The sequence below is a fragment of the Misgurnus anguillicaudatus genome, chromosome 8 (genome assembly GCF_027580225.2).
Source record: "Misgurnus anguillicaudatus chromosome 8, ASM2758022v2, whole genome shotgun sequence".
In the NCBI taxonomy this organism is placed as follows: Eukaryota; Metazoa; Chordata; class Actinopteri; order Cypriniformes; family Cobitidae; genus Misgurnus; species Misgurnus anguillicaudatus.
The window spans coordinates 40736816-40808904 of NC_073344.2; the positions used below are offsets into that span (position 1 = coordinate 40736816).

A 72089-nucleotide genomic window follows, 5' to 3' on the forward strand; every position below is an offset into this window, starting at 1 on the left:
TCGCACCGCAATGGAAAGTTCATAACTGTTAAAACACAAATTGCATCCATCCAACGGCTTACTGAGACTTTATATAACCAGATCTTTAAAATAGCCTACAGTTATTGTGTTTGTGCGTGTGTGAATGAGGATTCTTTTGTCCGCTTCACCAGTGGATTAACTCAGTTGCGAGTACAGAGTTTCCATGAACTTAAATATCTTTAAATGTGCATTTGTTCCTGCACATAAAGCTATCAAGTGTATTAAGAAGACTTTGACTATAATGCATAAAAAGGTTTATGGTGTTTTATAATAATTTGTCCTTTTAATAGCTTGTAACAACCATGGGTAATACACAGTATCGGAGTTGGATCAGCCCTGTTAGTTCGATATCCGATCCATCAAAAGGCCATGATATTGATTCGGAATATCGGATCAGTACATCCCTAAATATTACAATAGGTACCCTGTAGATATAAAATAATTGAGGGCCATAAAAAGTGTTACTGATTGTGTATATTTAAAGAGTATGTCAATAGAGAGGAATACAGAATATATGCATGTAGTAGGTAAGATCCTGTGTAAATACAGCTTATATAATACAAATTATAATAATGTTATAGTAATATTTACCGGTTGTTACAGAATGTGGTAGAACTATTTAATGATTGTAGGCAATGACATAAGTAAGCAGAAATAGTACAACTGATGGTGAAGTGAAACTGATGGTATCTTTTTACAAAGTGTGTTATTTTTCACATTTGAGACTTAAGAACTGAAGGGCACATCTTCTCCCCAACAACAACAACAACAATAACAACACTTTGGATCCAAAGGTCCTACCCACTAGAGCTCCTACTCTTGGACAGTCACCAAATCCCATTAAATGAAGCCTTTGGTAGAGTTCCTCCTGCCCCCAGCAGAAACAACTTATTGTTTTATAAAGCACTTGTTAATAGAGCTGCTTCACACTACCTCAGACAAGCCCAATGTCCACAACAAAGTCATGTCCCCTCTGCCCGGGACAGACACCAGCTCTGAGGTGTTACCACCTCCCAGTGAGCTTCAATCAGACACCCGTCAGAAAACAGAAGGGTGCCCCTAAATGTGCTTGCTCACACAGGCCTCGTCTGAATCAGACAACAGCAATGGTGAGGCCCCCCTAGACCTGCTGCTGGGGGAAGGCTTTGATAAAAGGCCAATCAGCCAACAGTTGGCTAGAAAGGGAATCAAAGCATGATGCTTATGGGACTTTGATTCTGAGTTGTCAGAGATCTTCTCTGATGACTGTTATGGTCTGAACTGGCGCTCACAGAAGTTCATGCGGTTACTGTTGAAAGCAGCGTAGCAGGTGGTAGAGTATGAAAATAGGTGGAGATTGAAGGAGCTCCATCTGTCAACCAAATTTACATTTGCTGCTTTTGCAATTGTAAAGAAATCATATATAATTATTTCTTAGTCTCTTTATTAGAAAACAACCATAAAATGCAGGAAATTTGTATGTAGTATTAAAAACAGTATAAAAGTATAAGCTGAAGTGTCAAGTATTTAGGGTAAACTCCCCTTCCACTTACACAATAGTGGGCAATGCAGGATCTCTTAAACATAAATGAAATTCAAACCTAATTTCTAATTCTAATAAAATGACTTCAGGACTCCTCAAAAATGCTCAATGTGTTTAGTGCCAAGAGAGGTCACACAGTTCTGAAAATTGTTTTGTTTTTAATTGTTTGTACATATTTCCTGTATGTTCTGTTTGTATCTTAATTAACTGAGTGAAAACTAAATATGGATGGACATTAAAACTGGTGGTGGTGGCAGCCTAAGACTTTTGCACAGTACTGTATATAACCTGGTATGGCCCAAAACGCTGAAAACTTGCATAAAGAAGATATAAAGATTAAAAACTTACAGACTAGCACACGTGCAAAAAAAGTCTCACATTTTTATAACGTCATCTAATACTTCAGCTTCTCATCAAATGTCCTGTCTCAAATGTTCTCTAGACACTGAAGTGCCCTGCCACCTACATTGAGGAAACCTCACACGCACCTAAAATCACACACACCTGAAATGAAATTTGTTAATACATTTACCAGTTCTTGTGTGGAGAATGGCACATAGTGCACTATGTGAGGGATAAGAAATTATTTATACAGTCTAAATATACTTTCCATGGGGTGAATTAAGTCTGATATGACATCAGTGGTACTCAAGCTGCTACAATACACACATATGGGGTGCTCCGATCCATTAAGATGGCACAGAGTAGATCATATGCACAAATCTGCGCCAAAAACAGTGTGGAGGATATCAAACATCACAAATGGTTAGACAGGCTCAACATTATAAACAGCACCGATGAGCAAAAGAGAAGACAAACATCACTGCATACACACAAACACAGGTTGCATATCAATGCTATAATTGTTTTTATTATGCAGAAACAGTTTTTTAATATATCTAAATTGAGACTCTACACTGCAAAAATGACTTTCTTACTTAGTATTTTTGTCTTGTTTTCAGTAGAAATATCTAAAAATTCTCAAATCAAGATGTATTTTCTTGATGAGCAAAATTACCTAAGAAAATAATACTAGTTTTTAGACAAAAAATATACAATTTAAGTGAATTTATGCTTAAAACAAGCAAAAATATCTGCCAATGGGGTGAGAAAATTTTACTTGAATTAAGTGTTTAAGAAAAAAGAAATCTTATTTCACAATTTTTTTTCTCACCCTATTGGCAGATAATTTTGCTTGTTTTAAGGACAATTTCACTTAAATTGTATATTATTTGTCTTAAAACTAGACATATTTACTTAGGTCGTTTTGCTTATCAAGAAAAAACATCTTAATTTAAGAATTTTTAGATATTTCTATTGAAAACAAGACAAAAATACTAAGTAAGAAAGTCATTTTCTGCAGTGTATTAGACTATTTTAATATAACTGTAGCACTCACAAGCTGTCAAATGTGGCTTTGCTGGACTGTGTCATAAGTAAAACGCTATTGGTTATATAAAAAAGGGCGAGGATATACTTGATAGTTCCACACTGATTTCTTGATTCAGTTAAAATGATGTCACCACATTAAATAATGCTATATGTTCCAAGGCAATTCAATGGGCTTTTAACTCTCAGCAGAAGCATATAGTAATCCACCAGGTGCAAAGGGAGAGACTGATAGAAGATATTAAATGTTTTTGTAAGATAGATATAAAAGAAAGAAGAGCTTGTATTCAGCCCAGCAAACAAGGGATATCCCCTGGGCATTGCAAACTTCCTCTTTGGTCTGCATGAGGTCCGCATTGTAACATTAGCTGGCAGACCTTCCAGGGACATCAGCATAAGGTCCGCATTGTAACGTTAAATTATTTCCCCCACTATTCCTAAGACATAACATCTCGGTTACATATGTAACCCAAGTTCCCTGAAGGAAGGGAACGGAAATGTCACGTCATGACGATGAATTGGGAACTCACTTAGGGAGACCAATCTGCTTTGTTTACTACTTTTCATCGTCCGGCTCGCGCGCGCACACGTCCGCGCAGCTTTTCAAGTATAGTCCCCGCGGCTACACGCGGATGGCTGCGTTCCACACTATACGCAATACAGATGATTTCTTATTCAAAATATTACTCCACCAGGCCGTCAGGGCAGCACTGATTTGGTGATATTTACAGTACATTAAAAGATTAGGATAGGTGAAGAAAAGTAACTGATCCACCATTGCAAACACAGTTTAGAACAAACAACAAGACAACAAAAAACAGGAATCAAACATTATGGTAACAAACATGCTCCACAGCTTTCTGATCTTGGAAGAAGTAAAAATGAAAGAAGAAAAATGATAGTGTTGGTGCAAATGCTGTCTATTTCCTTTGTATAATTGTTTGGGGTGGAGTATTTAGTCTAAATATTTTGCTGAGGGAAACATGGGCTAGTAGGATTAACCCCACAGAAAAATACTCACAAAGGAACCCGGTGGAACGCAATGTGGATGCCCGAGCCAAACACATAGGTTCGCGAAGATGCAGCTAGTGAGAGGCTGACAGCTGATGCTCTGCAACATCAGGCTGCCAGGGCAGCGGAGGAGAGTCAATCAAACCATTTCACATTTTGACTGGATGGCCTTCCATACTGACAGTTATTGTGTAGCGTCAGTCGGAGGCTGCAAGCCGACATGCGAGCCAAGGCTCAGTGATCTCCCAGATGAAGAGAGAACATGAGAGGAGACCGGCTTGACACGAACACTGTAAAACCTAATAATCGTGTTGGGTGTCGCCCAACCAGCAGCTCTGCAGATGTCTGTTAGCGAGGAACCACGAGCGAGTGCCCAAGATGAGGCAACACTTCTAGTGGATTGAGCTCTCAATTTAAATGGACATGGGGTGCCCTGCAGATTATAAACAAGGGCGATAGTGTCTACAATCCAATGAGACATCCTCTGCTTAGTGACAGCTTTCCCTCTCTGCTGACCATCGTAACAGACAAAGAGCTGGTCTGAGGTCCTAAAGCTTTGTGTGCGATCCACATAGAGGTGCAGTGCGCATACGGGACATAATAAATCCATGGTTTGGTCTGCCTCCTCCGGGGGCAGGGCTTGCAAGCTCACCACCTGATCTCTGAAGGGAGTGGTGGGAACTTTGGGCACGTAGCCTGGTCTAGGTCTGAGTGTTACGCTCGAGACAGCAGGACCAAACTGAAGGCCTGAATCATAGATGGAGAATGCATGGAGGTCACCTACCCTCTTAACGGAGGCCAATGCGAGCAGGGTCAGAGTTTTCATTGACAAAAACTTCAGACTCACAGACTGCAAAGGCTCGAACGGGGGTCCTTGCAGGGCTTTCAGCACCATGGACAGGTCTCAAGGAGGAATAGAGGGAGGGCGCGAAGGATGCAGCCTTCGTACGCCTCTTAAAAATCTAAAAATTTAATCGTGCTGTCCAACCGATCTGCTGTTTATTAAAGAGTGATGTGCAGATATCGCGGCGACGTCAACTTTAATGGTGGAGGGTGACAGCCTACCATCTAACCGGTGTTGAAGGTATGTAAGCACGACATTAATAGGGCATTCTCGGGGGTCTTCGCGTTGCGAAGAGCACCAATCAACGAACAGGTTCCATTTAAGCGCGTACGCTTGTCTAGTAGTGTCTAGTGAATCACCAAAACCTTGCGCATGCTCAACGACCATACATCGAGATCCCACAGGTCGGGCGCAGGTGCCATAACATGCCCCCTCCTTGAGAAAGAAGACCAATTCCTGGTCGTCCAGTAAGGCGCGAACAGTAGAAGGCTCTCCTCGTCCTGCCTGACCTTGCAAAGCGTCTGTGCGATTAAGCTCACTGGAGGGAAAGCATATTTGTGCATCCCCCTTGGCCAGCACATCCACTCCAAGGCTGCCCTCGGTTAGTGAATAAAACAGGCGATAATGGGTTGTGTCCGGGGACGCAAACAGATCTATCTGCGCTCAACCAAAACGTTTCCAAATTAGCTGAACCATCTGGGGGTGGAGTCGCCATTCACCGGGGCACGCAGAAATGTGAATTCCTGAGCGAGCCCGGAATGTGAATGGCACGAACGGACCTCAGATGCTTCTGACTCCAAAGGACGAGATGACGGGCAAGACGCGACAGGTGACGAGTGTGCAAACCGCCTTGTCGGATGCATCTGTGTGTACAACAGCGTGCCAAGAGACCTGTTTCATGGGAACACCTGCTCTCAGAAATGCGCAGTCTGACCACGGGGTGAATGTTAGACGACACGCAGGTGTAATGGTTACACGGTGAATGCCAGCGCGCCACGCTCTCCTCGGGACTCGATCATGAAGCCAACGCTGAAGCGGTCTCATATGGAGCAGCCCGAACGGTGTCACAGCCGCCGCTGCTTCCATATGTCCAAGGAGCTTCTGAAATTGTTTCAGAGGGACCGCTTCTTCCCTCGAAATGAATCAAAATTGACTAGACGCGCATTTCTGTTAAACGCGCCGATAAATCGATCGAGTCCAGTTCCATGCCGTGAAAAGAGATCCTCTACGTGGGGCAGAGTTTGCTCTTTTCCCAGTTGACACGAAGACCCAAACGGGCGAGATGCCGAAGGGTCAAGTCTCTGTGTTCGCAAAGCATCCGCCGAGAATGTGCTATCATAAGCCAATCGTCGAAGTAAGCCAATATGCAAACACCGCTCTCTCTCAGGGGTTTTAACGCCGCTTCCACTACTTTCGTGAACACACGGGGATAGAGAGACAGCCCGAATGGTAGTACTTTGTATTGTTATGCCCGCCCCTCGAACGCAAAGCGAAGAAACGGCCTGTGGCGAGGGAGAATGGACACACAAAAGTACGCGTCTTTCAGGTCTATAGCTGCAAACCAATCTTTTGGTTGCATATTGACTGAAATATCAGTTTCGGCGTTAACATCTGAAGGATCGTTTTTGGAGAGTCCGGTTCAGAACGCACAAATCCAAGATCGGTCGTAACCCACCGCCCTTTTTGGGAACTATGAAATACGGGCTGTAAAAGCCTGAGCTCATCTCGGCTGGAGGGACCGGTTCGATTGCGTCCTTCGCCAGGAGGATATCAACTTCTGCACGCAGTACATGTGCATCGGACGCTTTCACTGTAGTGAAACGAATGCCCGAGAATTTGGGTGTGTGCCGGTTGAATTGAATTTCGTAGCCGAGGCAGATCCTGCATAATAACCAACGGGACGGGCGAGCTGAAGCCAAGCACCCAGAGACTGTGCGAGTGGAATTAGCAGCATCACCGGACAGCTTGTGGTGGGGCAGCCGAGCGGAACAGGTGTGACTGCCGGTGCATGCGCCGTGGGAGCGCACGCAACTACAGTGTGTGGTGTGAGACTGACCTGAGCCCACTGAGGGTGATGGCATCTGGTCTCCTGCACGGAGAGCGCAGACTCCGGGAAGTACCCGCTGGCGACAGAGGAGACGGAGGATGAGCAGCTGAATGCCCGCTCATGGCTCTCTCGATCCTCTGGAGACTTGGAAAAGAAATAGGAATGCACTCTTTTTGTGGTTTTGTTGGTGTTGGCTGAGAAGCCGGCGGAACAGAAACAAACCGAAACCAAAGATTCTCCGCCCGGCCATTCTCTGGGGGAAGGAGCAGTTCATTCAACATCTCCCGAAGAATGATTCCATCTAATTCCAGGTCGCCCGTCTCAGACCCCGTTTGCCACCACGGGAGGTGGGTCGAACGGACTGGATGGGCTGTCGACGACTGTTCCCCCTCCGTTGCCTGGATTACTTCGGGGGGGGGGTGTTGAGGCAGCCGCCGCAGGGCGCCCCAGAGGCAGGCCTCTTGCACCAGGGCATGATCTGACCGATCGCTTCAGTTTGCTTCTGAGCAGCGGTGAACTGCTGGGCGAAGGACTTCACCGACTCACCGAAGAGGCCAGTCTGGGACACTGGAGCGTCCAGGAACTTGTTCTTGTCCGCTTCCATCATGTCAGCCAGACACAACCAAAGATGGCATTCTTGGACCACAAGTATGGACATCGCACGACCAATCGCCTGCGATGTCACCTTCGTAGCGCGGAGAGCCGGATCAGTGGCAGCCTGGAGCTCCGAGAAGACAGGCGAGTCGTGTCCTTCCTCATGCAGATCCCTCAAGGCCTTGGCTTGGTGGACCTGTAGCAACGCCATTGCGTGCAGAGCCGAAGCCGCCTTTCTGCAAGCCTGGTGGGCAGCGCCCGTTAAACCAGACGACTGTCTGCAATCACGGGAGGGAAGGGTTGGGCGGTCCTTCCAAGAGGCAGCAGTGGCCGGACACAACTGCATCGCGAACCCCAGCTCCACAGGAGGGATCCCTGTGTAACCCTTAGCGGCTCCGTTGGTGAGGGGGGAGGGCTGAATCGTCCGTAACCTGGTAGAGTACGGTGACTTCCATGTCCGTGACAGCTCCTCGTGCACCTCAGGGAAGAAAGGAACTAGAGTAGAGGGCTGTGAAGCCCGGGCAGCTCCGAAGAACCAGTCATCCAGGCAGGACAGTTCGGGCTGAGGGGGGTTAACCCCCTATAACCCTACGGTCTCCGCCGCTCGAGCGAGCACGGCCACCATCTATGGGTCAAACTCTGGCATCGCAACCTGACAAGAGGAAGGAAGGACGTCCAAGTCAGCTTCAGAGAGAGGGGGCCCACTCTCAGCTTTTACGGTCAAAGTGGATCCTGAGGGAAAAGCTCAAAACAAAAAAGCTGTAGAGTAGTGGAAAAACTGTGGCGTCTGCTGTGGTACTGCTTGTCCAACCAACTTCAGCAATCGTTTCCCCAAAGAGCAGAAAGTAGCTTCTCAGTAGCAGATACTGCTGGCTTTTGAAGTGATAAAGGTAATTTCCCTATTTGCACCTGCAGCTTATATACGCACCTGGCGGGGCGGCACCTGCATTATGCAAATACCTTAATGCCAAGTTCATTGGCGTTTTAGTAGTAAACAAAGCAGATTGATCTCTTTAAGCAAGTTCCCAATTCGTCGGTCACGACGTGACGTTGTAGTGACCAACTGAAAGGGAACTAATATGATTAATATATGATACTGTGTTGTGTGGTTCTTTAAGTGTTTTCTTTCTCATATATGAAGCACTTCATGATAAATAATTGTCACACAGCAATATCTATACAAATACATTTTATCAAGGAAAAACAAACTTAAATCTACAACTACACTGTAAAAATTTACTCTGGAGGGTGTTAAATATAATCCATGAACCCATGGTCACGGACAAGGCTTTAACCCTCTTGGGTCTAAGGGGTTTTTAGGGCCCTGGGGAAACTTTGACATGCACTGACATTTGTGCTTTTTTCAGTTGCTTAAACACATATTAATGGCAAAAGTCTCATAACACTGTGTTCAGCACAAACTGGGCTACAATACTATATAATCAACATGTATGTACATGTTTGTATTTTTGAGAGAAAAATGTTTATGCGTGGTTTTTGAAAAAGCTAAATTTTTAAGTAATCCAACTGAGGTATCTCACATAGTCCTTCTCACATGGCCATCAGTGTGGTCCTTCGGATGAGACGTTAAACCAAGGTCCTGACTCTCTGTGGTCATTAAACATCCCAGGATGTCTTTCGAAAAAGAGTAGGGGTGTGCCCCGGCATCCTGGCCAAACTTGCCCGTTGGCCTACTAATCATCCCCCCATACTAATTGGCTATATCACTCTGTCTCCTCTCCAATAATAAGCTGGTGTGTGATGGGTGTTCTGGCGCAATATGGCTGCCGTCGCATCATCCAGGTGGATGCTGCACATTGGTGGTGGTTGAGGAGAATCCCCCTTTCATATGTAAATCGCTTTGAGTGCTGCCGGAAAGCGCTATATAAATGTAACAAATTATTATTATTATTATTATTTGACACCATCATCTCTCTTGGATTTCTTTGTAGCAGGATTAAACTCTTCAGACTCACTATCATTTTCTTCCTTGTGTTTCTTTGACTTGGGCATGATTAGCAATGATCACAAACTAGCCAATTAGCTATTATAGTATAACAGTGTTGACTTTATTTTTCCTTAATGTCTTCAAGGCAGCTTCAAACTTGGTAGAGGAGTATATTTTTCAGACTCACCATCGATATCACTCTTCTCTTTTTTGAGGATGATTAGCATGCATCAATTGCAAAAAAAGAGAAGCTGGGAAGATGGGCCAGCACTGATACAGTGTGGCACTGGATTACTCCAAACAGCTTTTTTTGTATTTTGGGCTTGCTAAGTCTGGACTTTCTGAAGGCCTTCAGAGTTATTAACTTTCGACCACACTTATTGCTCTAAGTTTCAAATTGATTCCAATCTAAATAAAAAACTTGGCACAATATTTTAATGTGGAATATGTTTATCAGACACCTGAAGCATTACAAATATATACAAGTTTGAAAAAGAAATTTTTTGAAATCCAGGGAGGCAACCAATATAGCCAGAAAAGACATACACGTGACAATATTTCAGATGTGGATCATCAACGTTTGTTTATTAGACATCTTACAGACTGTAAAAATACAAAAGTTAGGAGACATATATCAATAGGGTCCATAGGGGAGGAGTTCCAGTGATACAATGTCACAATTTTATTTAATTTTTTTTTATGCATTATACATCATCTAATCATGACAATCCTCATATCTATCAATTCCTCGTGCAAAGACGAAGAGGGAATGGGGTGGATTGTGTCTGTAGAATGTATTGTACAGATTCTATGTTGATTTAAAGTTTTCCTTTTTCACAGCCGAAAATCAAGCACGGACACAAAAGATGATACAAAAAATCACACATGGGACAACAATCTGCATGGTGAACATCAAAATTCCTTTTCTAGACACCCCAAGGACCACAAAAAACCAGGCCAAAAAAATATACCTTTCGGGTGCAGGTGAACCCCCCCTTCCTACCCTACTAATATCTCATTACCATAAAGTTGAGCTGATTTCAACTCTCCTCGACGCTCACGCTGTACATGACGCGCCGCGCCGCTGGTCGCCGGAGCTCGCTGCCGGCTCTCATTGTAAATGAATGACTTCCGGCCACTTTGACGCTCTCGCCGGTGGCGGTCTGAATGCACAGTAAGAGTGATTCTTAGCTTTAAGAAATTTGACAACTTGCTTTTATACTTAAGTTTGAAAGTAGGAGTATTTTTCATGAATTCTTAGTACTTAAGACAAAAATGGCACTTTTAGAAGCTTGATAAATATGGGAACAGTAGTCCAACTTGAAACTAACTTCAGTTTTTTTTTCCTTTCCTATCAGTATTTCTGCAAATGCCTGTTCCGTGTCACATGGCTTATGCAAGACTGAATCCATGAAGGTGAGTCGTCATCATCATGAGAAATGTCTCACTGCATGCACATTTCTTTTATAAGCAGAATGACACACTTTGGTGAAGTGATTGTGATTTAGGGGCTGTTTAAACTTGGTATTAAGGTTGTTGTTGTTTTTTCGACCGAATCATAAGTGGATGAGAGGGACACATTCTGTTTACACCTGGTGTTTAAATCCGTCAGTTTTGTCCACTTTTAACCTCTTCTGTACTGAATACTTTTAGGGTATGGTCTGTGGAGACTGTGGGCGATTCCTTCTGCTGTCATTTAAACATGAGCAGGAGTAATGACGGGATTTAAATGGACGAAACTAATATTATGTCCGCTGCTTGTAAGTAAACATGGTGCACAGTGTTTTGTACATTTATATGTAAAAGCTTTCTTGGATATTTCTTTGATATTCTCTTGTGGCTGTTGGAACACATTCTACCACATGCGCGCTTGCACTACAAAAGCAATCCGATCAAAAGTGTTTTCAACTACCTCTGAATGTGGTCAAAAGTGGACGAGCTCAAGATGTTTTGAACATCATTACACCTGTCTTTAGCATAGTCCACTTGTGATCCGATCGACAACAGCACATCTTAATACCAAGTGTAAATAGCCCTTTTTTTACTTGCGCTTCCAAGCTTTATAATGGTAGAAAACAACAATTAGGGAACAACTTCTGACTTTAAACTCCAATAAAGTGCATTCATCCTTTACAGAGGTAATCCATACTCAATTATTGCCACTCATTGCACATTGAATCGTGTGAGTCCAAGACATCGTTACCGGAAACTAGTTATTATAGTTCATAAAGTTTAAAACGTTATCTTTTATATAGCATCGATTACCCACAGAAGACATTTATTAACCCCTTGGAGCGGTGTGGATTACTTCTTTTAAGGCTGGCACTTTGGGAAGTCAGAAAAAGTACCCTGATCCATGTTTTTCCCATATTAAGCTCGGAAAAGCAAGGACATTTACTAAAACAACTCCAAATGTGTTCGTCTGAACATGTGTATCTCGAGTTACTGAGTGAGTACATCATGGGGTCATTTTAAAATCTGTCTGAAGTATCGCTTTAAGTATTTAAATGGAGTATAGCAATACATCATTGGGACTAAATAACAAAGGTAAAATAAAATATAAATTCCTTTTAATAATAGTGTACCTAATTGGATTGATCATGCTTTACTTTTTGTTAAGACAACCCCTTTTTTTAATGTTAGCATTTAATTTTTTATGTTCTCACTTAGATGCTGGAACCATAAAGCAACCAGGACAACACACCTGGAGTGACCGAGAGCAGGATGAAGAAAGAATCGGACGAGAAAATATCAACTGGTGCCCATGAGGAGACATATTGTTCTTGGACCTGCTTTTTCTGTTTAGTAATAAGTGGTTTAATGTGGTTAAATAAAAGTAATTTAATATTCAATCCACAAGCTAAATTTCCTACATTTTCTTAAAAGGGTAGTTTACCCAAAAAGGAAAATTCTGTCATTTACATGAACAGTTTGGTTACAAACATTTCTCACAATATCTTCCTTCGTGTTTATCAGAACAAAGAAATGTATGTGGGTTTGTAACAACATGAGAGTGTGTAAATGATGATAGAATTTTCATTTTTGGGTGAACTACCTCTTTAACATAATTTTTTTACCCCTGGGTATAAAAATGTTTAACATTTTTAGTTTGTCTTTTTTTTGTTACTGCTACTTTCAACAAGACTAATTATTCAGCCAAGCTTATTTAGTACTTTAAGAAATTAACAGCTTTTATGGGTTTTAAGACCCAGATATGTGCTCACAGTTTGCCCATGCCCAGTGGTCCCACAATTTTCCCGCAGTATGCCCACACTTTGTCCATTGTGCCCGCATTTTTCCAACGGATTTGTATTTAAGGACATTTTTCCACACAGTATTGTGTATTTGTGATATCTGTGAATTTGTGATAGTATTTTGAATTTTAAAACAATTCCATGTATGTATGCCTATCTCAGCATGTGAAAGGCAGTTTCTGGTATAAATAGCAGAACACAAAAGGTTTTCTGTGTCATTAGAAATGCAGTCAAAAAGTGGGACAACAAGGATAACTGATCATGAAGGAACGTTAACCATGCCAGGTGAGGGATATATTATGCAGGGGTGCAAACTTGTCATTTGTATTTTTTGATACAAAATAGGTCATTCTTGTTATACGTCTAGATCCGATGAGTTTTTGAAAATGAGGGGTGAGGGGGGTCTGCGACATGGTAGCAGTAAATGAAATTATGAAAATCATGTCCAGCTATTGTGGTAACGATGTCAAATTACTAGCCAGTTCGGCGGGTTATGTTTTACAATTTATAGCCACCTCATTTGCTGCCGAAGTTTAAGCAGTCTGCAGATTGAGTGCACATACTTAACTCGTAGTATTTTCTCATTTGAGGTTACGCGCCCACGTCACGTTGCTGTGCGCGTGGTCATAAAGCTTAACATTTGTTCACGCACTGCAGTTTTAAGTTAAGTGATTTTAAGCCGTTGACAACAGTGCTATATGCGCTATATACCTGTTTCTGTTTAAGAGGAGCGTGCAAGCCGCGTATTCGCTTATATAAGAGCGCTTGTGTCTTGTCACCTTTTTCACCCCTGATGAGTTTGCACCCCTGATTATGGCTGAAAAAACAATACACCAATTGATGAAATATTCATGTCATGTGTATTTGACATATAAATTCGTATTACCTTTCTGTTAGCTGTCCTATTTTGAGATAATTATTAGCCTTATAATAATAGTATAATTGTATTATATAATATTATTCTCAAAATGAGGTTAAACCCTTGGAATGACATAGGAAATAATATAGAAATTTAGCCCTTTTACAGACGTCTTTTAACCTTTCACTTTTCAACCAAATTTAGCCTTTTTCTAGACGTCGATTTATAGACGTCTTTTCAACGACATGAAAAACACGTCTTTTCACCTTTCACTTTTCAACCAGAATTTCACGTTATTAAGACGTCTTGAGAAGTCGTCGTTTCGACGTCTTTTCAACCAGATTTTGCTGGGTGGGTAGCCTGGTTTAGGTCATCTTTTGGCGGACCACTGAGGGGGTTTGGCGGACCACTATGAGAATTACTGCTCTAGATTTATAAGCATCAATAAACTACATTTTAACATTTTATAATTCCTAGTCATACTTCTGTTATTTTGATGAAAGTAACTCAAAAGTAACGCAAAAGTAGTGTAACTCATTATAGTTCAGAGTCAGTAATATTGTAATGTAACTAATTACTTTCAAATGACAGTAATTTGTAATATATAATGTATTACACTTTGTAAGTAACTTGCCCAACACTGATCGTGATATGTATCGTATTGTGAAGTTCTTGGCGATACACAGCCCTACTAAAAACATTACTGTTGTGCATTTTTAGGCAAAACAAAGGGCACTGATGTATTTTAGGATATTTCACTGCAAGTTGTTTTCAGTTTGGACAGCTCTTACATTTATCTTAGTCTAGGATTAGTCTAATCCTTGTCAGGGAAACAACCCAAATAAATTGTCATCTGTATACAATAAAAATGTCAAGGACATGACAAATCAATGGATTACCTAAACTAATGAGCAATATTAAAATATAATCATCTCATTTCAAATTGTGTCCTATACTTATTAGTGCATAAATATTTAATGTTTTGTATTGTTTTTTCAGATTCACAAAAACATTTATTAGGAAAGTACCACAAGCCGTTCCAACAATACCCTGTATAATACTGTACCGTTGGATACCGAGATACGATCATATCACGTATTTTTACTACAGTTATTATTAACATGAAAAAAAACTCAATTCGTGAAAAGAATATTAGGTCATACGTCTACCTCTATTGTAAATTAATACTAGAGCTCTGTACAGAAACATAATGACTATCTGGACGGTATGTGAAAGTCTAAAAGCTTTGATAATAGGTAAGGTCTTACAGCTGGCAACGGCCATCATGAAAAAGTAGAAAGTTGCACTGATTCTAAAATTAAATTCTGAAACAAAGACAACGTGAATGTTTTATCCGTTTTAATGATGCCGATGCGACGTCTTCCTATCGCTACTGGTAATTAATTCCTGAGTAGGCGCATGCTTTCTCTTCAGATATTTTCTTTTCTCCACATACTAAAATTAGAATGCACGCGAAGCCAACAACCAAGCTCACGGGACCGCGCCTTTGGACAATTTCAAGGGAACATTGCTTGTAACATGTTCTATATTTAAAAGTTAAGTTTAACATATTAAAAAATATGTTTGTAATGTAATGAAGCACATTTTGGCTTATGGCATATTAACACTACCATCTGTCATCTTTGAAACAAATGGATAGGAAGATTAAATGAACTTAGCAAGCTATTAAAGAACGCTACATTCATGCATTTTCAAAATATAAGCGTAAGACACATAAATACACCAAAATAACTTGTAACTCCCAAAAACATAACATCTGACCAACATTAACACAGGGATTAACATTACACTAAGACAGCAAATACCAAGAGGCTTATTTTGTCCAAAGAAACAAAGAATAACTTCTTTTCCGGTTAAAACGGAAAGGCGTCTCCTTCTGCTTGAGTTTACATGGTGTTTAGCAAACAACTTTTAGGTGCATTAGCATCACCTACTGATTCGTAAAGACATTGTCTTGTATTATTGGTATGCTGTTAAGGAAGCAACTTACCGTATACCCTATAACCGCCACAAATTTGACTAGAATGTACAGCATTATAAATTAGGAGTGTAGTATTTATTTATATTAATATTTTATTTCTAAGCCTTATTTTTCTGATATACTTAAATAGTTGTTTCCTTACTACACTATTATATAAACCAAGACGTTAGAAATACACCATTAATTACTTCCAAGTTTCTAAATTTAATTTATATATTTTTCCTTTATTTACATATAATTAACATAACTCTGTTTGATATTTTGCTATTCTATACAACTTTGGTTTAAACCACTTTGTACTATTCAAAGCCAAATGATAATAATATCATGTTACTTAAAAATATTCCCAGACAGCACGTTCAGTCTTACCGACGTTGGCAATTGGAGGGCACCAGCGGCAAAGTGTCGGTTGGGGTTTTTCCCCTGCACACAGAATAAAAGTAGGTGGGTAAACGATCGGCGCGATGAGTCTGCAGCCCACTACTCTCCGGAAATCGGCAGAAGAACCGCGAGCAACCTTTATGCCGACCGCGCCTCTTTTTTTCTTCACTAGATCTACGCAGTTGTTGGTCCACATCAAGCCGGCAGTGTAAGCGCGAAGGTATGTTGATTAAATATGATTGTGGAAATGTTTTCGATAAACGGATGACAGAAATTGGCGTCGGAGGCAACGTTACATGTTTTTAGACTTGGTTTGTTGTTATAACTGTTGACTTGGGGTGCGTTTCCGAAAACCATAGTTGCTAACCTGTTGTATTAGCAACTAGTTGGTTGGCAATGGAAAATAAGCAACATGGTTTTGGGAAACGCACCCCTGGTTAGTTATTATTAATATGTTCGCGTATTAAATATTTTTCAGTGAGTTATTTTAGACAGTATTTTTGACGTGATGGGATCGTTCGGTAAACAGTTAGGTAAACGGTAATAAATTGACGGACTGTCTTTTGTCTACACAAAAATGACATCTGTCATTTTATAATATGGACCCCTTACACTCTAAATGCATTTTTAATGATTTTGTCTAAGTGACATGCTTAAAATTAAAGGCAGCTCTTGTTGTGCGTTTTTATGGTAACGTTAAAAGTAGACCTGACAATCAAAGAGCTAGTTTAGTACAAGTGCACAGCCACTGTAGACAGTCAGACAAAGTGGTTATTAAGTAATAAAGTGATAGGAAGTAAGTGTTTTTGGACACACACCTATTCATAAAATAGAGCCTTTAATTAACCTTTGTAATTTAAGCAAAATAAAATGTCTTTTCTATTTTTTTCACTCAGGTAAATACGATGAAGGCATGGCTTGGTGGCCTCCAGAACCTTTTACAGCCCACGTGATCAAATAGCTTGCGCGCGCATTTCGGCCACGGAAGTGTTGTTGTTCCCCAGTGGTTCTCTAACCTGTTAGCAACTCAGAAATTTTATTAAAACGAGTTCCAAGCATCAAAATGTCTGGTTGTTGCGTTTGGTTGCACTAATATAATATACTAATATACGTATATATGTATCTGGACACTTTATTTTTGGCCACCTGCCAACGTCTTCTATCCACTCCACTATAGTACACGGATCTGGTAGATGTGTTGATAGTCAACTTTTTAAAATAACTTTCTCTGTCTGTGTTACTTCACTGCTGATTCTTACCATACTTCCGTTGCCAAACTGCGTGCACCTACGTTGCCACATCATCATTGTGTACAATGAGTAAAAGGGTCTATAAAGACTCATACAAAATACTCCAAAGGTTTTTCAAGAGGACATCACCCAACCCATCTAAAGGATGGAAACAATACTCTTGTTGAATACTACATGAGACAAGTGAGAGTGGGGGGCTATGGTGTTCTGATGTTACTCATTGTACTTTCTATCTTCGATGTGATCAATATGAAAACTAATCTTTGTAAAAACTTTTCATTTACAGACCATCCTGACTTAGATCACCATCACCACCATCATCCCCTGCATCGTGCCCTTCATCAGACACCCAAAATGCACCACAAACATCACAGGCGAAAAAGAAGAAAACGCACAACAAACCTTCCAAAAAACCCTCCTCCCCCTTCCCTCCTACCTATGGCTGGAAACAACATAACAGTTGGCAAGTTGAATAACTATTTTGACCTTAAAGGCTTATTTTTTATCTTATTCACTGTATCCTCATAGTTAGATAAGTGCATACATACCCCTTTCATCTCTGTGCGTGCCGTAACTCTGTCTGACGCACCCACCGCTAGCTTAGCTTTGCACAATGACTTGAAGTAAATGGCTCCAGCTAGCATGCTGCTCCCAATAAGTGACAAAATAATGCCAACTTTTTCCTATTTATATGTTGTGATTTGTATAGTCACAACATGTACAAATAACAAGGTCATGTGAGACACAGCCATCTATTAATCATATACATACAGGGAACTATATTCTCAGAAGGCAAAGCCCGGCTACTTGGGTGCAGTGATTTGCTAGCAGCACCTGAGAAACCCCCGGTGAGGAGCAGAGAGTTCGGTCAGAGTTGTGCAGTTACTCCCCCCAAGTAGCAAGTGCTTCACCTTCTGAGAATATAGTTCCCTGTATGTATACTGTTAAAAGATGGCTGTGTCATGACCTTGTTGTTTGTACACGGTGTGACTAAACAAATCACAACACATAAATAGTAAAATGTTGCTGTTATTTTGTCACTTATTGGGAGCAGCATGCTAGCTGGAGCCATTTACTTCAAGTCTTTATGCTCAGATAGGCTAGCGGTGGGTGCGTCAGACAGAGTTACGGCACGCACAGAGATGAAAGGGGTATGTATGCACTTATCTAACTCTGGGGGTTACTGTGAATGAAAAAAGTCGGCGTGTTCCTTTAAGTTTCCATATGTCCATTAGAAAATTAAAGGGATAGTTCACCCAAAAATGAAAAATAATGTCATTAAGGACTCACCCTCATGTCGTTCCAAACTTGTAAGACCTCCGTTTATCTTCGGAACACAGTTTAAGATGTTTTATGTTTAGTCCGAGAGCTTTCTGACCCTACATTGAAAATCTATGCACGGTATACTGTCCATGTCCAGAAAGATAATAAAAACATCATCAAAGTTGCCATTTGACATCAATGGGTCAGTTAGAATGTGTTGAAGCATCCAAAATACATCTTGGTCCAAAAATGACAAATTTATTCAGCATTCTCTTCCATGTCTATTGTGTAGCGCATGTGTCTGACTAAAGTCTTGTGACGCAGATGGCGTGTTATCCTCAGATATGTTTGTGAATTTTTTTCACATTTACAGCATTCGTCTCCCTCAGACTGTAAACGAAGCTCGGGCGCACAAAAAAAAGCGGGGACGCACCTAATAACACATCAGCCACGTTGTACGTCAGCTGCGTCACTGCAGTCATGTGACTTTAGTCTCGTGCGCGTTCAAAACAGAACCGGAAGAGAAGACAATGCTGAATGATGTCGTAATTTTGTTATTTTTGGGCCAAAATGTATTTTCGATGCTTCAACACATTTTAACTGACCCACTGATGTCAAATGGCTACTTTGATGATGTTTTTTTATTACCTCTCTGTTCCTGGACAGTATACTGTGCATAGATTTTCAATGGAGGGTCAGAAAGCTCTCGGACTAAATCTGAAATATCTTAAACTGTGTTTCGAAGATGAACAGAGGTCTTACCCTCATGTCGTTCCAAACTCGTGAGTCATTAATTACATTGTTTTCGTTTTTGGGTGAACTCTCCCTTTAATTACATGCTCATACTTGTAATTATGCCTGATAAGAATTTGTAATCTTTGTGTTTAAACATTTTTCGAATTTTAATCCTTGTTTTTAAATGGCCATGACAGTGACAAAAAGGAAGCAGCCTTCTCTAGCCCACCCAAGTTTCCATCAAAGGAGCAAGCCCAGTAAGACATTTTATGTGTATAATGCTGCACTTCTCATACAGCCAATATCAGATGTAGATATCTAAGGTGCAAATCTTATGGTTGATGTGCCTTTTTGATCATCTTTCTGTTGTAACCTTTTTTAATCTTCTTGAAGTGTCAGTAAGAAGAAAGCTGGCTAACCCTCCCACCCCTTGTTTAACTCCTCCAGCCCATCCCACATCATTGTAGAGTGAAGGTAAGTGTACCCTATATAGTAAAATGCATCAGGTCCCTAAATTCAAGCAGACACAATGTACTCCACAGGTCCACAGCACATACCATAGTTTGATGTTCCAGAGATATGATTTTTGAGTTTATATTAGTAGTGTGATCAGTAAACCAAGGTTTTCTGTCTTTCCAAGAGACTGCGGTTAATATTCAGAAAGAGGCGCCGAGAACTGAAGGCTTTCCTGACTGTAAGCCATTTAAAACGCAGACAATGAAAACACTGACACGTGTGTGTAGAAATGTGTGGCAATTACTCAGCCCACTGACATTAGTTTATCTAATTGTGATAAACTTGACTTACTGTTCACTCCAATAATTTAGTTTTTCTGTATTTTCTAGTGACACCGAATAATAACGAAGGCCTGTGTGCTTTGCAGCAGCCTCCACGTCACCCTCTTCCAGGGCTCCGTCAGAGGACTAACGATAGTAACATATTTTACATGTTATGTATGAATCTGCACTTTTTACTCAGAACATCATACTGAGGTAGTAAAAGAATACATTTCAGAATAATTCAATAGCAAATGAATTAGGGCCAGATTTTAAAATCAAGCTGGATCTGGGCCATTTGTGTTTTTTCCATTTAAGTGATTACATCAGTGAATGAGGACCTTCTTCGTACTGAATGTAAGTTTCCGTTAAATATGTGATGCATAGACCCTTTTACAGCCCACGTGATCAAATAGTTTGTGCGCGCATTTCGGCAACGGAAGTGTTGCTGTTCGCCAGTTGTTCTAACGTGTTAACAATTCAGAAAGTTTATTAAAACGGTTTCCCAGCATCAAAATGTCTGGTTGTTGCGTTTGGTTGTACTAATATAATATACTAATATACGTATGAAGAGTTTGGTTCCAAATAAACGCCATTTTTGAAAAAAATGAGTTGCTGCCAGAATCAGTATTATATCAGGTCAATATTAAAAAGTAAATTCTTAATTTTAAGCAAAATCCAATATACGCCGTGTTATTCTGTCATCTTTTCTCCCTTTTTTTCCCAAAATGCAATAAACGCCACTCCTCCTTTTCTACAGAATGCCATAAATCCGCTCCACAGTTTGCAGCGCACCATTGCAATGTAAACAAACAATGGCGGCGCGCTGAGTACACGGAATACTAGTTTTCCTCATCTACTTTGTACTTCGTGATCAACAAACAAACAAAAACAAAATAATACTTTGATAGCATTGATAAACCTGTGATGGTTTTCTGTGACGGGAAAGAAACGTAAGCCATCAACATCTTATAATTTACGCAAGAGACACTCGGGAGACGGGTGCTTGTTTGCCCGGGCCGACAGCATCAAGTCTCTGTCATGCTAACACATTGACCCCAGGGGATCTTATGAAAAACTTTCCATAATTTTACTCAAAGTCAACGAAAATGGAGCAGGACCAAAACATTTTACAGATGAGCACTGTGAAACACGTTAAGCGACGACGTCAAGTATAACCGCATCAATGACAGTGTTCTTAATATCACAAAGTAAGTGTTTTGATTAATGCAATTAATGATTATATTTTTAATTAGTGTATACCACTAGTTAACTAAATGAATAACATGGCAAAGATGAATGCACATTTATAAAGGCTATTGATTCAATAGATTTATAGCATTTTGAATAAAAACTTGTCATGAATTTATTGCATTTTGTGGAAAAAATAATCTGTTTTTATAATAAATCTTTGAAAATCAAGTTATGGATTTGAATTTTGTTTATGTTTTTATAACCTAAAGATGCTATGTGAAAGTTTGTAACAGAAAATAGTGGTTTTCATCTTGTCACTTTCTTGGTATAGAAAACACGTTTTAACAAAATTTGTCAAAATGGATTTATTGGGTTTTGGAACCAAACTCTTCATATGTATCTGGACACTTTATATTTGGCCATCTGCTAACGTCTTCTATCCACTCCACTATAGTACACGGATCTGGTAGCTGTGTTGAAAAAGTTGATAAGTCAACTTTTTAAAATAACTTTCTCTGTCTGTTACTTCACTGCTGATTCTTGCCATACTTCCGTTGCCAAACTGCTCGTACATACGTTGCCACGTCACCATTGTGTACAAACAGTAAAAGGGTCTATTGGGTCTTTAAACTTGTGGCTGTAAGCGCACTTGAAAAGTTTGAGAGCAAAAAGCCTACATACTGTTTAGCAGTTTCACAATCTAATTTTATCATTTCATAGTGACAACCGTTAATTGGCAGCAGGAAGATGAATATGAAGGGCTGGGCTCTCCTGAACATAAGCTGTTTAGCATGCAGATCAAGAACACACTGAGACAGGCACACACACACAAAATACACAGCGCACACACACACAGCACAGTCGTACATAAAATGGGGAATGACAAAAATGACAGAAAAAGTTTTAGAACCACTGCTGTGGGGTCACTTGTTTAGCTCTGTTAGTTGGACCTGGGTGATGCTGTTTTTTGTGTAACGGGCCTTTTTCTGTATTTCCTAGTGCCACAAGATGATTGGCAGCAAGACACACCCAGTGATGAAGGGATGTGCTCTCCTTAAATCACAGCCTATTCATCAGGTACTCCTGAGTAAGTCCTGATTTTATTTTATCATTACATGATTTTATTTTTTGCAAAATGCTCTGACTTTTCTGAATTGTCTTTTTAGAAACCATGAAGAGATATAGACTTTTGTGCTGTCTTATTTTTTTTCTGTTGCTTTATTATTACATTTTTTTAGGTGCTGTGTTAAGAAATCCTGCCTACAAAGTTCCACTGAGGCTGATATAAAGATGACTGTGAGAAACTGGCTGCGGCTGTCTGAGCAGAGACAGGAATGGGGGCGGCAAAGGCGGGACAAGCAAGCATCTTAAGTGAAATAATTGATTGGACTGATTCTGGAGTATGACTTATTCTGGAGGGAATTTCTTATTTTTGTTGCAGTTTGCTATGGGACAGTTTCAAGGACAGGGCTTAGACTAGTTCTAGACTAAAATAAATGTAAGAGCTGTCCAAACTGAAAACAACTTGCACTGACATATCATAAAATACATCAGTGTCTTTTGTGATGCTTCAAAATGCACACAAGTAATGTTTTTATTAAGACATGTTATTAAAACTAGTTATATTTCAGAATTAAACTAAGGCCTAGTCCCGGTTTAGGATAATCCCTGTCCGGGAAACCACCCCAAAGTGTAATTTGTGGAGTGTTAAAATAAATGAAACTGCCTTTGCAAAAACAAAGTAAAAAATTTTTTTCCAGATGCCCTTCTGTTTTGTTATTTCTCCTGGAAAACTCACTGATCCATTTTTTTCTGTTAGACTGACATTTACCAGGTTGTCAGATTGTGTATGAAATACACCCTACACATAACAATCACTTACTTTCAATTTAAACTTTTTTTGTCATAAAACCTGGCAACTCAAAAGGAAGCGGCTGCAGACTGCGCAGCCACGAACGGAGTCTTGCATGCAGGTGGGCTAGTTGCCTACTTCTCAACTAGCTCTTGTCAAATTGTTAGGGAAGAAATTTTATGATTAACACAACATAAACTGTTATTGAGTGTTGATTGTTGTTGATACACAATATGAAATGAGTTAGCCTGCAGGGGTCTCCAACATTGTGAGCAAGGGCTAAAACAATATGGATAAAACAATCTGGAGGGCTACTTTTTTATTTATTCTACTCAAAACTTTTTTGTTTTACTTACTGATTTTATTTTATTTTACTTTTTGATATGTTTTAGTATTGTTTAACATGTTAACATACGTAAACCAAGCCAAGTTAATATAAAACATATGTATGTATTAAATAAATATTACAATTGAGACTAATAGAATGTGCTGGCACCATGGAGACCCCTGGCCTAAACAAATAAATTATATAACGGTGGGATCCTGATGCCTCGCTCTCTTTAACACTGGAACAGCTGCTTTATAAGCATGCTGTGACGTTTACAGCGATGCAGCCGAAAATCAGCTGTGTTCAATGGGAGAGCGAAGCGGATCGCGCCGCATATAGGTCATAATAATTAGGGCGGGTTTACGTTGGCTCACGGTCGGCGATCATTCTAATGCCACCATCTTCCCGATATCTTGCCTATTAGCTACCGATCTCCATAAGACATCTCACCGAGGCACTATATGTCGGGCAAGTACATGCGCCCCAACGTCGGTAAGAGCTAAATTGCTGTCTGGGTTAGTTCTTTACCATTGTCTCTGCATATTGCCATTAAACGAAATACATTTTGCACCCACAATTGATGAATGTGTAAAAATATACAATTCCTTCTATTCAACATTTATGACACACCAACTTAAGATATAGCAGCACTAATATGAGGAGAAGTTTCACACATAAAACATTAGACTTTCCAGAAAAGAATTTAAAAATATATAAATTTTTGAATGTACTACTGCTAATTTAGAATAGTATTTACAATAAATCGTATGTAACTTTGGACAGAAGCCAAATATTTCTAATCAAGACCAATCACTACTACACATGTGCAAACTTTTTTGCCGTCAAGTATTGCCAAAATGCATTATAGCTGATTTTATTGTCAATCAAGGCCACAGTCACAGACAGAGAACCAATGAAAGGACTGAAAGAGAAACAGGAAACACTCTATTACTATTATCATCATTTTGATGTGACATGAAAAAGAAGTAATGTTTCGTATCAATGTTTAATAAAACAGTTTATATTTACAATTGTTTTATTTTATATGATATGTGATAAAACTGCTTAAAATCACTTTATTATATACCAATGTTTTTCAACAAACACTGTAACAGTCCAACCAACTCTTAAGTTGTCATTGTGTCATGTGTTTAGAAAAAGGGCACAAACCAATATACTGTAGGCTAATTAATTTTATTTTAATAAAAACTAAAATAAAGTTGTATAATTAATCTTTTATATATTGTAATACATTTACAAACCCATACCGTAATATTTTCCTAGGAACAGAAAAACACAGTTGTATTGGCTATATTTCTCATTTTTAAAATCATAAGAAATTAAAACAATATGCTATTTTTAGGTTAAATAAATCTTTAATCTCAAAATGTTACCTTTAAATTTTCAAAAAATAAAAATGGTTGATGTTGAAAAGTTATTATACATCAACAAATACATGTTATTATAAACTATCCCACAGTCAGTGATGGTCTCCTAAACAGAATTTTTGGCAAAAACAAGTATAAAAATAGACTATATTAAGCAATTACTGAATATGTACATAAATCAAAATGATCAGCCAGCTGACATTTCACAATTCAGCGCCTATAATATCTTACACATCTACACAATAAGGTAAATCCTTTACAATGAAAATGTGAGTAAAGAAACAATATAGACAGACACTATTACTTCATTACTTATTCATTTAGCTGATGCTTTTATCACAATTGCTATATATGTCAGAGGTCGCACGCCTCTGGAGCAACTAGGGGTTAAGTGTTTTGCTCAGGGACACAATGGTGTATCACAGTGGATTCGAACACAGCCTATCACACCAAAGGCGTGTGTCTTATCCACTGTGCCATCACCACCCCACCAACCACCCACTGTGCCATACTACTTTAGTGGTTTTTGTTGGGTATATTACTGATCATATACTATATTAATATTATATTAGGCCTAAGGCCTGTTGTTTCTACACTATGCCATGAGAAAAGGTCAACATAACCGATAAACAAGAGAACGTCATTCTAGATTAGTTAACTTTCGTTTTCCCAGTTTCATAATTAAAAGAGTCCAGGTGCGATCCTACGACTATACCCCGATTGTTCTCGCCAAAATTATCTTGAGAAGCAAGGTCGAAACAATCGATAAACAAGAGTACGTCATTTTAGATTAGAGAATTATATTATTTACTATATTAACAATAAGGTATCTGTGCAAGCTAGGCCAAGGCCATGAGAACCAATAAGCAGAATATATCATTTTAGATATGAGGAGGGATTCAGCTGCACTTCTGCTACATCAAACAAATAAAATTAATTGTGGTAGACCGAGACCAATGAGAAGAATGTACGTCATCTCAGATAAAAAGTGTTTGATCTTACTGTATAAAAATGGAGTCAGATCCCACCCAGCAAAATCTGGTTGAAAAGACGTCGAAACGACGACTTCTCCAGACGTCTTAATGACGTGAAATTCTGGTTGAAAAGTGAAAGGTGAAAAGACGCCTATAAATCGACGTCTAGAAAAAGGCTAAATTTGGTTGAAAAGTGAAAGGTTAAAAGACGTCTTATCATGGTCGTTGAAAAGACGTCTATTAAAGTGCTAAATTTCTTTCCAAGGGTTTAACCTGATTTTAAGAATGTAATATATAATATTAATTATACTATTACTATTAGGCTAATACGTATCTCAAAATAGGACAGCTAACAAAAATGTAATACGAAATTAAATGGTAAATACATATATGACATGAATATTTCATTAATTGGTTTATTGTTTTTTCAGCCATAATCAGAGGCGGACAGAGTACACAGCTTCAGTACTTGAGTAAAAGTACAAATACCCCTTGCTAAATTTTACTCAAGTAAAAGTAAAAGTACTATAGTCAGATGTCTACTTAAGTAACAGTACAAAAGTACTTGTTTTTAAAAGTACTTGAGTATCAAGAGTACAAGAGTACATTTTCTAAATGTTGCATTACTATACTGCCACAGTGCACATTGAACCACGTAAGATGATTGACAGCTGTACAGCAAATGATAGAGCTCTGAGGTCAAATCTGATGCAAATAAGGAAGAGGAGACACAAATCGCTCCGTTCACTGTTTGAGCCCTTCAGATCGCATAATTCAGTGGAAAATGAATAGAAATCTTATTCTGTAAGACTAAATATTTTACTAACATGTGATAATTAATTATTATTTCCCCAAATATGCTCACCATTGTACTAATAGCCATGACGGAATCTGTATATTTTATCTATTTGGACACAAATAAACCGGAGGAGAAGAAGAGAATAAATGTTTTACGGAAGATGATTTCTATTCAAAATAACGAGCGTTACAGATACATTATTTTGGACTCCTGACATAAATTAAGAAATTAATGTTACAGCAAACCAGTTTAATCATAAACAGTGGTCAAATGTTGAAGCTGGAGTCTTAAACCTGTCTTGTGATGCTGAGTTTGTCCAGATCAAGTAAGAGTGTGATGACGAGTAATTCATTTTGAACAACAATAATCCGGGCTCACCAGTGATTCCTGCCGCTGAAGTTTTGTTTTGGTAAACACAGCAAACACTTGAAAAGAAACTTATCATTGTTCAGAAAATTTAAATAGTTGACACATTCCCAGCATGGACCTGCTGTGTCTTCATCCACTGTTTCGTCAGTGGTTTCGTCTCTTATCTAAATCTGACCATGGTGACTTTGGCGGAAAGCTGAAGGTGATTGCTGATAGGCTGTCCCAATCAGTTGCCCCTGCACAATCCAATCACGTTTAAGAGAGGGAAACAACAAATTGAGGGTTACTGAGATTTTAATTTTTTCCTTTTTTTTAAGAAAAAGTAACGGGTACTCACGGTTATGGATAGAAATGTAGTGGAGTAAAGAGTAAAATATTTGCCTCTCAAATGTACTTGAGTAAAGTCATGAGTACTCAAAAAAAATTATACTCGAGTAAAGTACAGATCCTTCAAAATTGTACTTAAGTACTGTACTCAAGTAAATGTACTCCGTTACTGTCCGGCTCTGGCTATAATATATCCCTCACCTGGCATGGTTAAGGTTCTTACCTTCATGATCAGTTATCCTTGTTGTCCCACTTTTTGACTGCATTTCAGAAAACCTTTTGTTGCATTTCTAATGACACAGAAAACCTTTTGTGTTCTGCTATTTATACCAGAAACTGCCTTTCACATGCATATTATATGATCTGAGATAGGCATACAATATATGGAATTGTTTTAAAATTCAAATACAAAATACTATCACAAATTCACAGATACAAAATACTGTGTGGAAAAATGTATTTAAATACAAATACATGGGAAAAATATGGGCACAATGGACAAAGTGTGGGCATACTGCGGGAAAATTGTGGGACCACTGGGCATTTTATGGGCGAACTGTGAGCACAGATCTGGGTCTTAAAACCCATAAAAGCTGTTCATTTCTTAAAGTACAAAATAAACTTGGCTGAATAATTAGTCTTGTTGAAAGTAGCAGTAACAAAAAAAGGCAAACTAAAAATGTTCAACATACATTTCTTTTACCCCTGGGTATAAAAATGTTAAAGGGGTAGTTCACCCAAAAGTGAAAAATTCTGTCATCATTTACACACTCTCATGTTGTTACAAACCTGATAAATTTATTTGTTCAGATAAACCCGAAGGAAGATATTGTGAGAAATGTTTGTAACCAAACTGTTTGTGTACACTATTAAAAAAATCCGTAAATTTAGGGGTCCCTTTACCGTGGATTTGCTACGGATTCGCTCCGTTTTGCGAAATACGGAAAGTTTGCTGTTGCGCAAGGCAGTATGGGTAGATTTTTCTCCCCCAGCCAGAATTTTCCGCCGCCATTACACTCAGTGCGGCCAGTGCAAGCCTGAAGTTCTGCGAGTCACATGAAAAGTTGTAAACAGGTTGGTTGTGTGTAATGAGAATAGGAATGGAGTGCCACCTCTCAAACAAAGTATATTAAGCTAAACACACGATAAGCACGTTTTTGTTCATTTCATCAAATTATTAGTTGGTTAATTTTGTCTCGAAGATTTCTAACAGCATTCCAACCGGCGCTATACAGGGTAGTGTGGCTCGCAGCTGAGCACGGGACCTTTGCTGCTAGCTGCGTTAGCATTGGCATGTCGGCTGCGCTTCCTATGTACCAGGTACGTCAAAAGCCCATTTTTTTGTTCCCCTTCATACATTAAATTGGTGTCGATAGGCAGTTGGTAGTCGTGTGTGTTTCATGTCGACATCTAAATGTGTGTTTTAGCGTAATTTTGAAGCGTGGAGTGGACGTTTGCTGCTAGCTGCGCTAGCATTAGCCCGCCGCATGCGCTTCATAAGTACGTCAAAAGCCATTTTTTTTATCCTCGTATATGAAATTTGGTCTCGATAGTCAGTTGGTAGCCGTGTGTGTGTCACGGTCCTGTCAGACATCTGTGCTAGATGTTGGTCTGTGTGCATCTGGCAGGACCGTGATAGTATTATGTTCTGTGTGGGGACATGTGGAATCACATTGTATGCGTGGTTTCCACATGTTCCCGGTGTCTTGTTGCTGTCATGATCTTGCCAGACCTTAGTATAGGTTCAGGTCTGTATTAGAGAGCAAGATCATGGCAGCATTGTGTTTACGTGGGAACACGTGTGTTTCACATTATGTCTGTGTAACACGTGTTCCCAGTGTTTTGTGGCTGTCATAGTCTTGCCTGACCCTGGTTTTTATCCAGGCGGTATGTTAGAGGGCAAGACTATGGCAGCATTGTGTTTATGTGGGAACACGCGCGCTTTCACACCATGTATGTGTAACACGTGTTCCCAGTGTCTTGTCACTTTTACCCTACTCCCTTATGTACGCGTGTCTTACGTGATTAATTATGTTCACCTGTTCCCCATTGATGTGCTGTCTATAAAATGCCCTCGTGTTCTCTGTGTGGTGTGCGTGCGTTGTTGTATATCAGTGTCTATGTACTCAGTTATCTGTTTCTGTGTTCCATCACAGTGTTATTTTTTCATATTCTGTTTTACCCCCACGTGGGTTTGTTTTGTTCTGTTCTATTAAATCATAGTTATATTTTTATACATCTTTTGCATTTGGGTTCTTCTTTTGTTTCCACTTTCCGGTGTTAAGCCGAACGTGACAGTGTGTTTAATGTCGACATCTGAATATGTGCATTTCGCGTAATTTTGAAGCGTGAGTGGACGTTTGCTGCTAGCTGCGCTAGCATTAGCCCGCCGCATGCGCTTCATAAGTACGTCAAAAGCCAATTTTTTGTTCCTCGTACATGAAATTTGGTCTCGATAGTCAGTTGGTAGCCGTGTGTGTTTCGTGGAAACATTTGAATGTGTGCGTTTTGCGTTATTTTGAAGCGTGGGTGGACGACGGCCCGTTTGCCCAGCTAAAGTTAGCCCATACGTTTTGTGTGTGTGTATGTAAATTAGCCACGTGTGTGTGTGTTGTTATAGCTCGCTGTGTTACGTTACCATACAACTGAAAATGGCAATAATTAAAAGGGGTGATGATTAAGTATAATCAGATTTCCCCTTTGTATTATAGGACTTTCCATTCCCTAAAGTGAAAAAAGCAGTGAGGAAAACATTGCAGCCTAAAGAGAGTGGCCCATGCAGCCCAAAGCAGATTGCTCATTTGAAGGTATCTGAAAAGTGAATGTGCTTCACTGTGCTGATCTGAATTTATTGATTTCATATTGATTCTGTTCTGATTCTGTCCATCCTTCACTTGGCAAATTTTATCTCTTAAACATGTTGACTTGTAACATTTGTGGCTTTAACGCCCGGTCTTCGACTGATTACTTGAAACACTGCCGAACACACAGAAATAATAATAATGTATTTTTTTTATGTGGCCATAGGGATTGCAGAAGGAAGCTTAAAACATACAGTAGCCTTGCTGTGCATATGTCACGAGCACATGTAGACAGTAGGAGCACACAAACATGGAACCGCAATGTGTCTGTACAGTTAAAGTGCTCGTTTAATTTTTGCAGCAGTGAATATGCTGATCTTAAAACTTTAAAGTGTCATTTGAGTGGTCACATAGATGAGGGTTTGACTGTAACATGTCCCTTTGATGGATGTTCTAAGACATTCAATGTAAAGTCATCCTTTTTAACGCATATTTCCAGATACCATAAAGGGTGGGATGTTACCAAGATAGCCCCAGTTCATATATGTGAACTAACAGAACGGTCTTTCCAAGGTGAAGGATCGCATGTAGAACTTGAAGAACCTGAAAGTTTTAACGTTGATGCAGAACAAAGTGATAATCAGAGAGATGAGATGGTTCGGATCGTCGCTGAAGATTACCTCCACAAACAACCAGGAAGACCTGGTAGACAAAAGCTGAGGGAAATCGCCAGTATGATTGTGGGACAATATCCTGCCTCCTTCAAGCTGACAGAGCCGTTTGTAAACAAACCTTTTGCAAAAGATGGTTCTGAAACTCTATTTCATCAGCTGGAACACAGAATTGAAAATATGAAGAGGCCACAAAGCTCACTAAAGAGGCGAGCAGGGGGTGAAAATTCAACAAAGAAAAGGCCCAGGAATTCAGATCTGTATGGATGTGTGGCGTGGGATCCAATCATTGAGGGGACTGTGTGTAGAGAAGACCTGCTGTCTAAACGAGATGACTTGAAACGTGCCTTTCAAACCCGGGATCTTCAGGTGGGTCTGCAATCATTCATTATTTTCTTGTGTTGTAAGGACACGTGAAATTGTAGGACAAATTTTGAAATTGTAGATCGTCTGACATCACTACGCCCATAGTCTATTGAAATTGATATCCTGTTTTTTTATTTAAATTGGTTAGTTTGACTAACTGTTCTACTGTTTGACTAACTGCCTCATATCTTCAGGAGTCCTCTGTTAGAAAATTGTTGACTGAAACGTATCCCATTCAGCGTGAAATCCTCAACGATGCTGATACCCCTATTGGCGTAAAGGAGGAGTGGCCGTTCCTGTGTGAAGTTCCTCACCTGTTTGATCATGCATCTAAACTCCTTGGCTTCTCTGTACAAAACAAGCTGGCACAGGTGTGTTGTTACTATTATTATTATGATTGTGCTGTGCTGCTCCATATGGAGAGAATTTTGTCTTTATTAATCAATTAAAAAAAGATTTGCAACCAAAAAGAGTTGAGACCAAAAAAAAATAAACTGGCAATCAATCAAATAGAATAAATTGGATGAACAATCAAATAGAATAGATTTGAGACCAACAATCAGGAAGTGGCAACCAAAAAAGCAGAACATTTGAGATCAAAACAGAACAGGTTGCAAATAAAAAAGGAAATAATTCGAATTTTGTTTTTTGTTTTCAAATTTCTCTCCATAACTGCATTTTTTTGGAGGCCAAACGAAAATGAGTGTTAGTCTTATGTACCTGTACAAAATTAACACCTTGAACCTTGAACAGGAACTTTCCAAAAAAGAAAAGGGGATCAATGACTTCCTTGACTCCAAAGGGATGAAGACGGGCGAAGGTCCAATACAGCTCATCTGTGGCATTGCAAAATACTTCAAGGAAGACTCTTATAAACTCTTCGACAAAAAAGAGGTAGATGTTGTAAATTTGTGTGCAAGATAATTATTTGCATCCAGTGGTGAACCAAGTAACCAATCACAGTATGAAGTATATATTCCCCTAATTGTGCTGCTGATATTCTCTATAAACTCTCTCTCTATAAACTATTTACATTAATGTCTGTGCTTAATGGCTACCTCTGTCTGATGAAGACACTAGCAGATAGTCAATTTGCCAGCAGGTTTGTGTGCACTAGAAACATTAATTCATGTGTCATGTCTGTCACCAGTGTTGGGTGTAACGCGTTACAAAGTAACGCGTTACTGTAATAATATTACTTTTTTCAGTAACTAGTAGTGTAACGCATTACCCGTCTGAAAATGGTAATATTATTACAGTTTTCCCGAGCTAGTTACTTGCGTTACATTCGCCAGTAGCACCTTCATCACACAAAGGCACACAACACAGAGAACAAAAGGGAAGTGGAGGAGGGCGTAAATGGAACAGTGATTGGTCTAAGTTTGGCACGAGGTATCATTTACCATCACCGATTGGTCGACACCCGGCAGCCGGCAGCAGAGCGGCACACTCAAAGACAGATCGGGAAAATGGAAGCGTCAACAACGGCAAGCTTTTTTTCAGAGGAAGGTTCGCTAGTTTCGACGGGAGGAGATTCAGTCATTATTTTATTATGTTCAACGGAAGGAAAATAACTTGACGGTGAAGTGCACACTCTTTAATGTTTCTCCGAACGCTGTGCCCCACGTCCGGTAGCGGGTAAGGAAGCCAGCAGTAATTTTTATGTTGTATTAAAAGGTGGTGTATTTACGGTGGGTTTTCTCGCCGTGGAGACCTTGATGAATGTGAGGTTATGCCACGGTCTCCCGGCGCTCATTTCATTGTTTGTTTGTATGTAAACAGGGTTTCCGTGCAGGTTGTTTATCGCATCAATTTTGTATATCAATTTTACCGTAATTGACGAAGGCTGTGTCTTTAGCTTGAGTGATATTAATGATATTTATTGAATTGATTGTATATTTATTACTTTGCGGTGTTAAATTGATATATTTATATGTTTGGGTGTTGGATGAATTTGCTGTGCATTGCTGTGTATAGTAAGTAGGGTAGGAAGGGGGGGTTCACCTGCACCCGAAAGGTATATTTTTTTAACCTAGTTTTTTGTAATCCTTAAGGTGTCTTGAAAAGGAATTTTGATGTTCCCCATGCAAATTATTGTCCCATGTGTGATTTTTTTGTATCATCTTTTGTGTCCGTGCTTGATTTTCGGCTGTGAAAAATGAAAACTTTAAATCAACATAGAATCTGTACAATACATTCTACAGACACAATCCACCCCATTTCCTCTTCGTCTTTGCACGAGGAATTGATAGATATGAGGATTGTCATGATTAGACGATGTATAATGCATAAAAACTCAAATAAACACAAACATTTTTAAATAAAATTGTGACATTGGATCACTGGAACTCCTCCCCTATGGACCCTATTGATATATGTCTCCTAACTTTTGTATTTTTACAATCTGTAAGATGTCTAATAAACAAATGTTGATGATCCACACCCGAAACACTGTCACGTGTATGTCTTTTCTGGCTATATTGGTTGCCTCCCTGGATTTAAAAAAAAGCAAAAAAGAACATTTACATGTCTTTTTCAAACTGGTATATATTTGTAATGCTTCAGGTGTCTGATAAACATATTCCACATTAAAATATTGTGCCAAGTTTTTTATTTAGATTGGAATCAATTTGAAACTTAGAGCAATAAGTGTGGTCGAAAGTTAATAACTCTGAAGGCCTTCAGAAAGTCCAGACTTAGCAAGCCCAAAATACAAAAAAAGCTGTTTGGAGTAATCCAGTGCCACACTGTATCAGTGCCGGCCCATCTTCCCAGCTTCTCTTTTTTTGCAATTGATGCATGCTAATCATCCTCAAAAAAGAGAAGAGTGAAATCGATGGTGAGTCTGAAAAATATACTCCTCTACCAAGTTTGAAGCTGCCTTGATGACATTAAGGAAAAATAAAGTCAATACTGTTATGTTATACTATAATAGCTAATTGGCTAGTTGGTGATCATTGCTAATCATGCCCAAGTCAAAGAAACACAAGGAAGAAAATGATAGTGAGTCTGAAGAGTTTAATCCTGCTACAAAGAAATCCAAGAGAGATGATGGTGTCAAATAATAATAATAATTAGTTACATTTATATAGCGCTTTCCGGCAGCACTCAAAGCGATTTACATATGAAAGGGGGATTCTCCTCAACCACCACCAATGTGCAGCATCCACCTGGATGATGCGACGGCAGCCATATTGCGCCAGAACACCCATCACACACCAGCTTATTATTGGAGAGGAGACAGAGTGATATAGCCAATTAGTATGGGGGGATGATTAGTAGGCCAACGGGCAGGTTGTGAGAAGGACTATGTGAGATACCTCAGTTGGATTCAACCCAGGAAGAGACTGACAACCGGGTTGTTCTGTACTTGCTGTATGCCGCTCAACTGGGGCACAAGGTGGCTGTGGTGAGGACTGCAGACACAGACATTTTCTTCATCCTCCTACACCACGCCCAATCCGTCCCGCTGACCATCTACGTCGACATTGGGATCGGAAAGCCCAGGCAGATCCTAAATGTCAGCGAACTGGCAGAATAAGGGGGCAGGCTACTGCACAATACTCGGCCTCTACATCTTCACAGGGAAAGATTTACAAGTACCTTTAGAGGCAAAGGGAAGGTTGGGTCTCTGAAAAAGCTGCAGAGTAATCCAAGTACCATGCAGCCTTCAAGTGAGTTTTTTCAAGGCAGATATTCTGTAGCATGTAATGGCAATTACAGTTTTTTACAGATGCTAGGACACATTTCTCAATACATAGGTCACTTTTGCAAAACTCTTCACACAGTTCTCCTAACCAACTTTCAGCTTGGCAAAGCAGTTCATTTCACATTCAAAATCATTCTGAAAAGAATGATTGGAGAGGATGAGACGCTTACCACCAGATCCAAGGTGGATCTGTCCGGGCTCCCGCCCTGCAGAGACAACCTGGTCCCACACATCAACTGTGTCAACCACCGTCTGGCCATCTACAAGAGAGCAGCCACACGGATATTCTGGTGTCCCAAGCCCCATGATCCTGGCCAAGGCTGGGAAAAGACTGAAGAGGGTACACTGGAACCAGTGTGGTCTTGTGGACCTATCCTCCCCACTTCACTCACTGGCTTGCTGGAGGAAACAGTCGAGGAGATGGATGGAGATGGTGAAGACGACGAGGAGCAAGAGATCGATTATGAAGACCTGGGCAGTTTCTTAATTCCAAGAACGCAAAGAACGGACTTGCGTCCTTGTGGAGATTGAACTTGCCAGGCGACCTCGGAAGAACGAACTCAGAAGGTCGCGAGAACACAGAACGCACTTATAAGAATTGAGATGTGTGCGATCTTCCTGTTGGTCACCTGACCTCCGCCATTGTTTTGCCTCAATGACTTCTGGGGTGTAAAGCGATTTCAGCGCGCAAGTCTGCACTCGATGCATCCTCGATATCAAGAACACATCCGGGTATTTTCATGCGTCCTCTGTACTTGCGTTCTTGAGAATTGGAATGAACTTCGACTGTTAATGATGACGTAGAGCGAGGACACGAGAACGCAAGATCACTGAAGAACGCATATTGAGAAACAGCCCTGCTGTATGATGAATAGACTTCATTGCCCTTGACCTTTTGACCTTTGATTAGAATCACTTTTTTCTATTTCAGTTTATTCTAATGGGGATTTGTTATACCCTATATATACACATATTTGACTATATGAGTGGTTTTCTCTTTTGTTTCTATAAATATAATACCAAAATAATAATACCAATAATACCAAAATAACGGTAATAGTAACTCCTTATTATGGAAGATGTTCAGTTGGACCAACATGTGACAATATTTTAAGTAGGGATCATCAACATTTGCTTCTTAGACATCCTAAAGACTGTAAAAATACAAAAGTTAGAAAACATATATCAATAGGGTCCATAGGGGAGAAGTTCCACTGATCCAAGGTCACAGATTTTTTTTAATTATTTGTGTTTATTTGAGTTTTAATGCACCATACATCATCTAATCATGACAATCCTCATATCTATCAATTCCTTATGCAAAGATTAAGAGAAAATTGGGTGGATTGTGTCTGTAGGATGTATTGTTCAGATTCTATGTAGATTTAAAGTTTACATTTTTCACAGCCGAATATCAAGCACGGTCACAAAAGATGATACAAAAAATCACACATGGGACAATAATTTGCATGGGGAACATCAAAATTTCTTTTCTAGACACCTTAAGGATTACAAAAAACTAGGTTAAAAAAATATACCTTTCGGGTGCAGGTGAACCCCCCCTTCCTACCAGACTATAGTGGGTGGGTAAATAATGTGCACTAACATCATGGTATCCCCCTGCTAAGAATACAGAACTCTTGGAAGTCTTAATCAGGAAATAATTTATTGTGAACCGTCATTATTTCATCAGCTGTCCATTTAAAGGTGTCCATCTAAAAATAATTGCAACCTGTTGTCATCCCTGTATTTTGAATGAGTTAATTGTTATCAAATTTAATCTAATAAAATTGTAACTTTTTATTGATTTGGGAGTTTTGTGTTTGGATGTTTTCTTGGCCGTGGCTTGCCCAAATAAACATTCTTGTCCAGAAAAAAAATGTAACTAGTAATATAACTAGTAATATAACTAGTTACTTGCTCCAGGGAGTAATAAAGTAAAGTAAGGCATTACTATTTTTGAGAGTAATATGTAATAAGTAATATATTACTTTTTTGAGTAACTAACCCCAACACTGTCTGTCACCAAAACAGATCTCTGCAGATCCTGAAGTCGAACTCCCAGTGACCCCATGCATCCTAGTCAGAGGTTTGTAGTTAAATATTTTTTGTATCTCAGCGAGCTGTTTTATAAGCTGTTGTTTTGTCGTATTTATTAAAGAAATGTTTTGCTTGCTTTAAAATATAGGATTTTTTTTACATGGTGCTCAGAATTGTTATTTTTTTTCTTTATCTTTTTATATGTGTTAAAGGTGACCAGCAATTCAAGATTGCTCTTGATGGGTTTCTTGTCAATGATCACATCACCTCTCCCATTGTGGCTTTGAGCTACGTCTTCTCCATGTTTTATGTCTGCAACATCCAATACCCACCGGAGATGGCTTTTACTCTCGAATTTATGCAAAGGTAAGCACTCATTGAGATGAGACGAGAGGAAACACGAGATTGGGTTCATGAGAACGAGACGAGACGATATTTCTACACTTTTTAAGAAACCCTCAATGATACAATAAATGAATAAGAAACTGAAATCACATTATTTTTAAATGTTTTAACTAATCAAGGACTGGCCCTAACAATTATTTTGCTAACTGATAATGAATTAAAATGATTAAATAATATTCAATTATTAAATAATAACGAAGATGCAATAATAATTGGTTTAAATAAAGTATTAAAACCAAGTTACATTAAACAACATTAAAGGTGCAGTGTGTAATTTTTAGAAGGATCTCTTGACAGAAATGCTAAATAATATACAAAACTAAATTATCAGAGGTGTATAAAGACCTTTAATAATGAACCGTTATGTGTTTATTGCCTTAGAATGAGATGCTTTATCTACATACACTGTAACAGTCACTGCCTGTCACATGGTTCATGTGTTACCATTGTTAATGCTATGTTCATCCCATCCACTAGGGGACACTAGTAGCACCTCTACCTTAGAGATAAAAAGGAAGTAGTAGAGTAAGAGGTAGATTCAGTTTGAGTAGCCACATGGTATCTGCTGTTCTCAATTGTAATCCTGGTCTGAGAAACATTAAGTTTGCTGCTCAACCGTAAGTTTGTAGTTCTATTTCATCTTGTGTATTCATCCACTGAAACTGAATGTGTATGTTTTGATAAAATGTTAATGAGCTGTTTTCTTTTGTAGAGGATTTTTGTACTACCTATGATTTTCATTGCCTGTGAGTGCTGAATTTGGAAGTTTGCTTTGGTGCATTAGTACAACTGACTAAGGATTTTATTCAAAGACTTCCAGGCCACAACAAGAAGGACAAAGAGTTAATTTCATCAATTCCTGCCATTCCAGATAAGACTATTCCTTCTAAAAACTGTTCACTTCATCAACCTCATTGTCCATCAACATCATTGTGTGATATTTCATCCTCATCCAACCACACAATGACTTTTCCTCTGTGATGTATTTGTTGAACTTTGATTGTTTGCTTGGGTGTTTTTGATGGGGTGTTTTGTCTAAATAATCAATATATTTTTGAGAAAAGGATTTTCTTTTGGTGTCTTTTGTTGATTTATGCATACTCTGAATACAGTATATGGTGCAAGATTGATTTCCCCCTCATTCTACTGTAGCAGGCCTGATTTAAAGTAGTTGGGACCGTTACAACACAGAGGGTCCCCTTACATGGAAGCCACCATTTTGCACAGCCATGTTTCTACAGAAGCCCTGACACTGATTAACATACAAACACAACGCGTCTCAGATCACAAATGAACATTATTGAAAACCCAAACAAAAAAGCAAACGCAGTAAAAGACAAATATAATGCATGCGCTGTAAAAGTGGTCAATCAGAAAGCCTCATCATCCGGAGGTCGCATATACAGGCTGCATACGTCATCAAGGTTCATTTCAGATCATTAACTGAGCATTACATTCACAACTCGTTAGCATATTACAAGAATATGCGATTAACTAAATAATTAGTAAACGGTAACACTTTACAATAAGGTTCATTAGTTAACATTTGTTAGGTACATTAGTTAACATGAACTAATAATGAACTGCACTTATACAGCATTTATTAATCTTTGTTCATGTTAATTTCAACAATTACTAATACTTAATTAAAATCTTGTTAACATTAGTTAATGGACTCTGAACTAACATGAACAAACAATTAAAGCATACATTTTTCTTAACTAACATTAACAAAGATGAATAAATACTTTAACAAATGTATTGTTCATGGTTTGTTTAAGTTAGTTAATACATTAACTAATGTTAACTAATGAACTTTATTGTAAAGTGTTACCTAGTAAACTTTATAATTGTTAATAGTCTCTAATAAGACAGTGATGAAGTAAATGCAGTTTAAAAATGCGACCTCCGAAGGATGCAGTCTTTTATTTGAGAAACGGCCAGCACCTCCAAGAAATCTCGCGAGACATGTTATCTCGCGAAACACATTTAATCTTGTGAGTTGTGAGATCTCGTCGCACCCCTAACTTTGATGTGTAACATGCATTGAATGTCACAGTTGCTCCACTCCATGTTTGAGTAACCCCCAGGACAGTCCGTGTTCAAATGTGCTGGTACACCTTTTGATAGGACGATGTCAACTGTGTTTTCTATCCCCTTCTGTGTTCTGTGCATTTATAATATCCCTGCACACATGTTGAGGTTGCATGCTGTCATGTGTTGGTGATAAGCAGACTTCTCGCCCTTGCAAACATTTCTGTATATGCTCAGTGTGAATGCATGTGTCTTGAAAAGACAAAGGAAGAGATAAGCTTAGCCACTGGCACCAGCACCACAATAACATTGGGTACTAGACAGATGGTCAACTAGAATGATGGAGAGGTTCACACATAGGGGCATATTGAAGAAAACAAATGTATGATTTTATTGAACTGTTCCACTCCTGTCAAGCCACACAACACGTGCAAACTTTGTCTACATCTCACTATTCTCATTTTTTTTCTCAGAGTCTTTGGGATCAATCCTGAGCGAGTCTCCAAGGCAGCGAAGAAAGGGAAGAAACAGCACTTCATTCCTCCACAGGTGTGCAAGCTGGTTTCTCAGCTGAAGGAATTTGAATGCAAGCAGAAGGACTCTGAGTGGGCCATTTGAGCTGTTCTCAAAGCTCAGAAAATACCTTTTTGGACTGTATGTACAATTTTTATAGTATTATGTGAGTTCAGATGTTTTAACTAGATGCCCACAACACACATGCTGCAGTTTCAAATCCCCCATGTTAAGGGGGAGGGAAGGTGGGCGATATTTATCATTCCAGGTAGAGCTTTGCCTGTCAATGTGGAGTTGGAGGTGTAAATTAAGTTTTTCTTATAAGCTTATGATTGTTATTGCTGCACTGATGTTTTATAGAAAATGTATATAATGTAATACTTCTAATGTTCTATTTGTTTTTTGTAAAAAGGTCAGACACTGGTTGCAGAGCTCTGCCTGTCGGTGTGATATGTGGAGTTGGAGGTGTAGGTTTCTGCATCCTCCTGGAGGGGGCTCCTCATTTTGCACTGACAGGTGAGACAGCAACAGCAATGCTGGCAGTTTTATTGTTATTTATTGTTATTTTGTCAATGTCTTTAACAAATCCATTTGTTATTAATGTCTGTCAGCCTGTGGGTGCTAAAAAGTTGCTAGATTTGGCAGCTCCCTGTTAAAGGACATGGCTGTAGTTCTTTGAGAGAACAGCTGGTTTATGTATGTAAAATTGCTCTGAATGTGAAGGTGATGTTCTGAATGTTTTAATGGTTGTAATGTAAATATTGCAATTCATTCACCACAAAAAGTGCAATTACTGTAAAGCTCTGGCAGCTGTTAAAATAAATATACAATTGTTGTGATTCTACATTTGTGCTTTATTGATGATAAACAGTATAGAGAACTGTACGGAATTAAAAAGTTTAGGATTTGTGTCCGTAAATGGTACGGATTGAGTATTTTAATAATACGGAATATTCCATTTTAGGTTTGATGGAAGTGTCCGTAAATGGTAAAGAAAAAGACGGGTCAATCTACGGAAATATCTGTTATAGGGTTAGAGTAAATGATGACAGAATTTTCCTTTTTGGGTGAACTACCCCTTGAAGAAAATGTAGGAAATTTAGCTTGTGGATTGAATATTAAATTGCGTTTATTTAACCACATAAAACCACTTATTACTAAACAGAAAAAGCAGGTCCAAGAACAATATGTCTCCTCATGTGTGACGACAGGTATGAAAGATAGGAAACAAATGCAGGTGAAAGGTATAACAGTTTATTAATGAATATGGTACAGATGATATGATGGCAGTCCGAGGACAGACAAAGGCTACGGTGGCAGATCCTGGTGCTTGTGGGTGATACGGAATATTCCATTTTAGGTTTGATGGAAGTGTCCGTAAATGGTAAAGAAAAAGACGGGTCAATCTACGGAAATATCTGTTATAGGGTTTACGGACTTGTCCATACAATAACGGAAAAATGTATGGAAAATACGGAATTTTCCATTTTAGGTTTGACGGAAATTTCCATAAATGGTAAAGAAAAAGACGGGTAAATCTACGGAAATATCCGTTTTAAGGTTTACGGAAGTGTCCGTACAATAATGGAAAAAGTGCTGGTAATTTATTACCAGCACTTTTTCCGTTTTTTAACAGGACTTTTTTTAACAGAGTAAATGATGACAGAATTTTCCTTTTTGGGTGAACTACCCCTTGAAGAAAATGTAGGAAATTTAGCTTGTGGATTGAATATTAAATTGCGTTTATTTAACCACATAAAACCACTTATTACTAAACAGAAAAAGCAGGTCCAAGAACAATATGTCTCCTCATGTGTGACGACAGGTATGAAAGATAGGAAACAAATGCAGGTGAAAGGTATAACAGTTTATTAATGAATATGGTACAGATGATATGATGGCAGTCCGAGGACAGACAAAGGCTACGGTGGCAGATCCTGGTGCTTGTGGGTGAATGCTGTGAGACGGAGACAAACCGGATACACAAACGGGCATAAATCCACACGAAGACGAGACACTGGAACACACGAAGACAGAGCGGCTTAGAGCAGGCTTGTAGTACAATCATCTGGCAGTGAGAGGAGAGAGTGGATGAGTATATATACTGGCTGGGTAACTACCGCCAGCTGGAGCAAAGCAATCACACACACCTGCACTCACTCAGATAATTAGCATACAGACACGGACACACTCATGCTTCAGTCACACAGACAAACAAAACACAGAAAGTCACGATAGACTTATCCTACCGTGACAGTACCCCCTCCCCCAAGGACGTCACCTGACGTTCTCGGCCTACTTGACCTGTGATGGAAATCATCAATAAGGGAGTGATCCAATATGTCCCGGGCAAGGACCCAACTTCTCTCCTCCAGACCGTAACCTTCCCAATCCACCAAGTACTGAAATCCGCATCCCCTCCGTCTGGAGTCCAGAATATGATTAACCGAATAAGTTGGTTCCCCATCTACGAGACAAGGCGGAAGGGAACCATGACAGGCGGATTAAGACGAGACTTAAATACGGGTTTAATTTTGGAAATGTGAAAAACCGGATGAATTCGTCTGTACACAGGAGGGAGATTAAGGCGGACTGTTACTGGGTTAATGATCTTAGCAACAGAGAATGGGCCAATAAATTTGGGAGTCAACTTATTCCAGACGGAACGCATCGGAATATTCTGAGTAAAAAGCCACACTTTTTGACCCACGACGTAAATGGGAGGCTTCGACCGGTGGCGATCAGCCTTAGCCTTGGTGCGCTGTCTCGCTTGGAGTATAGCCTCACGTGCTCTACTCCAAGTGCGACGGCACCTCTGGGCGAAAGCGTGCGCGGAGGGGACCGCGACCTCGGATTCCAGACTGGGAAATAAATCTACACTTAAACGGAGATAGGCCCGTAGCTGACACTGGTAATGAATTGTGCGTGTACTTCACCATAGAGAGTTGTTGGCTCCAGGAGGAAGGATTCTTGGAAACCAAACATCGCAACACTCTTTCCACATCCTGATTGGCTCGTTCGGTTTGACCATTGGTTTGGGGATGAAACCCTGAAGACAAACTAACCGTAGCCCCTAGCAACCTGCAAAACTCTCGCCAAAATTTGGAAATGAATTTGGGACCCCTATCGGAGACCACGTCTGTCGGGAGGCCATGTAACCGGAATACGTGATCAACGATAGCGACCGCTGTCTCCTTGGCTGAAGGCAATTTGGGCAAGGGAATGAAATGTGCCGCCTTCGAGAATCGGTCCACTACAGTTAAAATCACCGTATTACCCTGGGAGGGTGGGAGGGCGGTAATAAAGTCTAGCGAAATATGGGACCAGGGTCTCGAAGGGACAGGCAGCGGTCTGAGTAACCCATCGGCAGGACGATTAGATGACTTACCCACAGCACAAACCGAACAAGCCAATACAAAATCATGTGTGTCACGAGCCATCCCTGGCCACCAGAATCGTTGCTTAACCAGAAATTTGGTTCGACTGACCCCTGGATGGCAAGCTACACTGGAATTATGACTCCATTTCAGTACATCTGATCTCAGTCCCTCTGGCACAAATAAACGGTTCGGTGGGCAACGAGCCGGGGGCGTTACCCCTTCTAAGGCTTTAGTCACCTTCGATTCCATCTCCCATGAAAGCGCGGAGACGAGAATCGGGGCTGAAACGAAGCAGCCTTTCAGTTAGGAGAATGCAGCCTGAGCTGCATCCGACCACCTGAACGCAGTACTAGGGGAGGTCAAGGCAGTCAGAGGTGCGGCTAGTTGGCTGAAATTGCGAATAAAACGCCGGTAAAAATTGGCGAACCCCAGAAATCTCTGCAGGTCCTTGCGAGACTCTGGAGATGGCCAATCCACCACAGCCTTAACCTTCTCCGGATCCATACGGACACCCTCAGTCGAAATGATGTGCCCTAGAAAGGAAACAGACTGTGCATGAAATTCGCATTTCTCCGCCTTGACAAAAAGCCCATTCTCTAGCAACCGCAGAAGCACTCGCGTACGTGTTGCACATGTTCCTGGAGAGACGTCGAAAAAATCAGTATGTCAGCCAGGTAAACATACAGAAACTGATCCACCATGTCTCGCAACACGTCATTAACGAGTGCTTGGAAAACTGCCGGTGAGTTAGATAATCCGAAAGGCATCACGCAATACTCAAAATGGCCTCTAGGGGTGTTAAATGCAGTTTTCCATTCATCCCCCTCCCTTATGCGGACCAAATTATAAGCATTACGTAAATCCAATTTTGTGAAGAAGGAGGCTCCTTGCAACCTCTCGAAAGCTGAAGACATTAACGGCAAAGGATACATATTCTTTACCGTAATGTTATACAACCCCCGGTAATCAATGCAAGGCCGCAAGGATCCATCCTTCTTGCAAACAAAAAAGAACCCCGCCCCCGCTGGCGACGAGGAAGGACGAATGAACCCCGTTGCTAGAGAATCAGAAATATATTTCTCCATGGTCTCCATCTCAGGAACAGAAAGAGAGTAAAGCTTGCCCTTAGGTGGAGACGTACCTGGCAGTAACTCTATAACACAGTCATAGGGACGATGTGGAGGAAGAGAAGCGGCCTTAGACTTACTGAACACTCCCTTCAGGTTGTGGTACTCAGCGGGCACGTTAGTTAAGTCCACCGTCTCCTCCTGAAACACAGACGCAGAGACAGGTACACAAGCAGAGACAAGACAAGACTTATGACAATCTTCACTCCAACCAATGATAGTACCCAGCTTCCAGTTGACAGACGGGTTGTGTTTCAACAGCCAGGGATGTCCAAGTACAACGGGAGCCAGAGGGGAAACGGTGACGTAAAACTGTAAAGTCTCGGAGTGATTGCCAGAAACACATATGGTGACAGGGTCCGTGATATGCGTGATAACAGAGAGTTCACTTCCATTGAGTGCAAAAGGTGAAATGGGTTTAGAAAGTACAGTCAATGGAACTTTGAGCTTACGTGCGAAATGATGGTCGATTAAATTCCCCTCGGCTCCCGAATCCAACAGTGCGTCACAGGTGAGGTGTGTCCTTTGCCACCGTAGCTTCACCGGGAGGAGGGTAGATGTTGCTGTGGTCTTTGTGGTGGAGATTCCGCCCAAGAGTAGCCCCAGATTTACTCCCGGGCGTTGCCTTTTACTGGACACCAATGGAGTAGATGTCCGGCCTCCCCGCAGTAGAGGCAAAGACCCAGTGATCTGCGGCAAATCCTCTCCCCCTGGGAAAGCCGAGCTCGATCCACCTGCATGGGCTCCGGATCGGGCATGGAGAAACCGGCCGCTCTCTCTCTCACGAGTGACGGTCTTTCCTGACGACTGGGGAGCCGAACCTCATCGTCATACGCTGGAATGTTTCTCAGAAAGATGTCGGCACGGATGGCTGCGTCGAGCACACCATTGAGAGATGATGGTAATTCGCCGTGTTGTAACTCGCGCTGAAAGCGGCCGGTTAACCCATGCAGGAAAGTATCCCACTGCGCTTCTTCATTCCAGTGAGTCTCGGCTGCCAGCATGCGAAACTCAATAGCAAATCTAAGACTGAGCGATTACCCTGCCGGAGATCGGCCAACTTCCTCGCGGCATCTCTCTCCACCGTGGAACGGTCAAATACCCTCTTCATCATGGTGGAAAGAGCCTCGAAAGATTGAGTGCACAGGTCTTGATTTTCCCACACCGCTGTTCCCCATAGCGCCGCCCTCCCGGTCAGCAGAGACAAAACGAAACCAACCTTGCTTTCCTCTGTCGGATAGGTCTGAGGCTGGAGAAAGAAATGCAGAGCACATTGTGATAGAAATGGTCTACAAAACTCAGGATCACCTGCATATTTCTCAGGCGTAGATAACTTCGGTTCCTGACGGGAAACGCTCGCAGGTGGTGTGGGAGGAACAGACAGTGCGGGTGGCGCAGTGGGTAGCGACAGCTGTTGGATCGCTTGGATGAGCTCGGACACTTTGTCTGTCATATCCTTCATCGCCCGGCTCAGTTCCTCAATCCTGTTGTCCTGCGTGGTGAAACGATGTATGGCTGCAATGATGAATTCTTCGAACTGAGCCGGGGATCCTTTTCCTGCTGTTTCCATGATGTGGCCAGATGATTCTGTCACAACAGGTATGAAAGATAGGAAACAAATGCAGGTGAAAGGTATAACAGTTTATTAATGAATATGGTACAGATGATATGATGGCAGTCCAAGGACAGACAAAGGCTACGGTGGCAGATCCTGGTGCTTGTGGATGAATGCTGTGAGACGGAGACAAACCGGATACACAAACGGGCATAAATCCACACGAAGACGAGACACTGGAACACACGAAGACAGAGCGGCTTAGAGCAGGCTTGTAGTACAATCATCTGGCAGTGAGAGGAGAGAATGGATGAGTATATATGCTGGCTGGGTAACTACCGCCAGCTGGAGCAAAGCAATCACACACACCTGTACTCACTCAGATAATTAGCATACAGACACGCACACACTCATGCTTCATTCACACAGACAAACAAAACACAGAAAGTCACGATAGACTTATCCTACCGTGACATCATGGGCACCAGTTGATATTTTCTCATCCGATTCTTTCTTCATCCTGCTCTTGGTCACTCCAGGTGTGTTGTCCTGGTTGCTTTATAGTTACAGCATCTAAGTGAGAACATAAAAAAATTTAATGTTAACATTAAAAACAGGGGTTGTCTTAACAAAAAGTAAATCCAATGATCAATCCAATTAGGTACACTAATATTAAAAGGAATTTATATTTTATTTTACCTTTGTTATTTAGTCCCAATGATGTATTGCTATACTTCATTTAAATACTTAAAGCGATATTTCAGACAGATTTTAAAATTACCCCATGATGTACTAACTAGGGATGTCCCGATCAGGTTTTTTTGCCTTCGAGTCCGAGTCATTTGATTTTGAGTATCTGCCGATACCGAGTCCCGATCCGATACTTCTATAATACATAAAAAAAGAATAAATAAGAGCGAAAAAACAGATCCAGGATGTTCCTTATGTCATGCCACACGCGTTGCTGTTTCTGTGTGGAGTCAAAAGAGTCTAACTCTGTGCCAGCGCATAACTACAGATGTGTTAAAAAAATACTGAGAATATATATAGTATATGTACAGGGGTTAAATTAGGGTTTGTTTTGTGGGGATGCTCTGTTAGGAGGGAGGGTTCGAGGGGTAACATGTTTAATCCTGATGACAGCAAAGCCACTGGTGTGTTTCAATGACATTTTGTACCTCTGATAGGATTTTATAAGTTTCAGTTTTAAAGCTGTGCCACAGGTTGACTCAAACTTAAAAACCTGAACTTTAAATTATGCAAATGTATGAGTCTCACACCCTATATGCATTTGTTGCACATGTCATTATGCACAATTGATCAAACTTAGAAGGAAGTTATAAGACTTAACCTCCTTGACTAATTCTAGGCATAAGATAGGCTACCCAAAAAGACTCAATTAACAAGAAAAACAACATACTGATTCAGCAATATGTCTTATAAATTAGCCATAGAGATTCCCTAAGCTGGTCAGCATTTAGTTATAAAATACCTATAGTTAGTTAATTAATTTGTATAATCAAAATACATTATTTTTTTTAAACTATACAATTAATTGTATCCAGTTATCTAGTTAACATATTTGTAATGAGACGAGTGACATACATACTTTAATACTTTGTTTCTAGACATTCTTACCTCTCTCTCTCTATCTCTCATCTCTACAGTAATGTCAAATGATCCTGTGCGAATGCGCGTTCTTGAGGTTCTGAGTGAGACGCGGAGCTGCGTCTGAGGACATGGTGACCAAAACAAACGATCAACGCGTCGTTTAAATGAGCGGTAAAAACCCGGTTTTGTCGTGGGTTCCCTGCACACACGAGTGTGAAGCCTATGAATGAAAACACAGGCTTGTTCGACTTCATGCGGCGCCGGAACAGTCGACAGCCGGGTGACGTCAAACTACCGCGAGAGTGATCCGCGAAATCATACAAAGGAGTTTGCTTTTAAATCGCTCTCGCGGAACTTTGATGTCATCCGGCTGCCGGATCTTGTGGCGCCGCATGAAGTCGAACAAGCCTATTCTCGTCAGTTCACACGCACCAGCGCAGCACGTGATCTGGCGCGGAGCAGAGTGAGACCTTGATGGATTTTAAACCCTGCATATGTATCCGAGTCCTGATCGGGAGGTAATGTACAATTCCGATCAAGCCTGAAACCACGTGATCGGGGACGATTTCCGATCACGTGATCGGATCGGGACATCCCTAGTACTAACACTCAGTAACTCGAGATACACATGTTCAGACAAACACAATTGGAGTTATTTTAGTAAATGTCCGAGCTTTTCTGAGCTTAATATGGGGAAAAACATGGATCAGGGTACATTTTCTGACTTCCCAAAGAAGTGCAGCCTTTAAAGAAGTAATCCACAGCTCTCCAAGGGGTTAATAAAGTTCTTCTGTGGGTAATCGATGCTATATAGTAAGAAAAGATAATGTTTTAAACTTTATAAACTATAATAACTAGTTTCCGGTAACGATGTCTTGGACTCGCACGATTTAATGTGCAATGAGTGGCAATATTTGAGTATGGATTACCTCTGTGAAGGATGAATGCACTTTATTGAGGTTTAAAGTCAGAAGTTGTTCCCTAACTGTTGTTTTCTACCATAACACTTGGAAGCGCAAGTAAAAAAGGGGCTATTTACACTTGGTATTAAGATGTGCTGTTGTCGAACGGATCACAAGTGGACGATGCTAGAGACAGGTGTAAATGATGTTCAAAACATCTTGAGCTCGTCCACTTTTGACCACATTCAGAGGTAGTTGAAAACACTTTTGATCGGATTGCTTTTGTAGTGTAAGCGCGCATGTGGTAGAATGTGTTCCAACAGTCACAAGAGAATATCAAAGAAATATCAAAGAAAGCTTTTACATATAAATGTACAAAACACTGTTCAGCATGTTTACTTACAACAGCGGACTCTGGCATAATATTAGTTGCATCCATTTAAACCCGTCATTACTCCTGCTCATGTTTAAATGACAGCAGAAGGAATCGCCCACAGTCTCCACAGACCATCTCCTAAAAGTATTCAGGACAGAAGAGGTTGAAAGTGGACAAAACTGACGGATTTAAATACCAGGTGTAAACAGAATGTGTCCCTCTCATCCACTTATGATCCGATTGACAAAAAACCCACATCTTAATACCAAGTTTATCAGCCCCAAAAACACAATCACTTCACCAAAGTGTGTCATTCTGCTTATAAAAGAAATGTGCTTGCAGTGAGCAAAGACATTTCTCATGATGACGACGACGACTCACCTTCATGGATTCAGTCTTAGAATAGAATTAGAATAGAATCTTTATTGTCCCATAGGGATATTCTTTTTCACACATCATCACATACAGCAGCATCTGATGTTAACATCTCTGACCTAGTCTCACACATATAACATGTAACATATAATAATATAATACTATACTACACACACCATACCATATCCCCCCTCTCCAGCCCCCCCCCCCTCTTCCCCACAGTGCAGCAAAAAAGGTGAAGAGTGCAGACAAACATTACCCAAAAAAAGATTAATGAATACTGATCACAGGGATTTATTTAAAGCAGCGATGGCTGATGGAACAAAGCTTTTCTTAAAGTGCGCTTTTTTCCAGTCCAGGGTTCTGTATCCGCGGCCAGATGGGAGTAGAATAAAGAACCGGTTCAGGGGATGGTCAAGGCTACTTACTATGTTGCGGGCAAGACGTGTGATGGCTGTGTCATTTGCCTCAGTGAGGCTGGGAGTGGGAAGCTGTATTAATTTAGATGCTAGGTGTGAAATTTTAATGGGTTTGTTCCTGCTGGTAACACTTAGAATGGTGAAGAAACAAGGGGAGCAGTAAAGTAGAAGAGGTTGAATAATGCTTTTGTAGAGTAACAGAAGAAGATGAGGGGCAACGTACAGTGATCTTAGTTTTCTCACGGCATACAGTCTCTGTTGTGCACGTTTCTGTGTGATGGTGACATGTTCATTTAAGTTAAGCTTATTGTCGAGGGTGAGACCGGGATATTTGAGAGTGCTGACCTGTTCAACTTGTTTGCCATAGATGGTGATGTGGTTAAGTCCAGGGGGTGTTTTTGATGCATAAATGACCAGTTCTTTTGTCTTGTCAGTGTTGAGTTGAAGGTAGTTATCAGAGCACCACAGTGCAAAATCTGTGATGGACTGATGGTATGCTGTGATGGACTTATTATCTGTAAGTAGTCCCACTATAGCCGTGTCATCTGCATATTTGTAGTAAGTAGTATTGGGTATTGAACTCTGACAGTCATTTGTGTAAAGTGTGTACAGGAAGGGACTAAGTACGCAACCTTGGGGAGCTCCAGTGTTGGTGATGATGGTTGATGAGGTTATTGTCCCTATTTTCACTGTCTGTGGCCTGTTACTGAGGAAATTGTATATCCAATGGATGAGGAGAGGTGTGACATTAAGGTGCTGTAGTTTTTTGATGAGTTGATGGCGCTGGATTGTATTAAATGCGGAGCTGAAGTCTACAAACAGAACTGAGGCGGAGTTATGAGGAGTCTGGAGGTGGTGAAGGAGTAAGTGGAGAAGGCACGCCACTGCGTCCTCTGTCCCCCTTTTTTGCCGGTATGCGAATTGATATGGGTCAAGTTGTGTACTCACAGTAGGTAGAATGAGTTGTAGTATGATTTTCTCCATGCATTTCATGACTATTGGGGTGAGTGCGACTGGACGGTAGTGATTGGATTCTGAAGGGTGTGGTTTCTTGGGTACAGGTATAATAGTTGATGTTTTCCAGAGGGTGGGTATTGTTGCTGTCCTGTAGGAATCCCAAAAAATGGAGTGGAAGATGTGGGAGAGCTCTGTTGCGCAGCACTTCAGCACCTTTGCCGGGATGCCGTCTGGCCCTGGTGCCTTGCCAACTTGTGGTCATGGGTATCGAATCGGTTGAAGAAACTGTTCATGGTATTTGCATGATGAAGAGGGTCTGGACATGATTGGTGGTGGTAATTTTGTTCTTGGCCTGTGAGTTTTTTGATTCTCTGGAATGCTTGTTTTGTGTTCATGTTGCTAAACTCCTGCTCCAGTTTGTTTTTATATTGCATTTTGGCTTTGATAATATCATTCTTTATTTGTCTGTTGAGTATTTTGAGAGTAGCCCAGTCCTTTTTTCTGAATGCTGTCCGTTTTTCTTCAAGTGCATATTTTATTTTGGTGGTAATCCAGGGTTTGGAGTTGGGGTATCTTTTGACAGTTCTGGTGGGGATGGTGGTATGGATACAGAACTTAATGTAGTCAGTGATGGTGGATACCCTCTCGTCTAAGGTGCCCTGAAAAATACCCCAATTTGTGCAGGCTAGAGAGCCCTGTAGTTGCTCAATAGCATCCTCCGACCAGAAGGTGGCGCTGTAGGTTGTTGGTTTGATCCTTTTCAGTTCCGGTTTGTATTGCGGGAGAAGGAAGATGACGTTGTGATCAGAGAAACCGAGTGGCGGGAAGGCACGTGCGGTAAAGGCACCGGCAACGTTTCCGTAGCACAGGTCCAGAATTTTCTCTTTCCTTGTTGGGACATCTACGAACTGGTGGAAGGATGGCAGAACATCATGGAGCCTGCAGTTGTTAAAATCCCCCAGGATAAACACCGGAGCCTCCGGGTAGGCGGCTAGCATGGTGTTAGCGTTGTCAGCTACTAGCTCGGCTGCTACCCTGATGTCGGCACTCAGGCAGATGTAAACACAGGTGACAACCACCGTCTGGAATTCTCTCGGGAGGTGAAAGGGACGCAAGCTCACGGTCATCATCTCCACATCTGGTGTGCAGATCTTGTTGTGGATCTTGATGTTATCACACCACCTGTTATTGACATAAATGCAGATCCCGCCACCTCTCACTTTGCCTGACTGATGGGTCCTGTCGGCTCTTAGGATGGTGAAGTGATCAAGACTGACCTCGGACTCCGGGACCTCCTCATCCAGCCAGGTTTCGGTGAGCGCGATGATGCAGGCGTCCCTGTAGCCTCTCTCTATGGAGCACTTCGAGTGCAACAGGTCCATTTTGTTCCTGAGCGAACGAACGTTCGCTAATATGATGGAAGGCAGAGGGGGCCTGAATGGACGCTTACGGAGTCTAGTTCTTACGCCTCCTCGTCTACCTCTTCGCCTTGGTTTCATCTCTGGTGGGAGTGCAACTGGTGGTTTTTGTTGACACAATGCAGAGGATAGGAGCTGAAGGAGATCCGCCCGACTGTAGGTGAGTGGTTTCTGGTCGCTGGTTAGTAATGCTAGCGCCAGGTTGTTGTTGTTGTATATAATCCATGATGTTATGAGCGCGATTGCGATGAGTGTGTGTAAATCCCTCATTCTTGACAACAGTAGAATGATGAGTGGATAGATAGTCACTAGTGAAATTTTCAAAACTTCTCAAAAACAAACACTAAACATGCTGGTACAAACAAACCGACAGTAGACAGAGACGTGATGCCGCCATGGAACATTGACCGACTGTGTGTCGTCGCAGCAGAGCATGCGCCGGGGGGAGCTGTCCCCTCTGTCTTGCATAAGCCATGTGACACGGAACAGGAATTTGAAGAAATACTGATAGGAAAGGAAAGAAACTGAAGTTAGTTTCAAGTTAGACAACTGTTCCCATATTTATCAAGCTTCTGAAAGTGCCATTTTTATCTTAAGTACTAAGAATTCATGAAATATACTCCTACGTTCAAACTTAAGTATAAAAGCAAGTTGTCAAATTCCTTAAAGCTAAGAATCACTCTTAGGGGCCAATCACACCAAATGCATTTATGGCAGTTGCAGGCGCCTTCTTTGAATGATATTCTATGGGCAGGGAGCGTTTGCACACTGCTTATGCAGCCGAACACCTTGCGTTTTTTGCCACCAGCCGCAGCACACACTTTTGAAGGAGCGCTGAGTGCGGAAAAGCAGCAGACGTCATTTGCATCTTTCCATTGTCCAATCGAATGAGGGGAGAGGCGGGTCTTACGGTGTGGTGAGGGAAGTTTACAGTTGCTAAAAGAACCGGATTCCACTCGCTCACTCTCTCCTGCGTGTTTGTGCACCTCTCACCCTCAAACAAGGTCAGAGCAAGCACCCTCTTTTTAAAGTTTCTGCTAATATGACAGTTAATAGCAAAATAATATCACGTTTCAATATTTGATTGACAAGACAGCTGACTCGTTGGTTGCTAGCAATATGAAAAGCCGCGTCACACTTCTCTTTTTTAAAAAACGCAGTGCGCCGCGCCTTGCGTTTCCAAGCGTTTGAAGCGCGTTTGGTGTGATTATTTGAGAAAAATAAAACTGAGTTTGGGACAAAAATTAAATGGATTTCAAAGGGACACTTCACCCATTTACATTAAGCTTTGTATCATTAGAACCCCAGTCATGTTTTTGAATGGTCGTGCATCATTTCCTCAGTTTCCGCTGAGCCAGGAGAAATACAGATTTCAGTGTTGCACTTCCTTCTTTCAATGATGTAAAAATCATCATTTTGCATCATTGAAAGCAGAAAGTCCAATAACTTTGTTGAGGGGGTGAGAGACACCCCTTTTCTCTGTCAAATAGGCACCAAATTCGAAATGTTTGTTACATTTTGACTACAAATATGACGCACTTTCAATAAAGATTAATGTTTCTACGGGTGAAATGCTCCTTTAAAGAATGATTCTACAGCCCTAGAAATATGACATCAAACACGGAACAGGAAAGGAGATTCCTGTGGCAGACACCCTCTCCAGAAAGTCCATAGCAACAAAACATGACAATCTCAGCAAAGATATGGACATGTAGATTCACTTAATTATAAAAAAACTTACCAGTCAGTGACACAAAGCTGCAACAGATCCGTACCGAGGCAGTTTTCAGCAGCTCAGATAGATGATCTTGGATGGATGGCCTGCAAAGAGGAGACAAATTTCCCACATACATTATTGACTTTTAAGACAAACTTTCATTGACCAGTGAAGATAAGAAAATAGTCATATCTGACCTCACACAGAAAAGATATGCGCACATGCAGAGAAGCTAAAGCTGGGTACACACCAGAAGATTTTTTACATCTTATAAGATTTTCAAAATGTGAAAGACCACAAACATGAGGATAAAAAATCCTGGATTTAACCGTTTTGCTCCTATAGTGTGTGGTGTGCCATGATGTGTCAAAGACAGCACACCATACACAAACAGATTTTTAACCAGAGTCTCGACTGTAAACACAGGAAATCCCACAAAATCTTGCGAGACTTCAGAATAAGCATGGCGGATGATATGCAGGAAGACATTTCAATGATAGTGCTTGGAATCATTTTTACAAGCACGTTGTATAAACATTCGTGCTGTTGCCACAAATCAACAAGCTGATCCTCCATCTCTGCTGTCCACATCAACTTCACTTTGCCCGTTTCTTAATCCGAAGGCTGTAGCCTGCGGAGGTCCCATATGCAGGCTGCATACGTCATGAAGCCTGGTTTATTCAAGTTAACTGAGCATTATTTGCAAGTATATTACAACAATATACGATAAACTAGGAATAATAGTCAATTTTATAACTGTTAATATTCTGAAATAAGACAGTCTTGATGACGTATATGCAGCCTGGAAATGCGACCTATGGATTGAGAAGAGGACTTTGTGCTGCGCCATGACTTCTTCCGTCTTTCATCATCTCGCTTTCTGATTGGATATGGTTTCGTTTCACGTGATAATGTCAAGAGCGTGCTCGCGTTTGTCCTCGGGATTCCCTACACACATCAGGATTTGTGATCGTAAATATTCAACATGTTGAATATTTACGATTCGCGATCGGCGCGGCTCCGATGTTCTTCCGAGCAGGTTCGGACATTCTTAACACACCTCACATGAAGGGACAATCTGATAAGATAATCTGTGAAACCTTTGCGATACTCGGGACATAGCTAGGATTGTCGGAAGGGGGGAAATCGGCCCAAAATCAGCCCGATTATCTTTTGGTGTGTACCCGGCTTAAGAGCACGAAATGTTATTCTGGCCAGGAATGTGTTAGCAGATAGAACACATGATCAAAAGATGCAGTACTTGCCTGGTGCAGCATAATTCAAATACCCCATGATTCCTCATGAAATACCAATCAGGCCATGGCAGGTTTTAGCTTCAGACCTCTTCACCTGGAACAATAAAGAATACATGGTTACTGTAGATTACTATAAACATTTCTCCCAATTAGACAAACTCAACACTACTACGCTGCCACTGTCATCAGCAAGCTTAGTCACTTTCGCAAGACATGGCATACCAGTGAAATTAAAAGGTCCACAATATCAACACAAAGACTTTGAAGACTTTGCAAAAACATTAAGTTTCACACATATTGGCCCTCATGACTGATCCCTATCTCATTTTGGTAGAGTATAGGAACCCACCTGTTGACAACCTCTTCATGTCTCCAGCCCAGCTCCTCATGAGTCGCAGACCGTGATCCATACTGCCAACCACAAACCAGCAGCTCCTACCCGAGATTGTCAGTTTCACAGAGGCATGCTACAATGGAGTAAACAGCAGCATCAGAAAAAAATGATTATCGCTCAGCTTGTCCACGTCACAACTACACACTGGACAGCTCATTCGCATACAATAGCATGGCCTTTGGAAACTAGCTGTTGTTGTTCACCATGCCAATACACAAAAATCTCATCATGTTAGCAGTTCAGAGGGTCAAGTGTAGTGCAGAAACTTTCGCCATGTTCTTAGCACAAATGAAGATCCCACGGAAGATGTACACACATCTGCGGCTGTAAGGGTGGAAGAACAGAACACCAATACCTCACCAATGCCTCGGGTACATGCTGAAGTACCAGCACAGCATTCAAAGGCAATGCGATCCAGCCCATAAAATACCAGACCAGGTCATGCAGTGCGACCAAGAGGAATTCTTGATTTGTAAATTATCTTGGGCCGGTTGCTAAACTAATCTGAACTTAAAATACGCATTATGTCCTATGTAGAATTTACACCTGTTGCACCATCTAGGCACAGCATACGTTAGAGACTAAATCTTATGTCTAGTCAAAGGTAGGCATAAGTATAAAGTCTTGACTTGTTTCTATGGCAAAATAAAAATATTTAAATTGAGGAGACATTGGTGCATATAATGCACAGGCGAGCAGTGGGCTTTCATACATGCAGAGTGATAAGTAAATCACCAATAAATTCTTATATATCATATAATACTTAATATTTACAAAGACAGATTATAAAACTTATTAAAAGCTTCATTTTATTTTGTTTTTATTCAGAATTGTTAGAATTAATCGCCAAATTAATACCTTTTGTGCAAATGAGAAAGGCTTTCGTTTAGTTAACATGCACATTTGATGTGTCTTTACGTTACACATGCATCTAGAAGGAGAGCGTAGCTGAGCTTGGTCGTAGTATTAGATGCTGCAACGGGGCGTAACATTTTTTCAAAAAGCCGTATGTAGTTAAGCCTGACGTAGTGCTTATTGAAGTGGTTTGTTTTAATCCAAATATGGGTATCAAATACTTTACCATTATGTTTTTATGTTTTTCTATATGGATATAACCAGATGTATCACTGAATTTACCAGTGGGTGTGTAGAAAATGACCAGAGGGTAGGAACAAAGGACCTATACAGTCCTAGGAATGTGACCACAATGTGTTTCTGTATGATATAAACCATATGTTGCTTCATGTTACAAACCCATGGGAATAGGATTGCGTGCGAAGGCAGACTTAAATACTCTAGTACAGGGGAAAGGTTTTCAGTGAGTCTTGGAGATTTTGCAGGACTGCTCAGCTTTTATTAGTCTGGTTAATAAAAGTCTATCTTTTGAAAATGAAACCTACGGCTTGAGTATTTTATTCTTAAAGAACCCATAAAGAGAAGCACAACATTATACCCAACTTTTTATGTCTAGCTGGTGCAAACAGCCCCTGGGGTGTAAGCTGATAGCTGCCTCTATGAGAGAAATGGAATCCAAAATCTGGTATGGGCTGTCTATGAATGGACATTATGTTTTAAATATTGTTGCATATATACTGCTAGGATATGTTTAAGATGTTCTGTGAATGCAGTAACTTCTGTTCATCTGTCATTTCTTTCAAAAGAATGGCGATGTAATATTCACGTCAGCACTAAATATTTGCGACACCAGTTTATGGCACATACATTAGAAAGTGGTCTTAAGATGTGGTTTAGCACCAGTTGTATGTGACATGAATATAATGCTGCAAGCTTATGAGTAAAAGCTCAATTTGTACCTACTCCAAGTCTCCTTATTTAAACCTGCACGTCCTGTGGAATTCGCTACAAAAAAAAATGAAGAACAAGCCATAAGCAATAATAAGAGAAGTGCTTAAGATACCATAATTCATATCTACACTGTACTAGTTTTTCTTACCGCATCACAAGTATGTTTACTGCTGTAACTGTAGATGTTTTATTGGCTCCTAAAGGATTATCTTATAGTTGTCTTTGCTTTATATATATCTCTATGCTTTTATTGCTATAAAAAGAAAGCAGACATATAGCCAGTGTCACTATTTGATTTGTATGAATGAGCTGTGTTCTGACTGTAAACTGTACAGCAAACTGTACATAAAGTCAAAGTAAGATCTGACTATTTAATTAGTTATAACCATTTTATTTATCATTGCATTGAAGAGACCAACATGCTATTTCACTTTTGAGCACTTGACTTGAGTCTGATTCTGCTGGCTGTGAAAATATGAACAAAGTAATACTTACTCTTTAGCCAATAGAAAACATCAAGACACACCAAGAAAAGGATCTGAAAGAAGTAACAATAAATATACAACAGTTATTTATTCAGAATGGCCTTTAAACCATCTACTTTAAAATGTTAATGTAATTTTGATAGGAGGAAGCTGAACAAACCGCACATACATTGCAATACTTGGAGTAAACTTGTATTTTTAAAAAATTATAACGCATTTAAGAAAAAGCACAACACGTTTTTATAAAAGATATAAAACAAATAAAATATCTCTAGCCTTAACTGTTAGCTCAAAGCTGTGCCACAAGCTCAATCAAGCTAGGCGTAAGCTGAAAAAAGCCAACATTACAATACTTGGAGTAAACTTGCATTATAATTAACTAAACAATTTAAATACATTTAAAAACAAGCATAACACGATTATATAGAAGATATAGAGACAAATAAAAGATTTCCATTAACTGATTAATTTAGCTCACAACCTGCGCGACGAGCTCAGTCAAGCTGTCAGCACTCGAGCTAACATTACTAACAAACGATAAACATTCAAATTTATCATTTATTAGTCGTATCGACATATATTAACAACTGAATTAACATCCCTGTGAACTAATTTCAATAAAGTAATCACGAATTTAAGGAAACTTACCCCAGAATCGACCACAAAACAGCAGCACTTGTCTGAGGAGAATCCAGAACGCACAAAGCACGAGACGGACGTGCGCCTCTGCCAATAATATCATAATTAAAGAAAATAAAGATATTTGTTAAAAGATGAAAATGCAGTGCTTCCAACAGTGCTGTACGGGAACGAAATTACCTGTTTAAAGCCCATTTAACATATTTATTTAATTAAAATAAACAGAAATATTAATAGACTTTAAAAAAACCATATTCATTATCGTTCAGTGTGCTCATTATTTATTGTTTCTACCTATACATTCATGCATATTTTGGTAGGATTATTATTTAATGGACAGACACTTTATGAAAATCACATGGTTCTATTGTAGTAGATAGGTGGTCCGAAAAAGACATCTGATTTTAGGCTAAATTTGGACTGAATTAGACGGACCAAACAAAGAACAGATTTTAACGTCTTTTTTTGGACTAAATGAAGGTCATGACGGGCCAACGTGATTTAGCCCAAAAAACAACGTCTAAATGACGTCTTGTGCTGGGTGGGATGTTGGGAGGGCAGATGATCTTTGAGCGCCTCTATGAGGGGTATTGATTGTCTCACTTTGTTGGCTCGAGCGAATAAACTAATTTTTGTTTGGCACCTGGAATCTTTGTCTCCTGAGTATTTTTTCTTATGAAGATTCAAGACTTTTTGCCACAACACTACATAAACAGAACAGTAAATATAAAATTACAAAAGTTTACTTACCCACATATTACAGCATTTGTAGGAGAAACTGCTAAATTAGGCTTCCAAACTGTGTTACCACTAAAATAATTACAATAAAATAGTTAATATAATTTAATTACCTTTCTTACTGTTCCTTATGCTATTGCATTCTTCTTTAGCAAATCCACATTGCCAAGGAAGCACATCTCAAACAAAATAAAGCAGGTTGAATAGCCGCTTTTGCACTATCGGGCCTGTGCGAGCCAGGGCTTCAAACGGGCCTCACGGAGCCAATAGCCTCAGACCTCCAGCTGTGTAGCCAAAATCACGACGCGTTTGCATTGTCAAGCCAATAGCGCCGCAGCGCTTCAGAAAACCCCGCCCTTAATACCCCTACCTGGATGTAACGTCACACAACTCCGCCTGTTTTACTGTGAGGAAGTCACTTCAATCTGACAGGAGACGGGAGTGAGATTGCATCATCATTCAACAAACAAAGAACATAACTGAGGCGGCTGTTTGCACGGTGAAAGCCAAGATGAGAAGATAGATGTTTGCTCCATCTGCGGTGTTACTCTTGAAGTTTATGTTGGCTGCACACGAGCGATCTCAGGACGGGACAATATCAGATCAATAAGCTTTATGAAGTAGGATAATTACAAATAAAGCATTCATCTACCTAATGTGCCATTATACTATATACACAATATTTTAAAGAATATAACGAGTCCTAGTTTTACATTTATGTAAAATAATCTTATTTTAAAATATGCACGTGTGTCTAAATATGTAACGTTAAGTTTGTCATCATAGTTCTATGGCGATGTTAACATACTTACACATTATAAGATATCTTTGATATCTTTAATCATGAAAACGTTAGTTGAGCATCACATGAAACACAAGGTAACTGTCTAATAGCTATTTCAATAATGTGTCAATCGATAAATACTTTTGTCTATAAAGAACTGCCTCGAATAGCTGAATAGGACTGAAAATCACTTTACTTGCATCTCAAAAATCAAAACGTTTGAGAAATCATTAGAAAATGTACTCGTTAAGAATCAACTCTGAATATACACAAGTATTTAAAAAGCTATGTTACAGTGGTTAAGTTAATGATGGTTATATTTACCATTTTGTTGCATCTTACCATTTCTGTGTTTCAGATGTGATCCTTATTAAGCAATCATTTTCAATAAACTGACAAGCAGTCATAGTAATAATAACGCGGTACTTTATTTACATATGAAGTTTATATCAGTGCACATGTAGCACATGTCTCAAATAGTATTGCACTTGTTACTAAGGATATCATAGGCCAATAGGTTCGACTATGGAGATGTAATGAAGACAGCACTGGTTAAATAAAAGTAAGTATTTGTATTTAAATGAATGATTAGAGAAATTGGTAATTGTTGAAAGAGAAATTAAATAAAATGTTTAGTCAATGTTGTTCAGATGCAAAACACAGTATTTAAAGACTTTTAGTTCAATTGAAGTAAAGTGAATAAAGAGTTATTTTGTTGTGGGTGCACCCTCTAGGCTATATGAATTTCCTAGGACACTCCATCAAGTAATATTCACATTCAAGTAACATTCACAAGTTCACAGTTGTAACTTGAACAGTTCACTCAAAATCACAATTAACAAGAAAAATAACAATTCAAAAGAACAGTTAATTGAATCAGTTACAAAAAGATTGTTTCTGAAAAGTTCAGTTCTGAAAAGTGTGTGTTCAAACAGTTCAGATGGAAAAATTCGTTCAAAAGATTCGGATCAAGGATTCGGTTCAAAAGATTCGGATCAAAAGAATCGGTTCAGAAGATTCGCTTCGGTGAATCGAAAGTTCGTTGAATCGCGGAAAAACTCCAAAACAAAACAAAATCCGTTGGAAGGGAATAACTTGCAATTACTCAAATAAAGCTCACTTCCGTTGAAGAAAACTAGCAGGAAATTAGAACTTTCCTACCAAATCCGCAGGTGTTGGTTTGAACTCAACTCTCACAATCAACGTTCAGTTTACTGGAGGCTCGCCATCATTAATCGTCACGCTGAATCGAACACAGTTCCAGCGTAGCACAAAAAACCTGACCAAAAATCCAAAGAAAATATTCCATAAAACCTTTATGGTCTAATCCTCTCTGACGATTTTAACTTTAACTCAAAGTTACACTGCTGCTCGTTTCATCAGTCACACAGAGAGAACTAAAATGGCGTTCCCCATCCAGCAACTAGCGTGGTGGGGCGGGACTTCAACAGAACACTCACATAATTGGACGGTTACTGACATGTCAATCATCACACTGACATACATTTATCTTCGATTTTATAATTTTTTCCTTTCACTTTTATATCTGGTTAGTTTATTATTTTAATAAACTCATAAACTATTTTCTTTTAATAATTAATTAATTAAATTATACAGGGTTACATCCTCCCCTCTTAAAGGTAAGCAAGTCTCTTTGCGTTTTTTTTTCTTTACTTGACCTTTCATTAACTCTTAGGCAGCATTAAGTCATCAACTTTTGGTAATTCTGCAAGACTCATTGAATTAACCACTGCCTCACTCAAAGACTGGAACAAGTTTTGGACTACTGAGGTAAGGGGGTTACCCAACTGTGGGTAATGGAATTTTCTTGCAGGTTTTGGGACCCTGTTTGAACGTCTTAGGCTATGATCTGTACTGGATCTTGCATTTGCATTAACTTGTTCTGTTCTTTCTTCCAGATCCTGGGATTCCTCTGACAAATCCATTTTCTCATCACTATCTGGATCATATGGTGGTAAGTAGTTGGTAAGTCCTTCAACTTCATTTCCTGATGGTATAGTCTCCTCTACTTCAGGATCTGTAGGTTCATTCATTTCCATCACCTCTCCTAGACTTTCATTCAGTGGAAGAATGATAGCTGGATTGCTCACAGTCTGAGGTAATTCAGTTTCATGAGGTAGGTCTGGTTCCTGAGGTAGGTCTGGTTCCTGAGGTAAGTACTTCTCTCTTTCATTTTTTATTTTTGACTTTGCAATGTCATAGGCATAGGTAATCTTGGTTTCTCCAGCAGGAATTCTACTGAATATGCAGATTTCATCCTCTGAATCAGATTGTCCTTCATTCAATTGTTCCTCAACCAACAGTTCTTTCTTTCTTTGGCTTCGTGTCTTAGGCTTTGAGATGTTTTCTGGATCAGGAACACTTTCCTCAGAAGTACTTAGGAAACCACAAGGTAATAGTAGATCCCTGTGCAACACTCTTACAGGAGCATCTTTATCCTGTGGGTGAACTTTATAAACTGGCAGGTCTCCTACTCGTTCAACTATTATATGGATAGTAGGCTCCCACTTGTCCGCTAGTTTATGCTTTCCCCTGATTCGTACGTTCCTCACCAAGACCTTATCTCCTACTTCAAGGGTTGATTCCTTCACTCGTCTGTCGAATCTTTCCTTATTCCTCATTGCAGACTTTGAAGCATTTTGAGTGGCAATTCGGTAACTCTCCTCAAGTCGGGCTTTGAGACTTTGGACATATTTGGAGTGTGACTCGTGGACAGGTTTTTCTACAGGTAGCCCAAAGGCTAAATCCACTGGCAGTCTGGGTCGTCTTCCAAACATGAGTTCGTATGGCGTAAATCCAGTTACCTCATTTTTTGTGCAATTATAGGCATGCACTAACGGTTTCACAAAGTCGTGCCAATGTGACTTATCCTGCTCCTTCAAGGTTCCCAGCATGTTTAGAAGCGTCCTATTGAAGCGCTCTACGGGATTACCGCGAGGATGAGAAGGAGTTGTGCGCACTTTGTGAATTTTTGCCATCTCGCAAAGCTCTTTGATGAGTTTAGATTCAAAGTCAGCGCCTTGATCGCTTAGGATCCTCTCCGGAAAACCATAATGGACAATGAATCCGTCCCAAAGGCACTTTGCTACAGTCCTTGCCTTCTGGTTGTTAGTGGGTATGGCAACTGCATACTTAGTGTAATGATCCGTCATGACAAGTACATTCTGGACATTACTTCGGTCTGGTTCGATGGACAGAAAGTCTATACAGAGCAACTCAAGGGGCCGTGTAACCTGGATGTTGACCAAGGGTGCAGATTTTTCTGGCACAGCTTTCCGTTTAACACACCGTTCACAGGTCTTAACCTTGCTCTCGACATCAGCACTCATCTTTGGCCAATAAAAACGGGAACGGACAAGGTCGAGGGTACGGTCTACTCCCATGTGGCCCATCTGATCGTGCAGACTTTCTAGCACCATAGCACGGAACTTCACAGGTAGCACCAACTGGTAAGTTGTGTGATCGTCACACTGCCGTCGCCTGTACAGAACTCCATCTTTCAATTCTAAGCGGTTCTACTCCCTCAGCAACAAGGGTATGTCTGGACACTCATACCTCACTGCCCTGCATGGCATATGACCTTCCTCTAAGTGATTGATGACTTGGCTTAAGACAACATCTGCTCTTTGTTCTTGTTGCAGGTCTATACCAGTGAAATTGGGTACTCCAGCCTCATCTTCGGTCAGGTCTTGAGCAAAACAACCAGGGATGGCATCCTGCTCCATTGCCAAGGACTCCACTAGAGCAACATAGTCTCCATTCTTTTGTTGAACAATGTGCTTATCGAGCACAGCTTGAACAACTGCACAATCCACGACTCGACCACCTAGATGTTTTTCAGTGAATTGCTTGATTCGTTCCTGTTCCTTTTGTGATACACCGTCATTGATCAATTCGCCATGGGGACGTCTTGATAGCCCATCAGCATCTTGGTTTTGTTTTCCCGATCTATAGGTCAGATCAAAAGAGAATGAGGCTAACGTTGACAACCAACGATAACTTATGGCATCAAGCTTCGCAGTAGTTAGAATATAAGTAAGAGGATTACTGTCAGTTATGACAGTGAAGTGGTTGCCGTACAAGTAGTCAGAGAATTTTTCTGTCACTGCCCACTTTAGAGCAAGAAACTCCAACTTATGGGCGGGGTATCGAGACTCACTTCTTGAAAGACCTCTACTGGCGAAAGCTATGACCTTTTTCTCTCCACCTTGCTCCTGATACAATGTGGCGCCAAGACCCGTGGTACTCGCGTCTGTGTGGAGGATGTAAGGTAAGGTCGGGTCTGCAAAGCCAAGTACTGGTGCACTGGTAAGTTTGGAGATAATTTTGTTGAATGCTTCATCACAAGCAGCTGTCCATCGGCTCCCAAATGACTCTTTCGGATTAAGATAATTTTCTTTTAACTCACTGTTTATGGTCTTACGATTCAGTGGGGCATAACCAGCAGTTAAGTCATTTAAGGGTTTTACTATCTTGGAGTAATCACAGATGAACCGTCGATAGTATCCCGAGAATCCCAGGAATGATCTCAATTCTTTTAAGTTCTTTGGTTTTGGCCAGGTTTTTAGAGCACTGACCTTTTCAGGATCTGTCTGGACTCCTGTCTCTGATATTATGTGGCCTAGGTACCGGACTGAAGTTTGGAAAAATTTGCATTTTTCTGGGGACAATTTCAACCCATATTCTCTCAGTCTTGTTAACACTTTTAGGAGACGCTCCTCATGCTCCTCAAGAGTTCGGGAAAACACAATCAAATCATCAAGAAACACCAAGACCTCGGAAAGATGTAGATTCTCCATACACTTTTCCATTAATCGTTGGAATGTACTTGGTGCATTGGTTATTCCTTGAGGCATGCGATTAAATTCCCAAAATCCTAAGGGACAAGAGAAAGCGGTTTTGTACTTGTCAGACTCCTCCATTTCTATCTGGTAATAGCCAGACTTCAAGTCCAGGACAGAGAACCACCGGGAACCTGTTAAGGCTGAAAAAGACTCTTCGAGATTCGGCAAAGCATAGGAATCTTTCACAGTTTGTAAATTCAGTTTCCTGTAATCCACACATAGTCTTACATCACCATTCTTCTTACGTACGACTACGATTGGGGACGCGAAAGGAGACTCAGATTCTCTGATAACTCCTGACTCTTTTAAGCCTTGCAAGTGCCGTCTGACTGCAGCCAGATCATAGGGGTGAATAGGACGTGCCCTTTGCTTAAAGGGGGTTTCGTCAGAAAGCTTGATGTGATGCTTGACTTTAGATGTTCGACCAAAATCAAGGTCATGTTGTGCAAAAACATCTGACATCTCACTGAGCTTCTTACTGATCTTATCCCTCCACTCTTGGGACAATGGGGAGTCCCCAAAGTTAAAGGTAATCGCTGCATTAGAACGATTCTGACACGTGGGTACGGATCCCACCAAACATTCTTGAGGGATGATACTCTCAATGGCATACACTTCGGCCACCACGGCATTTGGCTGCAGTACTACATCCCGATTCAACTCATTCCGTAGCTGGATGGTCAACTTTTGGGATGGAAACGATGGTACTTGAATTACACCACTGGGGAGAAGGACACCCCCAGGAAGTGAGAAAGTTGTTGGGGGCTCCAGAAGAACACATTTTTTAGCAGGTAAGCAATCCACATTTGTTCTTCCACAGAGAGCAACTGTCTGCTGTGCTGGAATGACTACGGGTTGCTTGCTTTGTAGTCTCACAAGTCCAAGACATCCATTGGCATACTGTTTATGCCGTAACTCCAGAGTTTTAAGCACAGCACTGTATCCATATCGTGGACAATGGTGTTCAAGAAGATTCAAGTCAGAACATTCAGCATACAAAGAATCAAGAGTGTTTGTACCGATCAGGACTTGAGACTGTTTTTCAGGGTTGAAATCAGGAACAACTAGAGCAAGTGTGGAAATTTCAACCTCAGATCTGACCATGTCCTCTGGGAAAGTGATTGGAATTTCTACATATCCTTTATATGGAACTGGTTGACCATTGGCACCACTGACTTCAAGCAGAAGATTCAAAGACTTAATTGGATGATTAGTCAAGCAAGCTTGGTAAAAGGACCAAGGAACTGTGGTCCCCTGCGACCCTGTGTCAAGCAAGCAATGACATTCGGTACCTGAAATCTTGACTTGTGCGGTACACTTGGATCCAACAAGACGTTGAATATGGGATTTGTGGTGTGTGCCTGAGAATTTTCTTAAGGGACCACCTTTTTGTTCACCAGCTCCAGTTTGTCCCACAACTGGAACTGTTAAGCGTTTAAAGAAGAATTTTCACCAACATGACCGTTCTCTCTGTCCCACTCTCGTTGCTTCAACCTTAGTTTGTTTCTTTTCTCTTCAACTAGCTTGGGGTTTGGAGTATTTTCACAAGTCACAGAAATGTGGCCATCTTCACCGCATCTGAAACAGTAGCCAGGACGTGGTCTGAATTTCGTGACAGGATGACCAGCTAACTTGAGCGGTTGTTTAGCAGCAATTTCTGAAGTGGTAGGAGATAGTGATGTCTTATGCTTGGGTTTGACAGTCTTTTTAGGCTTTGGGAGAGTCAGTGAAGTTAACTGTTCCCTTAGCTCAGCAATCTGCTTTTTCAATTCAGCAGTCTCAGACAACAACTTTGACTCATGAGGGGAATTGCTTGACATGACAGTATCTTGACTGTAAGCATGAGCAGATCTAGGCAATGGCTGCGGTTTTGGCTTAGAAACACCAATATGGCTTCTCATGCGCAGCAATTTCTGTGCACTTTTGTCTTCTCTGGTTCTAAGAGAACGTAATAAGTCTTGGAACTCAATAAGGTCATCTCTACTAGTTTCGAGGCGAAGTTCAGAAATAAGAATGTCATCCCAGCAGCCTCTGCAAAACTGCCGTAGAAGATGGTGGTTGGCTTCAGATGATTTAATTCCACCTCCCCTGACTGCCTTGCTAAGAGCAACTTGAAGTCTTTGGAGGTAACTGGATGCTTTCTCGCCTTCATTCTGGAAAGTGTTCATGAATTTTGAGAACAATTCATCACCATCGTCGATTGCACCATAAGCTGAATCAAGCATGTTGAGGTAAGCTCTTGGAGATGCACGGGACCCCAAAGACTTAACAATATCAGTGGCAGGGGGCAAAAGACTCTCCATAATTCTCCTCACTCTTTGTAAGTCAGACACAGAAGGATCATCGAAAAGTAATTCAACATTACAACGCCAAGTGTCATAATCAGACTCATTATTGGGTTGGGGAATTCCCCCTGAGAAAGGGCGGAGCTTAACTACAGCAGTGGATGGGATTGCAGCAGCAACTTTACTCTTAACTATATGCTCCACAATAACTTTCTGCACCTCAGCAGGGTTGAGTTGAACATGACTCATAGCACCTGACAGCCGTTTTTCAGAACTTGGTAAGTCATTTTGATCAAGTGTTGGCACATTCAGTATGGAACTAGGTCTCTGGACATTGATATTGGGAACATTCTCTTCTCGGACAGAATTGAGCTCATCAAGCACGGGCTTATCCTCCTCATCCACCTCATCTGCTACTAAGGAGCTTGAGATCTGAGAGAGTTCTTCTCGTAACAAAGCACTGAAGGATTTTCCACTTTGCTTAGCAATGGTTTTCAAGGTGAATAAGTAAGAGGATGTAGCATCAGAACTCTCCTCAAAAGAGTAGACACTACTCAGGGCTCTTATCTGGTAAGTTAAACTTGGGTTTTCTTTGACTGTGTGGCTAAGGGGTAGCAAGGGGTTTATTGATTCCATAGCTGATCCAAGTTTGTACTCTACAATGGTGTGATCATGATACTTGGACTCAGTATCATTAATGGGAAGCACTCTTGCGATGGAACCATGACATTTTAAAAGGTCAAGGACTTCTTCACTTTCAAGGGTATTAATTGGTCCATTGATTAGAAGAGCATTTAAAACTTTGATGTTTTCCTTCTGTACTATTTCCATGTTCTTGATGTTGATTTACTTGCCACACAATTAAACTGATTTAAATGTCTCTTTTGTTGACTACTTTTTCTTTTTGAACTGTAAAGTATCAATAAAACTATCAATTACATCTCCTGGCTGGCTCGCCACTTTATGTAGCACATGTGTCAAATAGTATTGCACTTGTTACTAAGGATATCATAGGCCAATAGGTTCGACTATGGAGATGTAATGAAGACAGCACTGGTTAAATAAAAGTAAGTATTTGTATTTAAATGAATGATTAGAGAAATTGGTAATTGTTGAAAGAGAAATTAAATAAAATGTTTAGTCAATGTTGTTCAGATGCAAAACACAGTATTTAAAGACTTTTAGTTCAATTGAAGTAAAGTGAATAAAGAGTTATTTTGTTGTGGGTGCACCCTCTAGGCTATATGAATTTCCTAGGACACTCCATCAAGTAATATTCACATTCAAGTAACATTCACAAGTTCACAGTTGTAACTTGAACAGTTCACTCAAAATCACAATTAACAAGAAAAATAACAATTCAAAAGAACAGTTAATTGAATCAGTTACAAAAAGATTGTTTCTGAAAAATTCAGTTCTGAAAAGTGTGTGTTCAAACAGTTCAGATGGAAAAATCCGTTCAAAAGATTCGAATCAAGAATTAGGTTCAAAAGATTCGGATCAAAGGAGTCGCTTCGGTTAATCGAAATTTAGTTGAAAAGCGGAAAAAATCCAAAACAAAACAAAATCCGTTGGAAGGGAATTACTTGCAATTACACAAATAAAGCTCAAATCCGGTGAAGAAAACTAGCAGGAAATTAGAACTTTCCTACCATATCCACAGGTGTTGGTTTGAACTCAACTCTCACACTCAACGTTCAGGTCACTGGAGGCTCGCCATCATTAATCGTCACGCTGAATCGAACACAGTTCCAGCGTAGCACAAAAAACCTGACCAAAAATCCAAAGAAAATATTCCATAAAACCTTTATGGTCTAATCCTCTCTGACGATTTTAACTTTAACTCAAAGTTACACTGCTGCTCGTTTCATCAGTCACACAGAGAGAACTAAAATGGCGTTCCCCATCCAGCAACTAGCGTGGTGGGGCGGGACTTCAACAGAACACTCACATAATTGGACGGTTACTGACATGTCAATCATCACACTGACATACACTTATCTTCGATTTTATAATTTTTTCCTTTCACTTTTATACACATCTGGTTAGTTTATTATTTTAATAAACTCATAAACTATTTTCTTTTAATAATTAATTAATTAAATTATACAGGGTTACACACAGACAGGTGTATTTAAAGACATCTTCTCCGGACGGATTTCAACATCCATGGCTCCTGTCGTCTCATCATCATCATCATCTTCGTTTCATCTCCTGCTCTTTCATCTGTTGCTGTATCATCTCTCATATACAAAATAAAAACTCCTGGATGACAAACTGAAAGCTTTACGTTGGCATTTTTCTGTAAAACGGACACAAAAGAAAGCATCACATGTGACGTTTTGTATAAAGGGTTTGTAAATACACATACAGTATACCGACATATAAAGTTTGCTACATTCATATAAGAGTTTAATTAATCTCCAAAATACCAGAAAGCATGGCTATGACTATAATAAAACCATGGTTACTTTTTCTAAGGGCTGACTAAAAAATTCAACAGAGATGACACTATAACACAAAAAACACCCATGTAAGACACTTCTGCAATCGTTATTTGTATTTTAAGTGTTTTGTATGCAAACGTAATGTAGCATTTGTATTTGTATTTTAAGTGTTTTGTATGCAAACGTTATGTAGCATGTTAACTCACCGACTGTAGATACAATCGTGACTCGATCGCTCTAATACATGGAGTGATGGACGATGAAATGATGATTCAACACACATCTTTAATTTCTCTGCACTGTTGCACTTTAAACACTTTGTTCTGTGCCCGAAACTTTAAAAACTTCTCCCGAACCGGTAAGTTAGCGGTGTGTGCTGGATCCTTAGCATGGCGAGTTCGGCGTTGTAACGCGTGTTTGTTTTTTACATATGCAGATCATTTTCTTCATTCCGAAGTACAAACATAGCAGGCATCTTCCGTGAAACAGTAAATTTCTGGTGATCCCGGTTATTTTTAAAGTTTTAAATCTGCAGACAGATGGATGCGCATCTTGCCAGAGTCCAGATAAACTCCGCCTTTGACCTTTACCACTCCCCTAGCCCCGAGAAGCCCGCTCTAGCCCAACGATTTCGGCGGGCCAGAAAAGCCGGGCCTTAAGCACCAACGAAGCACCCGTGAAGCACGATCATGCCCCGGAAGTGACAATGCAAATGCCCCAGGCCTCGGCAGGCACTGGCACGCCCGCTTGAAGCCCGATAGTGCAAACACGGCTAATGTCTGTTAATGTATAATGTTGTGTATAAGATACAAAATACAAGAACCTTTTAAACAAGCGAGATCTTGTATCCTGCACATAATTCTAATTGATCATTACAATGTCATGTGTGAATCAAAATCAGAAAGAGGTTTTTTGCCAGGTATGTTTGCACATATGAGGAATTGGTTATTGTGTCACATCTTCCATTGGACAGAGGCAACAATGACACACAGATATTGTAAGAGAGTGTGATGGCACAGTGGAAAAGACACACACCTTTGGTGTGAGAGACCCGGGTTTGAATCCACTGTGACACACCATTGTGTCCCTGAGCAAAACACTTACCCCTACTTGCTCCACAGGCGTTTGACCTCTGACATATATAGCAATTGTAAGTTGCCATGGATAAAACAGTCAGCTAAATTAATAAATAAATTAATAAAAAAAAGAAAAAAGATATCAATATAAATAAAATAATAAAACAAGATATTAATAAAAAGTTATTGCACATATTATTACTATTGCACAGTGGGAGAATATTTAACTGGTCTTAAAGTAGATTGCTTGAGGAAAGAACCTGTTCTTGTGCCTGACTGTCCTGGTTTTTACTGCTCTGTCGCATCAACCAAACAGCAAGAGTTCAAACAGCAAATGGCAAGGGTGTGAGAGATCCAGAGTGATTTTCTTGGCCATTTTTCTCACTCTGGATGTATACAGTTCTTGGAGGGACGGCAGGGGGCATCAATAATCCTTTCAGCAGACCAAATTGTCCTTTGTAGTCTTTTGATATCTAACTTTGTAGCTCATGCAAAACAAAGTTATTAAGTGCACAAAACAAACTCAATGACAGCTGATTACAGCTGTATGAGCAACTTCTGTGGTAGTTGTCAATTGAATATTATTATAACTCCACCAACGTGAAGAATCGTCTCGGTTACGGATGTAACCCTCGTTCCCTGAAGGAGGGAACGGAGACGTCACGTCGTGACCGATGAATTGGGAACTCGCTTAGAGAGACCAATCTGCTTCGTATACTACTAAAACGCCAATGAACTTGGCATTGAGATATTTGCATAATGCTGGCGCCGCCCCGCCAGGTGCCTTTATAAGCAGCAGGTGCAAATATGGAAATTAGCTTCTTTTTGCTGAGAAAGCCGGGAGAATGACCGGCCGACAGCAGGGAGCAGCACCTGTGGCGACGGGACGTGACGTCTCCGTTCTCTCCTTCAGGGAACGAGGGTTACATTTGTAACCGAGACGTTCCCTTTCAGTCGGTCACTACAACGTCTCGTGACCGACGAATTGGGAATCGCTACCAAAACGCCACTAGGGGCTGACCTCTTCCAGTGTCTGCAAAAAACCCTCCAAATTCCCTTAAGGAAATGGAGAAATAGGATAAGGCAGAAAGGCCTGGCACTAGATGTTCCTTTAACCCCACAGAAGTGCCAGCGACTGGGAAGCGCCCTACCTGAGCGGGATAGGAATGCTGCGAAAGCCACCGCCCCTCTTAAGGGCTAATGGTGGACGAATAAAGTAATAAAGGACAGCCGTGGCTGTGTAAGCAAAGCAGTGCTATGCTAAGGGAAACATGGGCTGGTAGGATTAACCCCACGGAATAATACTCACAAAGGAACCCGGTGGGACACAATGTGGAGCCCGAGCCAAACACGTAGGTTCGCGAAGATACAGCTAGTGAAAGGCTGACAGCCAATGCTCCGCAACAAAGGCTGCCAAGGCAGCGGAGGAAGAGCAATTCAAAACATTACGCATATTTGATCTGATGGCCTTCCATACTGAAACTCAATTTGGAGCACCAGTCGGAGGCTGCAAGCCGACTTGCGAGTCGAAAAAACACGAGAGGATACAGGCTCGATAAGAACACTGTAAAATCTAATGAACGTATTAGGTGTCGCCCAACCAGCAGCTCTGCAGATGTCTGTTAGCGAGGAACCACGAGCGATAGCCCAAAAACGAGGCAACACTCCGTGTGGAGTGCGCTCTCAAATTAAAGGGGCAAGAAAATACCCTGCAGATTATAAGCCAGTGAGATAGTATTAACTATCCAAATAGACATCCTCTGCTTAGTGACAGGTTTTCGTTTCTGCTGTCCTCCATAACAAACTTAGTT

The 72089-nt window shown here is 40.4% G+C and overlaps 2 protein-coding genes and 1 long non-coding RNA gene across 8 annotated transcripts; 2 read left to right on the plus strand and 1 right to left on the minus strand.

The window, feature by feature from the left end:
* The first annotated feature begins 15920 nt into the window (after positions 1-15920).
* On the plus strand, positions 15921-22961 carry LOC129452915 (uncharacterized). Of its 4 annotated transcripts, XR_012370852.1 has the most exons (9): positions 15921-15935; positions 16045-16092; positions 17409-17585; positions 19318-19377; positions 19514-19594; positions 19761-19814; positions 19966-20052; positions 22090-22177; positions 22329-22961. It is a non-coding gene; the product is annotated as an uncharacterized lncRNA (long non-coding RNA). The 4 variants fall into 4 exon arrangements; XR_012370851.1 differs by lacking the exon at positions 15921-15935 and having other exon boundaries at positions 15989-16092; positions 22329-22954; XR_012370850.1 differs by lacking the exons at positions 15921-15935; positions 16045-16092 and adding an exon at positions 17154-17305 and having other exon boundaries at positions 22329-22949.
* Positions 22962-28437: 5476 nt separating this feature from the next.
* Positions 28438-37113, plus strand: LOC129437948 (uncharacterized). Its single transcript, XM_073870913.1, has 6 exons — positions 28438-28447; positions 30428-30968; positions 31160-31336; positions 31719-31859; positions 36709-36763; positions 36927-37113. The coding sequence occupies exons 2-6, from the start codon at positions 30582-30584 to the stop codon at positions 37082-37084; spliced, it is 918 nt and encodes a 305-aa protein (XP_073727014.1). The 5' UTR covers positions 28438-28447; positions 30428-30581; the 3' UTR covers positions 37085-37113.
* Positions 37114-48378: 11265 nt separating this feature from the next.
* On the minus strand, positions 48379-58135 carry LOC141365910 (uncharacterized). 3 transcript variants are annotated; one of them, XM_073870914.1, is made up of 5 exons: positions 58093-58135; positions 57455-57497; positions 55109-55226; positions 53528-53607; positions 48379-52290 (listed from the first exon to the last, which is right to left on the minus strand). In XM_073870914.1, the coding sequence occupies exon 5, from the start codon at positions 52054-52056 to the stop codon at positions 50575-50577; it is 1482 nt and encodes a 493-aa protein (XP_073727015.1). In that variant the 5' UTR covers positions 52057-52290; positions 53528-53607; positions 55109-55226; positions 57455-57497; positions 58093-58135; the 3' UTR covers positions 48379-50574. The 3 variants fall into 3 exon arrangements, 2 of the variants coding, with proteins under 2 accessions (XP_073727015.1, XP_073727016.1); XR_012370854.1 differs by lacking the exons at positions 48379-52290; positions 53528-53607 and adding an exon at positions 54689-54853; XM_073870915.1 differs by lacking the exons at positions 57455-57497; positions 58093-58135 and having other exon boundaries at positions 55109-56172.
* Positions 58136-72089: the final 13954 nt, after the last annotated feature.

Excerpts from the sequence above, each read along its gene's own strand:
- LOC141365910 (XM_073870914.1), bottom strand. The coding sequence starts at position 52,056 with ATGAGGGATTTACACACACTCATCGCAATCGCGCTCATAACATCATGG.
- LOC129437948 (XM_073870913.1), top strand. The coding sequence starts at position 30,582 with ATGGTTCGGATCGTCGCTGAAGATTACCTCCACAAACAACCAGGAAGA. Across the intron at positions 30,969-31,159 it reads TTCAAACCCGGGATCTTCAG|GAGTCCTCTGTTAGAAAATT; the intron begins GTGGGTCTGCAA and ends TCATATCTTCAG. Across the intron at positions 36,764-36,926 it reads CCCATGCATCCTAGTCAGAG|GTGACCAGCAATTCAAGATT; the intron begins GTTTGTAGTTAA and ends TATGTGTTAAAG.